Source organism: Hakea prostrata, chromosome 10 (assembly GCF_041222555.1).
Source record: "Hakea prostrata isolate BN-2017 chromosome 10, UWA_Hpros_2, whole genome shotgun sequence".
NCBI lineage: Eukaryota > Viridiplantae > Streptophyta > Magnoliopsida > Proteales > Proteaceae > Hakea > Hakea prostrata.
The window spans coordinates 18424234-18496322 of NC_142609.1; the positions used below are offsets into that span (position 1 = coordinate 18424234).

Consider the following 72089-nt stretch of genomic DNA (forward strand, 5'->3'; position numbering starts at 1 on the left):
GGTCTGTTGATTGGTCGAACCAGCTATTTTGCCAAATTCTTTCCCTATATAAATTGAGGTTGGGCTTGTGTTTCAGCTGTTAAAAATGCCTTATGGATAATGAAATCCAATTTCCATTCATCTTTATTTTAAAATAAAATATGAATCAACTATAAAATCTTCGCTATTTGCTTTAGATTAAACACATTTTGTATGACCAAAACAAATTCCAATGGACCAATATTGCATGAGCTTATTATTGTTTAACTTTTTTTTTTTTTCAATGTCTGATTAATAATCTAAGATGTGAAAAGGAAGCACTTCATAATTTTTTGGAAATGGTTATATGGTTAATACTTACTCTCATTTTCAGGCAATTATGTTTTGTAAGTTTTTGGCGGAAAATGGAGATATTGGAAGATATTGAAAGTCCGTGTATTATTATGTTTTTGGATTCATAGTGCAATTATTTATTTGAACTTACTCAGACAAAAATGGCTACGTAATGTTGGTCCTAAACTCGTAAATCTAATTTTGATAGACGTCTATGATGCTTCACTTATTAATCAATTCATCCAATGGATTAGAGTACTATATGTGAGAAGTTCAGATTTGTGGATTTTCTGGCTTAAAGTTCGTAAGATATGAGGGTGTTGAAATTGTAGAATTTCTGGACTTTTGGCTTAGAAATGATAGTTTGTAACAACGTTTTGAATGTTCTTATAAATATTTATTATGATATTCTCTTCTTTTTTTTATCTTACCCTGACAAATTAATAATTGCCTATTTGATCAAATCAACACAATTGACAACTAGTCAAATACAATTCAAATGTCTTTTCCCAATCTTTGCTAACTCATGCTTCTGAATTACTATGTAAGAAGCCCCTAAGATGATGAACCACTTCCAGATATTTTGAGTGATAAAAAGAGCTTTGACTAAAGCATGTTACAGGGAAAATGTTACTAAAATTGGTTCAGATGTCAAAACAAAATGGTAGCACACGTAATAATCTGCTTGTTAATAGTTATCAATACAGATGCCTGAAGGAGATATCAATTAAGTGAAGCTTTGTTTGCAATTTTGGTATGAAAGTTACCAGAGACGGGCAAGATGTTCTAAACCAGACAGCACCAGGCAAGTTTATGCTGGCTGTCTAAAAGGTTGAGGCCACAGATTTATGAACCAAATAGCAATGTGCTGCAAGGAATCCAGTTCAGTCCCCCAGATTATCTGGCTATGGAAAAACAAGTCAAGCAAATGCAATCATGTATTAAGTAAGCCTGTCCCTGCTGAGCAGTCCATTTACAAATTACAGTGGAGAAGAGTAATGTTGGAAAGGTTGAATTGGATAGTATGATAAGACCAAGATCCCAAGAATAAACAGAAAACCATAACTGGAGGCAATTCACCACAAATTCGCATCTTAATAGCTGGAACATTGTGAGAAATTGTTGGTCCAATCAAATCTTGTGGAGCGAAAATGGAATTGAACAAACATACAGCAGTTTCATGTTGAAGATAACAGTGGCTCTGTGCAGTATGATTCTTGAGAAGAGGTCAATGGGCGTAAACAAGGTGGGCGATAAGAACGGATAGCAGTTGCACAGTTGGCTTCCATCAGGCCATCCTTCTCGTCATGCTCATCGTTTTGCACTACACTCTGAGAACAAAGAGCATGCATACATCAAGATTCAAGTTAAACATACTTGTCGAAGAGCTAGGCAACTGAAGGCATTGGAGTGTTTTTTTCCTTTTTTTTGTTGGGTGGGGGGAGGGTTTGAAAACCAAGGCCACAACTAGGAAACCAAGCCAACCATAAAAAATGAGCTTGGGCGCCTAGGTGTGGGCTTGACAACGATGACCTGAGCTACAGTACATGCTACATTTTTCTCTGACATCATTGCATCACTTAGAATGTCAGATAAGGCTATAGAATAATTCAATGATAACACCATTCCTAGTCGAAGTACTGAATACAGGATTAATTGTTCTCCAATATCAATAGTGGAAAAAAATTGCATATAGATCCTTGACTATTCAATTGTAGTAAAAGAGGCATGAGCAGGAAAAACAGGAAAAGACATTCTAGCAGAGTAATGACATGTTGCATATGGTTCTGGCATGGTACACATTTACCAAATATATGAATGTGATTTCTAGTAGCATGATAACCAGCAAGAAAAAAGACAATAATTGGAAACTGCTAATGGCATGGAAAGAGGCAGGATTTACACCTCCAGCTCTACCTATAGTTAGGGGCAAGAAAATTCCGGCTCCATCCCTCAGGAGAGAAAAGATGCATGAAACAGCATCAGAAACATGGTATAATGAATCAGTTTGAAAAAGCATTATTATGTAGTTAAATCAATAATTAACTGTGATGAACAGAAATTATTTGTTGTATTTGTTTTTCTTTTGGATCCATACCAAGGGTATTATTGTACAAAGCTTCTTGAGACTGGAGGAGAAATTCAAACATAGCAAACCTTAGTTCTTAAATTAACAAGATATACCAGAGCCCTGATACATTACCATAAAGCTGCTCAAGGAGGTAATTTTGTCCTACCACTATGCATTGCTTCAAATGGGTTAGAATATTAAACAAGGGAATCCATAACCTTCATGAATTCTATGTTGGACCTGCATGCAGAATCACCCCCAAAGTTAGCATCACTCTGACTATACCTCTCCATGATGCAGATTCAGCTAGTTTTATGGGCCTAAACCATGTGTAGATAGGTTGACTATGGGTTAGCAGTTTCGCTTCCCAAACTCGAGGATTGGGATAGGCCTTTCGCTGTTTAGTATAAGAGTCTTAATTTTGAGTATTTTATATAAGGTAGCAATAGGACAAGTTTGGGAGATGGAAATTTAATGAATGAAAAGCCTTTTGCTGCTCCTTTCTTCTTCTACAGTGAAGATTTCATACTACGTCTGATCAAGGCTATAGGTATTGGTGTCTGATCAAATTGAACACCCTGCAGTGTTAGGCCTGGATCGTTTATTGATGCAATTGGTGTTTGAACCAGTAGATCCATTGATGGTGCAAGGTCTGGGAGGTTCAGACAAAGCTCCCCTTCAACTTGTGTTGAATACCTTCCTCAACTTCTGTAAACATTGGGTTTTTGTTCAAGTAAATCATCAACATGCTGCTTGCAGAGGTGGTTCTGCGACAACAGTGAGTTTAATTCAATCCCTAGCCCCTTCTCCCCACCTCCACCACCCCCCCCCCCCCCCCCAAAAAAAAAAAGAAGAAAGAAAGATCGATTCTTAACCTTATAAATCCCAAACCACAACATCTTCTCTCAAATTTCCAAACTATCAACCAAATTCATCCCAAACATCCCCTGCCACCATATGTAATTCATAATCTCATCCAAGACTCAACTAATTGACTGAACTGTAAAAATTTCATCCATCCAAAGGAAACATTCCCAAGGCCCAGAATCTCTGATAGTGTCAACCTATCATCCAAGCATCAAGAAACCTGCACTGATATACCCCAGTTGCATGGTATAACTAACACATCAAAGAATAACCCTACGAAAACCCTAAATATTTGTTATCAGCTTCTCCTTCATCCAATGGACATATCATAACTCTCGCCAACCTTAACGCTAGAACCAACCAAGAACCTTCCATAAAATTGTTCGAAAATTGCTTGCTCACTGAAGATCCCATTTATCAGCTGCTAGTTTGATCTCCTGCCAACTAGAACTATGTCAGGTGGTATCAGAGTATGGATGAACATGGTCATCCAAGGCTGCCAGCAGATATCCACCTATAGTTGCAATGGGGGGGGGGGGGGGGGGAGAAGAAGTTACAAAATTTCTCTGCTTAATGGAGGCTTTTATAGCAGAAGATATTAGAGCTATGTCTTCTGATGTGGGAACTCTAAATGCTGAGCAAAAAGCCTTGTTTCCTGGCAAAGAACTATAGGCAGCAGCACAAGAAGGTGTGCCATTACTCCAATAAGGAACAGCAATATGTTTACTAGAAGAAGGGAACAGCCTACACCCCTAGAGGCCTAAAATTTAAAGAATACGATAGCCAACACAATCCCCATCTATTTATGGGTGGTTATTAGCTTTAAATAGTTACATCGACAAGAAAGATAAAACACACTGTAAGTCTGAAATGCCCTCACTTCTATCTTCTATTCTTGAGGGCCTAGATTAAGCAATAGCGTCCACCATCTAGGTCTTCTACAGAGTTTCAGTATCATTCAACGTCCTGTGCTTGTGGTGAAATTGTTTCGCTTCATGGTGTATTTGGTTATTTATGTCTCTTTTTGGACCCTACAGTTATTCAATGTTGATAATATTAGTGCCATTAGCATTACTTCAAATCTTGTGCATTACAACCATACAAAACATGGAGGTTGGTTGTTGTCACTTCAACCAAGAGAATTAACTGACGCTGACATTTGTACAAAGGATATACTCTTGGCTCGACATCAGTTATCTTTTTGACAAACTTGCTGTTAACCCAGCATCAGTTTAAGGGGGAGTGTTACAGTGAGGAGGGATTTGCCATACATTTTGTACATAGTATATTTCTGTCGTATTCATATCCCACAGGGATCTTACTTGTTGATTTTTTTAAATTGTTCTTAGGTTGGGAGGAATGGTCATTCATTTTAAGACCTTACAAACAATCAAGAGAATAAAATTAATATCCATTCAACCTTCGAAATGAATAAAGGGATCACTTGTTTAAAAGTTGGAATTACCTGGACGGAGAAAAGGAAGAATGAAGGACGAAAACGAATGTTGCAGTACTGATCAAATAGTAATGTCAACAAAAGGAGAGCTACTGTAGCAACAGAGGCCATTGGCTTTGACATTAATCCAAATAGGCCAATCATAGTAATTTGCATAAGAACGATTGATATGAAAATGTAACGGTAAATGTATGGCCAGAATTGTCCGCCTGTTTCATAGACAATTTCGTATACATCTTCAATCTGCAAGGAGGCAAGTCATCATTGTGGCACAAAGAAGCAAGACTTTAAATTTACAGACATGTGAAGGGAATGAAAGTAGCTGTCTGAGCGAAACTAAATCAAGGAAAGCATTTATGAAGGAAGACATCGAGGGGTTAAAGACCAAATAAGAGGCCAAGAAAGTAAAAAGAAATGATGCTATATCATATTAGTATAGGACAAAATGTAGGAAAAGATTATGGTTAGTATCCAGTTAACACTATATTAAATATTACAGAGATGATGATTAGGCCAATTTACCCCTTGAAGCAAGTGCTTTCTGAAGATGGTCCGAATCTTCAATGTGTTTTCAGACATTTTTTTACAGACAACTCACTTAAATGTGTGAAATCAAACATGGGGCAAGCATAAAATACATCAATAGAAAACAGAAAACTGAAATGAGAAGAGAAAGAAAAGCACCTGATTTATATACACCACATATCCAAGGAAGAAATACACAATAAGAAATGGAAGCAGCAACGGAGCAACAACTGCATATTCCATTCCTATTAATATAGAAAGTGAGACAAAAGGAATAACCCTATAGTAGGGCAGTGGGTAAAGATATGGTTGTTTCTTTCTTCTTCGAAAAAGAGCTCTCACAGCATGCCAAATAATCAAGCCAGGTTGAAGAACTTCCAGTGAGAAACCTGACAACCCATCTGTCAGGATGTATGTCATAAAGAAATCTGCCTGAAAGACGAGACAAAGCAATGAATTTAGTTCCTTCTATGACAATAAACATGAGTCAAGAATACACAAGCTGGACATCAGAGTACTGATCATGTCTTGAGTACTTATCTATACTCATAGTCAAATCTGAACTTGAATCATACTAATGTGATTCATTAATCTCTACCAGTTTAATCTCATTTCAGACGTAAGAAATACTAGTAGGATCATAACAAAACGGGGTCTTTAGAAGTGGAACCAACCTAATACCCAGAATAGGCACCATATTTGCATATTTTTGGATTAAGAAAATTGATTTGTGCACACATTCAAATGAGAAAAGTCCTCGAAGCAATGACAACTCATTATATGATTATACATTTCTTCCAATATGTCTCCCCAGTCAATAAGAATAACATGAATTGAGGAACAATATCTACAACAATAGGGGAAAAGAAATTCTTAAGGCTCTGTTATTTCAAGATGTAAACCATGTAAGTGGAAAGAAATTTAGGTAAATCAGCATCTAGAGACATGACATTATGTGAAAATTCCCTCTGTTTTTTTTCCTCCTGAAAAGAAATGTAACTATTGAAAGACTTGGAGAAATCCTGAATTGTGTCTGAAGGAAACAACACGAGCTTTATTTATAGTCATGAATTGCCAAATACAAAACAAACCAAATCTTCCCAGTGTAGGAATCTTACAAGAGATCCTAGCAAACCTACCATTAATAATAAAAAAAAATTTAAAAATTAAAAACACAAAAAATAGAAAGTAAATCTACTAATACAATCTCACCCCCAAATCTACTAGCACTAGTCGTTCTTTTTTTTTTTTTCCCTCCTCCCCGGTCTTTCCCCCCCCCCCCCCCCCCCCCTGCCCCCCCCCCCCCCCCGCTCTGGGGGGGGGGCGGCCGGGTGTTCTGTCTTACAACATTTTCCCTCAAGTTGGAGCATAGACATTTATCATGGCCAACTTGCCAATGATACTATTGAGCATCTTGGTGCTCAAGCTCTTTGTAAGCACAGCAGCCCATTGATCTGAGGTAACAAAAATGATATGAATCAATCTAGCCTCAATCTTCTCTATGATGAAATGTTTGTCAATCTCCACATGCTTGGTTCTGTCATCCTGTACTGAATTGTGAGCTATGTTGATTGTTAACTTATTGAGTACAATTGTATAGGAGTCTCCGAATCTGACCCAATCTCTTGAAGCACCCTTTCAGCCATAGTACCTCACAAATAACCTGAGCAATCACCCTAAACTTGGCCTCAGCATTGGACCTCGCAACCACCGGTTGTTTCTTGCTTCTCCAAGTCACCAAATTACCTCCCATATACATACAATACCCAACGGTAGACCTTCTATCATCCGAACTCCCTGCCTAGTATGTATCTGTGTATGCCTCAATATTCATGTGTCCATGAGCTGAAATTAAAATTCCTTTTCTTGTAGTGGCCTTCAAGTACCTCAAGATACAATACATTGCATCCAAGAGTGAGGACTAAAGATCATGCATATACTAGTTGGCAACATTAACTACAAATGTGATGTTTGGTTTGGTATGAGATAGATAGATCAATTTTCCCACCAACTTTTCATACCTCGTCTAGTCAATTGGTTCTCCTTCTCTAGCCTTCAAGTGTAGGTTAGGCTGAATAAGAGTTTCAGCAGGCTTACATCCTAGCATCTCAGTTTCCTAAGTAGATCCAGAGTATACTTCCTCTGAGAAAAATACACACCACTGGCCGTATATGCCAACTCCAACCCTAGGAAATTTCTGAGGTTTCCCATATCTTTAATTTCAAATTCCGTTCCCAAGAAGGTCTTTAAAGCTGAAATGTTATCCTCGTTGTTGCTTGTGATTATGGAGTCATCTACATATACTAGAAGTACAACAATGTGGGAACTGTCTCTTTTAATGAACAAAGTTTGATCAACATTACAACCATTAGAGATTATGGCCTTATGCAATCTCCCAAAGCATGCTCTTGGAGATTGCATCAACGCAAATAAAGCCCGCTTCAACTTGTATACTTTCCCAACGATCTTAGTAATGGAATACCCAAGTGGCACATCCGTGTATACCTCCTCTTGGAGTTCCCCATGTAGAAAAGCATTCTTAGCATCTAATTGTTGTAGGCTCCACCCTTTATTCATCAAACATGAAAGAACAACCTGAACTATGTTCATCTTGGCAACATGGCAAATGTCTCCTAGAAGTCAATCCCATAATTCTGAGTGAAGCTTTTTGCCATCAATCTTGCCTTGTACCTCTCAAGAGTCCCATCTACCTTGTCCTTGATCACGAACACCCATTTGCACCCAATAATCCGATTTCCTACAGGCAAAGTCACCAATTCCCATGTTTTGTTTTTCCCTAGAGCTTGAATATCCTCATCCATTGCTTCCTACCAGTTTGAGTGGGATAATGCTTCTAGTTAAGTATTAGGAACAGAAGTAGAGGACAGAGGAAACAAAACTTTGAAACTCTAGGGATGAGGCCTAATATAAAACAAAATTGGAAATAAGATGTTTGGTGCAAGTTGTAACCGCTATTTAATGCAAGTGATAAGTGCAAACTAGGGTCAAAAGAGCGGTCAAAGATAGGTTCATCCGAAGAAACTTGTACTTGAGGACTAGGAGCTGAAGCTTCTAACTAGCTAAGCATAGAAGGGGGTTCTCGCTACTTTCTTTTATACGTCTTTGGAGGTCTTTGCTCCCACTGTACATCAACCACAAGCTATTCCGGTCCGGTCAGTCCATCTTCCAAAGGAGGACCATTTGCAGCAACCTTAGAAGAAATATCTAAAGGAGGAATCAATATAGGAATCTTTTCACTAAGACTCTCCCCCTGAAGATGTTAGGGGCAAAAAAAAGAACCTATTGCTGAAACACCACATCTATAGAGACAAAAGAAATGACAAGAACCAGGCTGATAACACTTACACCCCTTTTAAGTAGCAGGATAACCCAAGAAAATGCACCGCAACCCATGAAGGTCCAACTTTCCATAAACATGGTAGTTTCGGGCAAAGGCAACACAACCAAAACCTTAGGTGGTACAATAAAGGTTGTTGTCCCTAAAAGAACCTCAAAGGGGTAGCGTTGTTCTAAGACTCAGGAAGGCATTCGATAAATCAAATAAATTGCAGTAAGAACCACATCACCCCAAAACCAACGAGGCACATGCATAGTATACACTAGAGAACATGCTACCTTAAGTAGATTTCTATTTTTTGTGTTCGGCAACCCCATTTTGAGGTGGTATGATGCCATAGTCAGCTAAGTAAGAATGGAATGCACCACCCAAGTACTCAGTCCCATTATCCATGCAAAGGATTTTGACTGTGGCCCCAAATTGTGTCCTAACCATAGTATGAAAATTTTGGAAGTACGAAAAAACATCACGCTTTTGGAGAAATAGACCCACACAGTCCTAGTGTAATAATCAACAAATCTAACAAACCACCTATACCAGACAAAGATAAGTTCAAGGACCCCGCACATGAGACTATCAAAGTGAATAACTGAAAAAGGAACAGTACTACGATGGTACAAAATAGGACAAACTTGCCTAGTTTGTTTCGCTAAAATACAAGTCTCACAATAAAAATCATTCAAAATACATCTTTTAACAAAATTCGGAAATAACTTAGTCAAAATAGATAAAGGAATGTGGCCAAGACGACGATGCCACTGCAATAAAGTTAAAAGGCTAGAAGAAGTGGAACTAAAGGCCATAAAAAGAGCTAATGGAGACCCATCTAACAAGTATCTACCACAACCAATCGTATGCCCCATTTCCCGGCCCTGAAACACAAAGCGAGAAGGGAAAAAGGTTATTTTCCAATTCATATAACGAGTAAGGCTACAACTACAACAATAAGCCTTGTCCCAACTAAATGGGGTCAGCTACATGGATTCTTGCTTTCCAATTAGTTATGTTCGAGGCCAAGCCAGATACAAGGCCTAAGCTATGCATATCCTTTCTCACCAATTCCCTTAAAGTCATCTTAGGTCTGCCCCTAGCTCTTACAGATATTTCAATCTGGATTATATCACTTCTCTGTACATGGGCATTTATAGGTCTCCATTGAACATGGTTGTGCCACCTCAAACGACTTTCTCAAAGCTTATCACTAATGGGAGCAACTCCCAGACCAACTCTAACATAATCATTCCTTATCTTATCCTTCCTAGTTTTGCCACTCATCCATCTTAGCATCCTCATTTCTGGTACACTGAGTTTATCGATATGATTCTTTTCAACAACCCAACACTGGTCGGACAACGGTCCTATAGAATTTTCCTTTCATTTTTAAAGAAATACGTCGATCACACAAGACCCCGGACACACCTCTCCACTTTATCCACCTTATTTTAATTCTTTAGGAAGCATCATCCTCTATATCATCTCTTTTATTTATGATTGAACCTAGGTACTTGAAACAATCACTCTGAGGAATCCTTATTGTTAAGTTTTACCACTTCATTGTGTGCCCGATGATGACTTGTTACAAACTAGATATTTTGTCTTCGTTCTACTTAGTTTAAAGCTTCTTGATCCAAAGCAGCTCTCCATGATTCTAACTTGGTATTAATCTCCACCTGAGTCTCATCTATCAACACAATATCATCAATAAAAAGCATACACCAAAGGACCTTGTCTTGAATCTCTATGGTTAATTCATCCATTACAAGTGCAAATAAATATGAGCTTAAAGTTGATCCTTAATGTAGCCCAACTGTAATTAGGAATTCATTACTTTGTCCCCCCACTATTCTTACACTCGTCATTGAACCATCATACAACAACAACAAGCCTTGCCCCAACTAAATAGGCCGGCTACATAGATTCTTGCCTTCCAATCAGTTCTGTTTGAGGCCATACTAGATACAAGGCCTAAGCTATGCATATCCTTTCTCACCACTTCTCTTAAGGTTATCATAGGTTTACCCCTAGCTCTTCTAGTTCCTTCAATGAGGATTATATCACTTCTCTGTATAGGGGCATTTATAGGTCTCTGTTAAACATGGTTGTGCCACCTCAAATGACTCCTGAAGCTTATCACTTATGGGAGCAACTCCCAAACCAACTCTAATATGATCATTCCTTATCTTATCCTTTCTAGTTTTACCACTCATCCATCTTAGCATCCTCATTTCTGCTACACTGAGTTTATCTATATAATTCTTTTTAATAGCCCAACACTCTGCATCGTACATTATAGTTGGTCGAACAACAGTTCTATAGAATTTTCCTTTAAGCTTTAATGGATATGTCGATCACACAAGACCCCGGACGTACCTCTCCACTTCATCCACCCTATTTCAATTCTTTGGGGAATATCATCCTCTATATCACCTCTTTTGATTCTGATTAAACCTAGGTACCTAAAAGAATCATTCTGAGGAATCTCCTTATCGTCAAGTTTCACCACCTCATTGTCTACCTGATCATGACTAAAGTTACAAACAAGATATTTTGTCTTCGTTCTACTTAATTTAAGGCCTCTCGATTCCAAAGCTGCTCTCCATGATTCTAACTTGGTATTAATCCCCACTGGAGTCTCATCTATCAACACAATATCATCAGCAAAAAGCATACACTAAGGACCTCGATTGAATGTCTTTGGTTAATTCATCCATTACAATTGCAAATAAATATGGGCTTAAAGTTGATCCTTGATGTTACCCAACTATAAGTGGGAATTCATTACTTTGTCCCCCCACTATTCTTACACTTGTCACTAAACCATCATATACATTCTTAATTATGTCTACATATTTACTTATAAAACTTATTTCCTCTAGTACTTGCCAAATTAACGCTTTAGGAACTCTATTATAATTTTTTTCTAGGTCAATAAATACCATATGGTCTTTCCTACACTCTCTATATGTTTCCATAAGTCTCCTAATTAGGTTAATAGCCTCCGTTGAAAATCTTCCCATCATAAACCCAAATTGGTTCTCCGTAATTGTGGTTAAGTGTCTCAAACGAGTTTCAATTATTCTCTCCATAATTTCATAGTATGACTCATCAGTTAATGCCCCTATAGTTATTACAACTTTGAATATCTCCTTTATTTTTGTAAATTTGAACTATGATGTTTCTCCTCCATTCATCTGGCATTTTCCTTGTGCTCATAATCTTATTAAACAACTTAATCAACCAAACTAGCCCATGGCTTCATAAGCTCTTCCATACTTCTTTTGGGATTTCATCAAGACCTTGTGTCTTGCCTAGTTTCATCCTCCTTAGTGCTTCTTTTACTTTAGACATCAAAATTCTTCGTATGTGTCCGAAAATTGGTGCCTTGGTGAATGTTGTAAGCGTCCAAATCACAGTTGCTTGAAGTATGCTTGTTTAGTAGACTAGAAAATAGATTTCCCATCTTTTCTTAATGTCCTCATCACATACTAGTACTTTACCACCTCCATTTTTAATATATCTAACATGGTCAAGATTTCTACTCTTCCTATCCTTAATAACTATCTTATGAATAGATTTTTCCCCTTCCTTCGTGCCTAACTTATTGTATAACACTTCATACTTCTTCTCCCTTGCTTTTTCCTCAATTTTCTTAGCTCCATTTCTAGCCAACCTATACCTTTCAAGATCCTCAACATCCTTAGTTCATTGCCATGTCTGAAAACTAGCTTTCTTATTCCTAATGGCAGCTTGAACCTCACTATCCCACCACCAAGTCTCTAAATAAGAATGGAGCTTTCCTTTTAATTCACCTAGAACATCTTTAGCACCTTAAAACATATAGCCATCTCATTCCACATCGCATTAGTGTCTCCCGCAAAATCCCACTTTCCTTGTTTGACTACTTCATTAGCGAAGGATTTCAAACACTCGCCTTTCAAGTTCCACCATCTTATTCTGGGATAGTTAACCTTGCACCTTTTATGAGTTTTAGAGGTTAGGCACATATTCAAGACCACAAGTCTATGTTGTGTAGTTAAGTTTTCCCTTGGTATCACCTTACAAGCCTAGCACAACAATCTATCAGTCCTTCTTGTTAGGAAGAAATCTATTTGGCTTCTATAATGTCCACTTTTGAAGGTAATTAAATACTCCACTCTTTTTTTGAAGTAAGTATTGATAATAGATAGATCAAAAGCAATAACAAAATCTAAAATTGAGATCCCTTCCTTATTCCTCTCTCAAAAACCATATCCTCCATGTACACTCACATAGCCTCTTTGATCTTTTCCAATATGTCCATTTAGATCACCTCCTATGATAATCTTTTATCCTCAACGAATTCCTTGCATTAGTCCATCCATATTTTCCCAAAATTATAACTATAGACTCCCATCCAATCCTCTTTAAGGTGCATATGCACAAATTATATTTACAATCTCTTTCTCCATTACAAGCTTGATTGCATAATCCTATCACCCACTCTTTTAACATCCACCACATCATTCTTAAAATTTTTATCCACTATTATACCCATGGTAGAAGATCTCGCTCTCGAGAGAGATCTCGCCACCTTGAAAAAGAGAGATCTCGACCATCTCGGTGAGATCTCGGTCGAGATATACAATTTTTGGCGTCAACTCGGTGGCCCATCTCGGTGGGTTTTAGGGTCCCAATTGGGTTGAAACTTGGTATTTAGCTTATTTAAGGCCTTTTGAATACGTTGATGGCCTTGGATTTGTCAGAAACAACCCTATGTATGATTTCTAAGTCTACCCATAGTGTGAAACCGAAATGTAGTAGGATTAGGGAATGCAATGTTATACAACATGTAATATAGAACCTTTAAAGCATATAAATGAAAAGCAAGTATATCAAATGCATCAACTAACTTAAATGTTATCAAAATTCCATCCATATGAGTATCACAATCTCAATTTTCAAGTATAAAATAATTATACAACCATTAGAAGTTCTATATAAGTCATTAAATCATAAATTCATAAGACAAGTAGAGAATGATTGATCTTCCTTGTTGTAGATGTGCTAAGAGTAGTTGCAAGTGAAAATTCAGCCAAAATCCACAAAAAAATGCAAAAATTAAGAGTTCCAGCGAGATCCGGGCGAGATATTGGCGAGATATAGCGAGATATGGCAAGATCTCGAGCGAGATATCCCAACTCGCAGATCTCGACCTCCATCTCGTCTCGCCAATGTGAAAAAACGAGATATCTCGCGAGATCTCGCCGAGATCTCGCGAGATCTCCCACCATGATTATACCTACTAATACAAAAAAGGTTAGCTGAAAACTTAGGAAGCAAAACAAAAAATAGAGTAAGAGTAGGTGAACAAACAATAAATCCCTACCCAAAGAGCGGAAAGAGATTCATCAGCCATTCGATATCCTAAGATAAAGGAACAAAGGAATAATAATAAAACAAGGAAAATGAGCCAGCCATATGGTCAATTGACCTAAAGTCGATTATCCAAGAGAGATAAGTCAAATTCACACTTTGACAACCGAAAATACCTCTGGAGGATTGTCTGTCAATAGAGGGAACAATGGCAGAAGCTACACTCGCACTGGAAGTTGGCAATGGAGAAGACACGTCAAGTCTAGACATCAACTGGCGAAGGTGTTGGATCTCGTCTGAGGAAAGACGTGCTAGAGTTCTCAAGGTGTCAAAACTAGCTTGGTTTTTAGATGCTTGATTGTTGCACCCTATTTCCATTCCTACCTCCTCCACGGGAATTTGCCAATCGTTTATGCAACTTCCAACACGTCTTCTGTATGACACTATTTTCCAAAGTACTCACACTTCACTGGAGCACAAGAATCACTAGAACCTTGTCTCACCTCTTCATGGGTCACCTCTTGGATTAGATCAAAAGCTTGTTGATCATCTAACTTCCTTCAAAGTTAATAAATTTGCCACATCTGACAAGAGGTAAATCTTAAGAACCCAACCTTGGTTTAAGAAAGAATGCAAGCCTTAATCGCTTCAGGCATTCTTTCTTAAACCCAAGGGGAGTTCGTGATGCCTTTTACATAAAAAAATTGAATTCTGTCGCTCGGCAATTCCTCACCTTAAAAGAATTATAGGAAAAGAAACAAAAAAGCAGTTTTAGAGTCCCCAAGAGAGAACCAACTTATTCGTCACTTTTGACAAAAGAAGGCTTCTTCACAAATGTTCATGCCCGAGAACACCACAATTCAAAGACCAACTTATCCTACAGCCTTCAACACACGCATAGTGTCTTTCTCCATGCACAATCATTCAATACTGTCTTTCACTTTAAAAAGAAAGTTTACACAGTTCTAGTTTCATATCGACAATGGATTACCATAACCATCCTTATCCACTCTTTTGTCTAGTATACCAACCTTCAATATGCGGCACTCACATTCAAATTTCTACCAAATCCTTCTATTATTAAGTACGGCTTGTACCATTTCGATGTGTTTCGATACTTTCGAACAAGAGAGGTTTGATGCTTTTGAATCCATTGTATTAATTCCACTTCCTACTCGCAGTATGCTCTTTATGATCTCGACTCATGATTCAATTGCCAAGTATTTAGCCACTAAGCCTCAAAGTTTATCTTTTTATGTGATCGCAACATAAAAAAGAAAGTCTGAATTTTCCGCAGAAGCCGGCCCGAAATATTTGATCTTAAGTGCATTTCCTTATAGAATATTATTGTTTAGGTACGACCGCCGGAGAGATTTTATTTGGCAGATTAAAAAGAAGTGCTATTCGAGGTGAAATCCTTATTGATTTGAGGTTCTTTGGTTGGCGCAAATTCATAGGCCGCTTCAATATTTTGCTACCCATGAGAACTTATGGTTATGGCTGCCAGAAGACCCATGAATGCGTCAAGGTCAAGCTAAGATTTATTGCCGCCATAACTAGCCACTTATCCAAACCTATCAGATGTCTAAGTGTGTACCATAATTGTCCTTCAGTTGTCCTTAATGTCAATCATAGCATACGCTTGCTTCAAAGAAGGAAAAGGCTCTCAAAAAAGAATCTATGCTTAAATCTAATCATACTCAATATTCAGCCCTGCCAGAAAATCAAACACTTTGAGCTTGTCTTCCCACTTCTAATATGCAGCAACAACCTTAGCACAAGATGGAGTAAAACGGCCATAGAAGTCAAGCGGTTGATAATAGCCTACAAGAGAGTTGTAATACTGAGACAAGGAGAGCTCTTTTTGTTGCAACCTGATGAATCTTCCTTCGGATCTCAAAGCACTATGCATCATTACCAACTTTGGAGCAAGGAACAAATTTCGGTCGATATAGGAATTTCGACCTTGCAAAAGGCTGAAATTCCCATGTTTCGGTCGAAATTTCAACTAAAACTGGACACTTTTTTCCGGACACTTGTAACCTCAATTTTGAGCCTCATTTGGACTCAAATTGATTTGGATTCTTGCATACTACCTATTTCAAGCATAATAAACACTATAAAACTACTAGTTTACTATAAAAATTATTGAAAATGTAACATCCAACTTTCCAAGTATATACTACATATGAGAAGAAGCGAGAATGTTACTAATTACAAGTCTACTCTATTCAATGTCTCCCTCTTTCATCTGCACCCCATACAGAGATATATATAAATACACATTAAAAATACACCACTATCTTAAAAAGCTCCACAACATGCTCCAAAAATTGCATACATGCTTCCCATAATACTCTCCTATTTTTAAATTTAAAACAGAAATTAATTATTTTTTTTAATATTTAAATATTTTTTAATCATTTAAATATAGATTAAATACAGTAAAATTACATAATTAACAGAAAAAAAAATTGATTCAACACCATCACAGCAATATGGTGTCTCTAACTCTCACATACATTAATTTGAAGCTCATACATCTACTATACATATACATTTTTAGTAATATACATAATTTGCTAAATAATTTTTAATAACAGAAAAATAAAAAAATAGTAGGAAGAATAAAAAACTAATTTTGACACTACAGATTCATAGATCAACACTCTAAAGTAAACATACTTAAATTTGGAAGCAATCTAAGATGATTTAAGGCACAAACAAAACAAAAATTAAAAAATGAGGAAGTTGGTTACTCACCTTGCAAGATTTGAGAAAATGCACAAATGGAAGAGCAAATCTAGTGTTTGAATGAAATAGAGTTGTAGAAATTAGGTGAAAAGAGGGATGAAAGCAAGAAAAATTTAAAAAAATTTGAAAAGATGGTCGAAATCACCCTGGCTATATCGCTCGAAACAAATAAAATCACCGATAGGTCAAAAAAATGGTCGAAATAGGACTTTCTAGGCTAGCAATGTGTCATTTTGGCTCGATACCATATTGGGCCGAAATATCGTGTCGTATCGACCGATATACAATACAGGACACTTTTCGTGTCTATCCTTGTATTTTGTTTCGATTTCAAAATATACAAGCATTTCGACCGAAATTTCGACCATTTCAGTCAAATTTTGTTCCATGCTTTGGAGTATACTTCCTTTCTAATTTTCCAAATTGTTGCAGCATCTGGAAGGAGAAGGTCACTTTCTACAATACTTGGTTCAATGGAATTAAGGAGAAATCCCATAACCAAACACTCATCTGTCTCCCACTTGTCTTGAGCAGTACTAGGTGAAGAAGACTTGATAGAACTTCTATAGAGATGTCGTCAAGCTACGAGCATAGAAAAAATTTCGGTCGAAACTTGAATTTTGGCCCAAGAAAAGGCCAAAATTTTCAAGTTTTGACCAAAATTTCGATTGAACTTTGTGATTTTTTTAATTGAAGTTTTGAAAATTTCAGGCCTCATATGGACTCAAAATGATCTAGATTCTTGCATATTACCTATTTCAAGTATAATAAACGTTATGGAACTACTAGTTTACCAAAAAAAGCCATTGAAAAAGTAATATTCAAGTATGTAGTATACATGAGAAGAAGTGAGAATATTACCAATTACAAGCCTACTCAATTCCATGTCTCCCTCATCCCTATGCATCACATACAAACTACAATACATGTCCCATGATATTTGCTCTATATAGTTGTTGACGTACTCGGCAACTGCAGCTCTGTGTCGCCTCATCTACATGCCTAAGTTGTCCCAATGGTGGGAAGTTGGGAATCTCCAAATAAGGAACTGGCTCAATTGCATATGGAAAGGCTGGTGGTGGTTGTAGTATAGAGTGGAAGATCTGCTCAACAAATGAACAAACACCTTGATTGTCAACAAAGGTAGGGACACCATAAGCTCTATACTAACAATAAGGTTTCAGTGGCTGACTTCGATAGGTGACAATGGGAGGGACAACAAAAGCTCCATAAGCTCCATGACCATAAGGCTCCATTGGTGGCTGACTTTTGAGTCTGATAGCCAGGAGGGACACCATAAGGTCAATAACCATAAAAAAAAGCTCCATAACCATATGCTCCAAAGTCGACCCAGTAGACTAAGTACTCTCAACAATAGTATTATATGAGGACTTTGCAAGCCTATGCCATCTAGATCCTTTGGAGGTGGAGTCTCTTGAAATCATCTATGTTCATCGATCTCATAAAACCCACCAAGCCCTCCGCATCAGCCGGACAGTAAGACTCATTTGATGGTTTGTCCTCCGTGCCATATCCATACCGTGGAACAAAATTCGACCGAAATTAACGTAATTTCGGTCGAAATGCTTGCATATTTTCAAATCGAAAAGAAATGCAAGGATAGGCACGAAAAGTGTCTTGTATCGTATCGTATCGACCGAAATTTCGGTCTATATGATACGAAATATCAACCCAATATGATATCGAGCCGAAATGACACAATGGTTTGCTATAAAGTGTCCATTTTCGACCTGTTTTTCAACCCTATCAAGCCATATCGCCTCAGACATTTCGACCCTCTTTTCAATTTTTTTTTATTTCTCTTGATTTCATCCCTCTTTTCACCTAATTTCTACAACTTCGTTTCATTCAAACATTAGATTTGCTCCTCCATTTGTGCATTTTCTCAAATCTTGTAAGGTGAGTAACCAACTTCCTCATTTTTTTTATTTTTGTTTCGTTTGTGCCTTAGATCTTCTTGGATTGATTCCAAATTTAAGTATGTTTACTTTAGAGTGTTGATCTATGAATTTGTTGAGTCAAAATTAATTTTTTATTCTTCCTACTATTTTTTTATTTTTCTGTTATTAAAAATTATTTAGTAAATTATGTATATTGCTAAAAATGTATATGTATAGTAGATGTATGAGCTTCAAATTAATGTATGTGAGAGTTGAGACACCATATTAATGTGATGGTGTTGAATCAATTTTTTTCTGTTAATTATGTAATTTTACTGTATCTAATATATATATATATATATATATATATATATATATATATATATATAAAGTTTGGGGCAAAAAAAAAAAAAAAAAAGGTTTAGGGGGGGTGGGGGGCCCTCAAAAAAGAGGGGGCGGGGGGGGGGGGTGCCCCAGGACGAGAAGAAAAAAAAAAAAAAAAAAAAAAAAAAGAAAAAAAAATATATAGAATAAATAACGGGGCTGATTGCTTCTATTGCAAACACGGAGACAACTTCGTGCAGAATGTGCCATGCCACCAGCAGAATAATATCAGGGAATATATTAAGATTCAGCCAACTGAGTTCAGTCCAATGAGACTACAGAAATAATATCACAACTTCTGGTCAAAATTCCATGCTAATCAGCAGAATAAATTCTTCAAATTCCTGAATCACAGGCTGTGAGAGACCTCAAACCTGCGTCAAAAACTTCTTCAGGAGATGTAAGTTTGATCCTCAATTAGCAAGCTTTGATCCTCATAAAGCTTTGATAGCAGGTGAATCACAGCAAACCAGAGGGATTTAGAAGAAGATGAATAAGAGAAGAACAGAAAAATATAACCAAAGAAGAAGAGGCGATAGGATTGAGAGGAATCTCAATAATTGTTATGAGAATTCCAGCAAACTAATTCACTATCCACAGACTGAATTACAAGTAGACTTCAATTAGGAAACAACACAGAAATTGGACAGGAGTAAGCTACCCAATCCTATTCAACCAAAAAAAATTAAAAATAAAATAAAATAAATATAAATATAAATCCCAAGCATCTCTATCTACATCGAGAATTAGTGCTCTTTTTGCTGTCCTCTTAACAACCTTGAATAGTGTTGACTGGGTGCAGCTGACCTAATAAGTTGGGATAAAGCTAAACTCTTGCTGTTGTTATTCTTTTAGGTCCTATAGATCTGTTTTGCGATTATCTTTCAAAACATCCATATCGAGAGGTATAAGAGGATGACCGAATTTTGGATAAAGCCACTCTCATCCTCCTAAATGCTTGAACTTGTCTCGCTCTTTAAAGATTAAGATCATCTAATTCATGAAAAATAAGTGTGCTAAGGTTGGGGATCCAGAAACACCTGTATGCTGGTGATGTTCATGTCACGTGACATGTTATGTATTCTCCTACCTGTTTTTAAATTAATGAAACACCTCTACTACTATCAATAAACATTGTTTTTTTTTTTTTTTTTTTTGGGGGGGGGGGGGGGGGGGACTATGGGGCTTTCTGAAACTCCTTTCCCATGAGGATAATTCTTTATTAGATCAGTAACTAACATAGTTTTCTTATCAGAATATAAGTTCTATCCCTTTTTTCCTTTTTATGCATTCCTCCCCAGCTTTTTAAAAGGAGACTGTGTCTAATGGGGCCCCACATCCCCCTTTTCCTGAAGTATCATTTTTTTCTATCAAAATATTATTGGGTGTCAAGTGACAAACCCCCCCCCCCCCCCAAAAAAACAAAACTTCCTTTAGAGGCTCAGAATCTGGAGAACTTTCTCAGAAAATAATTCCCAAATAAAATAACAATTGTTGCAACTTGGTTGAGTTGGCAGCACAAATATTATTCCGCGATTCCAGTCCACTCATTCATCTCTCCTGTTTATTGATAAGCCTTTTATTACTTTTCTCACAGATTTTTGTAAGTCATGTTGACCTGCCTTCTTTTCCTTTTAGGCTTCCAGATTCACCACAATGACCTCATCCTCACTCCACTCTCCGCAGATGTCCCAACTCACTCATCTAGGCATTTATTTTGTAAGACATGGAGTTGATGCTCATGCTCCAAACTTAGTATGCTCACAATCCGACTAAGAAACTGTAAGTTACACTAGAAACAAAAAGATCTTACTTGAGAAGAGACTGCACTTGCAAGGCGATTAGGAATATCCTTGGGATGAGCAAAAGATTCTCCTATTTGATCAAGTAATGACCCAGATAAAAGACTCAAGAAGAACACGTTTCCCACTAGAAAATAAAAAACCATGCTGCAAGCCTTTATATCTCTTTTGCTCTTTGAGACAACATCTCCTTGCTTGGCCAAAAAAAGCATCACGAAGGGTACAACGTATAGAAATACATTAAGAATCATACTTGGAAGATAGCCAGTAATAACAGAGCGTAGACCTGGTCTGTAACATTTCTAGTGTGTCAGAAGAAAAAAGTAGAAAAAACAATTGAGAATAATATGTTCCCCAAGCAAGCAGTAATGTCGAACAGATACAATGTTAAAATAAATAGTGGAGAAGAGATATTTTTATGATAAAAAGAAGTATTGCTACATACAATCGCAAAGTGGTGCCAACTTACAAGTAATTGAATGATGGATGGTCCAATGGTCATCTAATCAATAATCAGATTCAAAATTGGATCGTATGCCCCTAGTCCAAAGACTCCAAACCATTAAAGACCATAATATAAGCCTGCACCATCAGAATAGAGAAACTTCATTCCCACCTCTGATGATGCAGAACCTCAACATTCTTTCCAGGTCCACCTTGGGATTTAGAGGAAATCCTCCTGGCAAACAGCCCAAGCTCTGTCGTTGCTTAGTTTTCCTTCTGTTTCAGGTCCAAGAGAAAGAAAAAGAGAGCGAAACTTGATTCCTTTTTCATTAATTTCCAAAATATCCATCAGACTGAATTTCTTACACATCCCATTCAAAAGTCAATTCACCAACGAGTATGACATGCTTGATTAATTTTTAAAATAGTCTTTTTAATGTACACCTAGTCAAAAATTGGTCTTATATTGGATATCTATGTGATCTGGAAATCTGATATCCGAGCCCTCCAAGTCAAAGACCAAGTGGAGGGCCAGGACCAGGAGAACCCCCAGAGGTTGCTGGTCAGCAGCTCATTTATAGTTTATTTGCGTTCTTTAGTGTACTCAATAGAACTTGTAATTCTATCCACTTGAAGGGCATATTAGGCATGTGAGTTTTTCCTATTTTAAACATATGGTTATTTATTACTATAAGTGAGTCCTTTTACAGCTTTAACTATAAAGATATTATAGCAATATAATTCAATTAGAACAAGGCTGGGAATCCAAATCAGATTAGGAATCCCAGCCCATAATTTGCATAAATAGACCCCTCCACTCAATGGGGAATATCAGACTAAATATTCAATAAGAAAAGCTTCTCTTTGAGTAATTCCTCTTGGTCGTTTATAAGTTCTGGATCTGTCAATTGGGAATTAAAGATCCAAAGCTAAGAAGAATGGTTCTAGAGTTGAAGTCAAGCCTAAACACCTGTGGCTTTTTGAAGATCAGAATTCAACCTTCATTCTTCATCTGAGTTCCATCTTCAATAACTCCATTCAGGTATCACTGACAACCTACATCAATCACTTTTTCCTATCACATTTATTCTATTTTTTTGGATTTTGGAGTCCTAGGACATAATTCAAGGTCAAATCCATGCCAGTCTCACAATTAGATCTGTCCCACACTTAAAGCACATCATCCCACCAACCTAGTGACCTTAAATCCTAGTTTGACTCCGTTTTGACCATCCAGTTTCAAAATATGGATATTTTCTTGAATTTCCGTACTCCCTATAATAACCCACAAAGAAAAAAAACCTTATGTCTTCCAAATTAGTGATCCAAACCGAATTTGGGGGATCATATCCATATATCATTACCTATATCCGCTCCAAATTTTGCCCCATTCCCATTACTTCCCATCCCATATCTCAAAAACCTACCACACCCACCATTATAAATCTCTCCAAAACTAAAACCTTATTATCCTTGATACTATTTCATCCAATTAACCCTACCAAAGAATTCAGAGGTCACTAGCTCAAACCCAATTGGGGAACCATTCAGGAACCATCCCACACACCATACCTGAAATCAAGATTTGAGCCTGGAAACTAGTCTAACCTTAGAGATCTTGGAAGACTAAGCAATATTCAAGTAACGCTGCATTACATGGCTTTTAGTTCTTTGATAGTAATTTTGATGGGCTGGATTAATAGGCCTAAAAGTTGGGGAAATTGCGTCATACAAATAATATATAATTAATAGAGTGGTCCTTTAGATTATGTAGTCAACAATTGTAGTAAGTATTTCAAAATCCTTACAAGTTGGTTAGTCGAGCTACCTAAGCTTTTATATTTAGAAAATTTGCATTTTTTTTCTTTTTTATAATAATTTATCCCCTCCATAATTGTCAACGCGACAAGGCAAGGCAAGATGATAAAGGGCAATGAAAATCAAGGCAACACCAAGCAAAGAGACACGGCGTTGCCTAGGCGATAAGGTGATACCAAGATGCCTTGACCCAAAGAAGGGCCAAGGATCCTAGGCAACGCCTTGACAACTATGATCCCCTCACTGAACATGATGGTTAGTGGACTAGAATGAGTGGAATTTGGTTGCCTTCATTTGTGTGACCTAGGCTTGTCAAAATTCTAATGAAACTTGGATCAATTGGAGGGCCTACATATGGGATGATGCTACTAGAGTATGAATGGATTTAAATGATTGGATGGGGAATTATGGGATTTCTTGGTTTCAAGTAAAGGAGTCAGGTTTTCTAGCAAGATGTGATGGATTCTAGGGTACAAAGCTCAGATGAAAATACACTTGGTGCGATTCTTGTGCGACAGAGAAGGAAAGTGAGAGTCGTGGAGGTCAAGCTATGTATGAGTCTTGGAGAACAAGTTATTACCAAATAGGAAAGTTTAGGTACTACATAAAATTAGAAAAGAGTGATTTCGTTACAGATTTTCTAGCAAACTTAGTCTCTTATTATCTTTCCTCTTTGGGGACAGATTTAGGACTTAGAAGATTGGTTTTATTTTTGGAATGTATCCAAATTAGTAGGATGGTTTTTTCATTGGTTTTTGGTATGATTTAGGGCTGTAATCTTCTCTATAAATAAAGCCTCTTGAGAGGAGAGACGGCACTGTTGGAGAGCCGTCATTGCCTCCTCTTCTTCTTTTCATTCACTTCTCTTTTCTTCTCTTTTGGTTCTTCTGTTTCTTGTGATCTTCTGCAGCTACACTTCAGTAGAAGGTGCTGCTTCTGTTACAACACTAATGACTTGAAAGCAAAGAAAAAAATTCGAGGGAAACTCAAGTTTTGACCCGGTGAAAATGGGAAACCTAGGTGGGAAACTGTGAAATTTCGAGGAAACTTAGGACTTATTTGTGCAAGTTTCGACATCAAGTTTTGACAAGTTTTAGGGAGTATTTTAGGGTGGGACTTTGCATTTAAGCTAGTTAGAGTATAAAGAACACATTGGCATATGCATTTTGCTAAAAAAATCAATGTAGATATGTCATTCAATGTACATAACAACATCAATGTAAAATTGTCCGAGAAGTACACTATAAACTTAACTACTTAAGTACATAACATTCAATATATAATTTCTAACTTCAAAACATCAAATACAAAGTAACTAACAATAAGAGGAAAGTACAACTCAGTGCCAAGAGGAGTGCTTCATGGATCCATCCTGTGAGTTGAGTAGTACTATACCTGTAACATCCTATGAGCTAAGTAGTACTATACATGTAACATCCTCTCCTCCAACCAATGAACAAAGACATCCCATAACATTTTATGCCTATGGTTGTCAAGGTAATCAAGAACTGCAACTTTATAAGTCTGGCCATCAACATGCCTAAGATAACTAGTCTGAGGAATATGCAATTTGGATAGGAAAGTCCTGATGGAGGGGGTATTTGTCATGGTATTTGGGGAAACATGATAGAAAACAAAAAAAAATTGAAAATTTGTGAAATGTATGAAACTTGTAGGATAAAGTCTCAGGTTTTCACGAAATTTCCCAGGTTTCCATGAAATTTTGCATGTTTTCCACGAAATTTCCCATGTTTCCCACAAAATTTGGAATTTTTTTTTCTCATGAACCAGCTGGTCCAGCTGGGTTGAACCAAGTTTCGACAAGTTTCAAAAGGTTTCGAGGTTTGGAAAAAATTTCGACGGTTTTGATCAAAACTTGGGATTTTTTTTGTCCTCTAGTTTTTTGTTTCAAGGTTCCCAAAATGGGAATCACAAGTTTCGACCGAATTTTGTTCTATGCTTGAAAGGACACATGGGTTCCTGGAACAAGTTGGCAGTATTTATCATGGTTGTCAAGGCAACAAGCCGAGGCTAGGCGATAAAGGGCAACGAAAACCAAGGCAATAAGGTGTCGCCTAGGAGACAAGGTGACACCAGGTTGCCCTAGGCCGACGCTTTGACAACCATGGTACTTATATGACTGCCACTGTCTAAGTGAAATTACTAATGCAGAAAAAAACGACTACAAAAGGACACTAATGACTTTACATGCTCCTGGGCAACAAACCAAGGGCCTGGGCCTTCACCTAGGTTTCTAAGTGTTGAGTAGCACATCCATGGCCTCTTAATTAGGAAGGCAGATCTGCATCAGCATCTCATCAAAGCGGGGAGGAAAGACCGTGTACATTGTGGCCATCAACAGACACCCACTCTAGTGGGCTTGGTGTGGGGGTACACTATTGTATTCCAAATATATTTACTTAAGGTAAAATATCCTTTTACAAAACCGAGGAATATTTTCCATTTAGTAAATAGGTATAAGCATATAGCCAATTCTAGCACTATTAAGTTAAAAATTAGGCAATTCTACTGAAGATATGTTTATAGTAAAATATAAGTACTAAAAATCACTCCTAGACATTTTCTTATTCCTAAAATCTACGAAATGCATTTAGAGAACCCGTTTATTCCTAAGAGATTCAGTTACTACAGATTTTTGATATATTACGTTGATTTTGGTGGAACATTTTTGTTTCACCCAAAGATAGAATGAAAATGTAACTACCTAAACCCACTACTTAAAGGTTATGGAATGCTTATTTTGTGTTAGAGATACGGATGCAAAAACAAGAACGAAGAAGAAACACAAGCAAAGCACACAAGAAGAATTTAATGTGGTTCGACAAAATCCTGCCTACGTCCACCAGAGAGAAAAGAAGTTCCGCTATTTTCTAGAAACCTCACACCACTCTCACAACTCACAAAGTGCTACCCCTTTGTTTGCCCCCAAACCCCTACAGAGATTGATATATTCATCTAGGTTATCCCACAAAGACTATTTATAGATAAACCTTGAAATTCATTAAGATCTCATAAATTTCGAGAATTTTGGTATGACCGAAATGACATGGTATTTTGAAATGTAAAAAATGCAATATTCCACAAATTTCACCATTTTGGTCATCTTGTTAACTGGACAAGAAAAACCTAGAGGGAAAAAATGCAATGTTTCAGTGGAATTTGGTGATGGCCAAAATGGCTTCCAGAAATGTGATTTAATACCATACTCATGGGAGTGCTGTCATAGGCCAAACTTGTGGACAGTTCTTTTTGCTCTGCCAGATCTACCAAAAAGTCAAAAATCCAAAAAGAAGCTATGGAACAAAAAGACTACTTACATCAACTCTATTGCCCTGGCTGGAGGAAACCACTTCTTTAATTTTTCATATTTTGCTATTCCTTGAACTGCAGTGACAGGAATAGCAAAAAAAATTGTGAGCACTGTTGCTGCCACAACAACCCCAATTTTGTGCAGCAATAAAAAGCCATGAGGAATAGCTAAATTGTTCCATAGAACTTCCCTTGCTTCCGGAGCGTGTTCTGTGGTCCACAAAAGAGGATTTGGATGCTGTTGAGATTGGGCAGCCAGTGCAGCACTACGACGTGTCTTGAATGATACAAATGCCACAGGCAACTCCTGGATATGATACACCAAACAAAAATCCAAAGTTAGAATCTATGAAACATAAAAACCACCAAAATGGCAGAAAAGAACAAGGGGAGAGCAAATATTGATTTCCCCCATTGGCAAACCCAATGACTTGATACCAATATATTTAGAAATAAATGCAATGCATGACTAATCCAAATGGCATGGCTGCCTTATTCTAGCATACTATAAGATCCGAGTAACATACCACCAAATCCTCAAGATCTTTCCCATGATGTACCATTTGATAAGCTTCATAACTGTGAGGAAAGTGTTTTGAGAAGAAATGACCCACACAACACCCATGAGATTTGTGTTCATTGCAAAAGGGAATTTCTCGAACTAGAACAGTGAATTGATCAGGACGACTCTTAACATTTGAAAGGTGTTGAATCCTTTTCTCTAATATCTCACTATACTCCTGGAAATTGGATGGAATAAGAATCAGAAGACCAAAAGCCACTTGAAAACAAAAGGTCGATGCTTAATGATTGACATACAAGAAATTCCAATGTTCCATTTCCACTACATGTAATTGACAAGTCATCTTCATTCAAAGAAACCATTGAAAATTAAAGGAAACAATGTGTTTTCTAGACCTACCATAGAAGCAAGGTTTAGTTCCAAAGCTTATGAATACTTCTAAGGATTTATGATTGCAGATATTTATGAAGAAATCAGCGTTTGTCATAGAGGCAAGTTCACAAACAAAGTATATATTAAACATGACACGACATAAATTGGGGAATATGTCACGATAGGCATTTCATTGAACACTTATGCAGGGCATCTTCCACCTATACGAATAATTGGTTGAAATCTTTTGAGACATCAACAGTCAGCTGAAACATTAAAATATATATTCAACAGTCTGAGATCGAGAATCTTTCTAAAATAAAACTGCTGTTCTGGCACAAGTTTATATCAGTTATATCTGTCATTCTTTGTACTACACAGAATTTTTGTCAAAATCTGTTACTATATACAAACTCGCATGAGAATTCAAAGAAGATACATCACCACATGGGCCTATTTCCGTAAGAAATAAGCCTAGAGTTGGGTTGGGCTTTTGATTCTTTAGTTTTAAAATGAGTTGGGAATCTAGCTCAAGTACTAAAGAGGTTATTTAATTGGCTTATTTTCAGTATTTTGCCTTTCAATTGAAACATAGTTTAATTGGTTCAATTAGTTAATCTGGGTATTACATTGGTTCAGTTCAAGTTAGGGTATAAATGCCTTTTAGTACGTAATTAGGTCCATTCATGCTCACATAAATATCTGGAGTTATGTTCTGTTTTGGTTACTTCATTTTCAAATCCTTCTTCTATTTAGGACTTCGGATGTTTAGCCCTTTATAAGAAGCCCCACTAGATGGGAGGATGATACAGCCATACAGGTCCAAGGACACACATCTGCAGGAAAAAGGTCAAAAAGGGCTCCTGAAATTTCTAGCTGAGTAGTTTTATTCTATTTTCAGTCGAGTTATTTCAATAACTAGATCCCATTTTAAGTTAGGTTCAGTTAGGGTTTTTATTTTGAGTCTTTATTATAATAGAACAGCCTCCCACTTTAAAAGGGTTGTGCCCTAATCGTTTTAAGTCGATTTGCTAGATAAAATGAAGTCGGTATTGGGTCAGAGCAATTTCCGGATTTTGTCTCCAAGTAGTTTCCTAGTTTGATTTCAAATAGAAGTCTATTTCATACTCACATAGGGGTTCTTCCAATTGTAATTTGGCCTTGTGCCTCTGGTCATAGTAGAATTCAGATCTACAGATTAAACTTTATTGTTTGCAGGAGTTCTTCCTGTGCTGTTGAGATTGGTCAGGTGTGTAATATCCAAACTGTCCTAGTGAGTTATCTCTAGGTTGAAGCTTGGTGAGTCATATCCAACAGAGGTTCAAGGTGAGTAACACCCTATATTCTAAAATGAATTGGTCAAAATTAACATCGAGATCTTCTACCCTCCATCCTCTCCCACACTCTTTCTATATTTGTTTTTGGAAAACCAAGCCAAATAAACCTATCCACAGTCAAGTTTCAGCCCTGATCCATAATTATAAAAAAATAAAAAAAATAAAATAAAAAAAGATTCCTTGCAGGCTATGTTATGCGCAAACAAGGCCTAGAACATAGAGTAGTTCTACAATTTTTCAGTAGCCCATTATGTGAAGAGGACTCTTTTAACCACCATTGAGTCTTTTCGAGAAACTAAGATTGACGTGCCCAGAACTTGGTGAGTCGAACATATTCTTCATCAGACATTTTCAAGTCTTCCCTTCTGGCTGTGGAGTTGTAATAGTAGATGACTCTGATGATGCAACGTCATCAAGATGAGGTGGCTCACTAGGAAGCTTCTATTAAAACCTCTTGATGAAACCAAATTCTAGGGTTAGGGTCTATTGGATTAATTCACTAGAATCAAGGTTCACCCAGAATCAATCCTCTTGAGACTAATAAAAATAATCAAGAATCTAGGGATGGGATGGATAAAATTGATAGATATGGTTTTGGATTAATATGGGTTGTGGATATGGAGAAGAAGATATATTTAGGGTCTAAGGAAGACTCTAGGGACAAGTGATGTAAACACGATTTTAGGGCTAGGGTTTCCTAGATGAATTCCCTAAAATTAAGGGTTTGCCTAGGATAATCTTCTTGCGAACCAACAAACAATACTATCAATGGGAAAAGGGCGGGTTCTTGAGAATGATTTTGGATAAATGTTACTGTAATCTAAGGCTCCAATGGGTGAAATAGAATACCAAAAATATAAGGGTAATAGGGTAAATTTTTTGATTACTACGAAAACAAAATTGGGTCCTAGATAGTAAAGGATTGAAATGTTTGTCGGTTTCCAAAAAATGTATGGGCATCGTTTGAGATCTTACAAGATCTGGCCAACATCTCACTCAAGATCTCGTTGTTTTTAGATAGCAAGTCAAGATTTAATGCGAGATCTCCTTTTCTAGTGAATCTCAATTGAGATCTCGGTCTGGACAGAGATCCCGGTCCACTTAGTCACTTTAAATGCCATCTCTCGAGCAAAACAGGTTAAGATAATAAGATCTCGACCTATCTCACTCTCTCTTGCCTCCCAACTCAACAAGATCTTCCAGACCTATATTTTTGCCTATTTTTTGTCGGATTGACGGCAAATCTTGGCCTACAACAAGGTTTAGCACATCTAAATCAAGAAAGGAAGATCAAATAACAATAGATGTTGAGTCTAGTTGTACTAGGGAATTCTAATCCAAATAGAATTTCTCAATTGATTCCATTAGGTTTCCCTTGTTGAAACCTAATTAATCTTTTATTTGTTGAGTACTTGTTTAATTTTCCTTCAGCCAGCACTCCATGTAATAAATCAATTTGAATGAATAAATAATAGAATTGAGGGAAGAAAGAGTGGAGTCATGGGTTCCCAAGGAAGGAGGCCGACGGCGGAGATTGTTTACTGTTTCTGTAACTTTTCAGCATCCCTTCTCTTCTTCAAGCTTGTGGCAGCCTAAAGACAGTCAAATTCCAGCAGTCATCGAGTGCCCTTCCGTCCCTAAACAACAGTAAACCCCAACCCCTACCCAACACTAGACCCCTTCCCAAATCCCTTCACAAACTCCCCTCTTCCTGTCCTCCTTTCCTGCAGCAGTAGCAGCCTGCAGCCCTACTCCATCATTAAACCCTAATTCACCTACCCCTCCACCCTCCCCCTCTAACCACCCATTCAATCCCTCATCACTAGTTTAGTAAAAAACCTGTAATGCATCTTTAACATTTAGATCTATAAACCTAATTTCATTCAAACTTTTATATCTCCCTAACCTCTCATCCAAACTTCAATCCTTTTATGATCATCATCTCCAACACCCTATCTACCTCCCCTCCAAACCCTAACCCTAAACAAGAGTCCTGAACCAACTTGGAAGCCTAGTTTTGAACCCGAGCCTTAAGGAGTTAATTCTAAAATTACAAAACAAATAAATAGAATTAATACTCTCAATTACCAGCCCTAAATCAACCTGATTGAACCCTAGTTTCGTACCCCTAAAACCCTAGAAGACCCTTCACTTATCCAATGAACTCTAGCTCTAGGACTGAAACTGAAGTGAAGATACTCAAAAACAGATTCTGTTTTTAGTCTAGAACCAACACAAAACCCCCCAATAATCCATACTATCATCCTTAAATCAACCCTAGAACCTCCCTAACCCTAGCAGCAGGACTTAATTTGTCATATTAGCTGCTGTCCACTAAGATTGGACCTAGAACAGCAGGATTCTTAACCTTAATTGTACTGTTGGTTCACTTCAGAGGATCCTGAAGACTGGCCCAGGCCCTAGGTTACATCACATAATGTCCTATTTCCTTCAGTCCAAGAAAATAACAGCAACATGAATGACTCTACAAATAACTTTTCTAAGTCTGAAAACTCAAAGGCAGCAACACAGCATCCTCCAAAATAAGGTGCTGAACAAATCTCAACAACTGATGTCTACTCACAGCTGTAACCAAACAATAAAGCCTTCACAACAGAGGGGGGGAAAGAAAAAAGAAAAACAAAATCGAATCAGTCCGGGTAATAATGATCAGACCTAGAGATAACAAATCCTCAAAAGACAAGAGTAGCAGCAGCTGAGTGGGAGCTTTTCCTCAGCCAACCGAACTAGAAATAGTCAACTAATACTAATGATGGATTGTCAATACAATCTCCAGTCAGCTAGGTATAAAACAATAAGGTTAATCCAATCAAACCACTACAGTCGACATATGAATCAGATAAAGTTCCACAAACAAATCCTCAAAACACCAGAATTTTATGGCTAAGCTCCCATCAAACTTCAACATTAGATCTGAATCATACTTAGAACTCTCCTCAATTGAAACTTTTGCAAACTCCAACTGAAAGCTTCAAGACCTGGTTCATTTTCATCTTAATGTGATACAGTCTCACATCCAATGTCCAACAATCAGCATGGGGTGCAGTCCCCAATCACCAGAAACTCTGTAGAAGACCTTCAAATTCCAATCGCAGAAAATACCAGTAGATTTCTTTGTGAAAATAAGAAGGTACAGGCTGCAATACAAAGTTTTAAGGATCCCTCATTATCTTAGCTCTGATACCATGTAAAAGATCAGAAAAATAGAGAGAAACAAAGCTCCAAAATGAGATGAAGAAGAAAATCTAGCAAAAATGAAAGAGGTCTCACTCTTGATGTGTGAAACCTCAGAACCCATCACTTTATCTGATAAAAAATATGCATTCAAAAAAAATGGAAAGTATCTAACTTGCAAGGACCCCAATATGGACTCTTATCTTCTGCTAGATTCTTCTGTCGAGATTTAGCGCAAGGGCTAAATCTCGAGAGGTATGTGGCCTTCCCATTACACCCTTCCAACACTATGTGATGTACGGGTAACCCTGGAAACTAGGGGACCTACAAAGTGGGTTACTAGGCTCTTAGAATCAGACACCTATTCTTGACAGGTAATAAAAGAAAAAGGAATTGCAAACCTGGATTCTGATTAAGCATGCATATAAGACAGTTAAAGTGGAGAAAGAAGAACAATAAGTCCTAATTGATGAGCACAACTAAACAAGAATCAATGAAAAAACAAGGGGATGGGGATATTGACAACATAACACTAAATTGGATGCAAGAGTATTAAGAAACTTAAAGAAAATTAAACTATCCTAGTCAATATCAGATTTCTAACAAAGAATTCAGCAATTAACAATGCAAAGGAAACCTTGGAAGTTTTGTTTTAAAGAAACTATTGCAAAGAGGAAGAAATATAAAACGAGAAGTTTTAAGGAATGACTTAATAAAATTACCAGCTGGTTCTGGCCGCAAACAGAGGTTAGAAAATACCAAGGAACAGAAATAATAGAAAGAAAGAATTTCTGGGCAGTGATGAAGAAACACCCAGGGTTAGAAAGGAGAAATATGGCAAGGTTGCTGTACAAAAAGTGAGAATAGAGAAGGAGAAAAAGAAAAGAAGAAAGAAAGAAAGCGTACAGCAGATAAAAGGAGAATTTCTGACGGACAGAATAGTAAAGAAAAGAAGAGGAAAGAAAGAAGAAAGAAATCTGAGAGAAGAATAGAATGAGATGATAGAAAGAAAGAAGAGAGAAGAAAAGAAAAGGAGAGAAGCCTAATTCACGTAAAAGAGAAAGTAGGAGAAGGGAAGAGAACTTACCTGAGAGAGAGAGGAATTCACGCCAAGGGAGATCTGCGCAAGAGAGAGAGAGAGAGAGAGAGAGAGAGAGAGAGTTTTTTTGTTTTCATTCATTCATGCTGCCAAAAGCGAGTCCCATAAAAGATTTAAATAATAAAATTAATCCCTCCCAACCCTACATGCTTAATTCCCAAAATAACCCCAACTTAAGTGGCAAATATAACCCAAACTCAAACTAATTCAAAATTGGACCAAAATATACTCTAGGCCCAGCCCACAAAGACTCAAAACATAAAAATAAAAAAATAAAAAGACCAATAGCAAGTTAATACCCAACCCACTAAGACTAAAGAAATAACATGACAAACTGCCTATGAGCAGTGCTCCTCATCAAACCATAGGACCCTAGCAATCCGATAGCCTCCAAACTCATTGTCCATCCACATAGATGCTGTTGTGGGATGATCTCTACACCGGCGTCACTGGTAAACTCGAAACTGTCCGCTGGTGTCCTCATCACTATGCTAGTAGCTCACCCTAGATCCTGGATATTAGCTTCTTGTAGGTCTCCTACCAATCCAGTGATGAAATATTGTAGCAAGTCACATGTCTGCTGCATCAATTAACATCAAGACCACCTTGTTTATTGCCAGAAAAAAGTGGTTGTCAACTTTCTAATATCCCTCTATCATGAGAACTCATTCATCAAGAAGAAAAAATCATTAAAGCATGTTCCCAAGGTGCTGCTAGGCATCCACACTTCCTTAGGTGGGCTGGTAGCTTGGTCACCAAGGTGACATGCTGATTTTTTTTCCCTCCTCCAATGCCTAGGATCACCTAAAAGCCTTAAGAACTAGGACCACCAAGAAGCCTTAACAACTATGATTTGAAGAGAACAGTATTTTCGTTAATGAGGCAATAAAGCCATTAACCTTTTACCAGATATACCCATCTACTTGTGTGATGCTATTCATTTCTCATCTTCTCCTATCTACGAAGGAGATGTCTAATTCAGTATGGGTTATTGTCACACCTCGTGCAATAGATATGTCAAACAGTAAGTCAACTTAGAGAAGAAAAAAAAATGCAATAAAAATGACAGAAAAAATTGTACACATGGATTTTATTTATTATACCGTTCAGATTGATGAATGGTATTTGTTAATATTTCATTTTTTATTTTAGCTTAGGTTTCTATTTTGGTTTCTTTGTATTTTAGTTACTTTCTATTTTCATTTCTATCTAATTTTCTTATTGCTTAGCTGACATGTAATCTCCCTAAGAAACTTTCCTTTTAATAGATTTGGGAGATTCTATACAATATGTAATTTTTCTTTTTGCTGTAATTCAGTTTAGGAAAATTGAGATTCAATTTTATATTGTAAACAAAGTACCATGAGCTCTCTCTTCTCTTCTTCATTCTTCTTCTTCTCTCTCAATTCTTGGGCTGGTTAAAGGATCCTGAAATTCTAACATGATATCAGAGTAGTGACTACAAGTCTTGTTCGAAATTAGAAAGCTGCCAGTTTAAGAGCCATCTCTGAGGATACTCAGGTTCTATCACTGCTACCTATCCACTTCTGTCTGCTTAGTTATTTGTGTTATAACTTATAAGAATGAATTAGACCTTCTTCTCAACAAGGTTATGAAGGTTTGAAGAGTCTAAAGTCTGATTATTAAAGAACATGTTTGTGGTTCAGACTATCTGAATATCTTGCGCTGATTTGTTTTCTGGCCAGCACTCTCCAGAACTTTCTGAAGTTTAGTCTTGTCTCATCAGTCCAGCTAATGTTCTTGATGTTTAGGAGGTTCATTTTCTGCTGAACCAGGTCAGCAACATGGTTAGTCGTTACATCTATTTGTATCTGCTACTTAAAAGGGGAAGAACTCTATTACAACGTGGGCATGGCTACTAACTTGTTACCTGAAACCAGAATTCTTGTTTATTTTACTATTTGACTTCTTCATTAGTTGCTGAATACTGAACCAACTATTGGTCTCAATTTGATTTTCTCATTGATCTTATCATTATCTCTGCTGCCATACTTTACTGGGTGAAGCATTGAAGGGTAAGCTGTTCTTGAGAATGCATCAACTTGTTTATATCTCTAGTGCCTGAGAATTCTCGTTCCATAGTTGTAGTACTCTGCTGGTTCTAGGTGAGGTTAAAGGTTGAAAATGAACCATACAATCATCATTAACCCATCCTATATAAGTCCCATTAACATTCCATTGATACCCCTTTTTAGATTAAATTGCAGCTTCCTTCTTTTAGATGCGCTCACTTCCAAGCTTGCCTTCTTAAACATATGAAATCCCACTTCATCCAAAATCCCAAACTCAAAGGCATATTTCAGATTTTAGCGAGTTTCCGTGCGAGATATACCCAGATAATCCTGTTTCTTGTTATTACACCAAAATCCCTAACTCAGGAATTCTATTAAAAGCTCAAACCCATCACCATATTGATATTCCAGAATTGTCCCGTGCATCTTTTGAATATCATTCTTGCCAGCCACTGGTTCAGACGTTATCTGACAATATCATGGTTGCACTGCTGATTTGTAATATCTAGCCAGCACTGCTGCCAAGATATCATTTGGGGAGTTTAGTCTTGTCTCATCGGTCCAGCTAATGTTCTTGATGTTTAGGAGGTTCATTTTCTGCTGAACCAGGTCAGCAACATGGTTAGTCGTTACATCTATTTGTATCTGCTACTAAAAGGGGAAGAACTCTATTACAACTGGGCATGGCTACTAACTTGTTACCTGAAACCAGAATTCTTGTTTATTTTACTATTTGACTTCTTCATTAGTTGCTGAATACTGAACCAACTATTGGTCTCGATTTGATTTTCTCATTGATCTTATCATTATCTCTGCTGCCATACTTTACTGGGTGAAGCATTGAAGGTAACCTGTTCTTGAGAATCCCGCCTTGTTTATATCTCTAGTGCCTGAGAAGTCTCTGTTGCAAGTTGTAGTACTCTGCTGGTTCTAGGTGAGGTTAAAGGTTGAAAATGAACCATCAATCATCATTAACCCATCCTTCTCTTTTCTCCCTTAACATTCCATTGTTACCCCTTTTTATATTAAATTGCAGCATACCCCTTTAGTGACGCTCACTTCCAAGCTTGCCCTTCTTAAACATATGAAATCCCACTTCCTCCATCCCTAACTCTAACTATTTCAGATTTTATAGTACGTTTCCTTCTTATTTACCCACATAATCCTGTTTCTTGTTATTACACCAAAATCCCTAACTACAGGAATTCTATTAAAAGCTAAACCCATCACCATATTATATTCCAGAATTGTCCCTTGCCTTTTTTGAATATCATTCTTGACAGCCACTGCTTTTTAGACGTTTACATGTACAAGTTCATGGTTGCCACTTCTTCTTTGTAATATTTAGTCACTGGATGCCAATCATATCAATTTGGGGATTCCAATTTTTTAAGCTAGCCATATGTGTGGACATACCTTATTAGTTACCATGAGGGGAGATTGGAAGCTATCACTTGGGATCTAATTACTTGGTGATTATTTTTACTACGTTTGGAATTACTAGAAACTGGTTGCAATGCTACCTCTGGTAATTAATTGCCACATGTAATACTACAAGTGAGGGGGAGATTGAAGACTTCTTCTATCTACTCAAGGCTTGTATTTGAAGATGGTATTCAGCAGCAACAATATCTACCTAATTGGTGCACAATCACTCATAATACTTTTTATCTACCTACTTGGTCTATAGTAACCCATACTGCCTTTTGTCTACCTACTCGATCTACAATAACACATACTATCCTTTTAGCTACCTACTTAGTCCGCAATAACCTATATTGCCTTTTGTCTACCTACATGGTCCGCAATAACCAATACTGCCTTTTACCAACTACTTGCCTTCTTGCGAAGAACTTATATATGAGTTTGGGTTGCACATTTTATCTTCTAGTGTGGAGATTCCTCCCTATTATTGCATTATATAGACACTACCCTTAATGTTATTGTGATGTTATACATATAGATATGGTTCATCTTCACCACCGCTTATTATTCTTGTATTAGATGGTTCGCTCAACATGAAGATTGTTTACTTAAATTACTATTGATTATCTCTTGAGTGAAGTTCTTTCGGTGTCTATCGGCGTTTGTTATTGCTACATATGCTCAAGCATAATGAAGTTTTTTGCATGTTCTTTTTATTCCAAGCTAAAGCCTTTGATATGTATAGCCTAGCTTGAGCGGGAGTGTCAATAACTTAATACTCCAATTTTTATTTTAGCTTAAGTTTCTATTTTGGCTACTTTCTATTTTCATTACTTTCTAACTTTCTTATTGCTTAGCAAACATGTAATTTCCCTAAGATTGTTTCGTTCTTATAGATTTGGGAGATTCTATGCAATATGTAATTTTCCTTTTCACTGTAACTCAGTTTAGGAAATTTTCCTAAGCTAATATTTGATTTCATATTAAAAATAAAGTACTAGGGGAGACACACATGAGCTCTCTCTTCTCTTCTTCATTCTTCTTCTTCTCTCTTAATTTTTGGGCTGGTAACAGGATCCTGAAATTCTAAAAGTATTGAAATATCATATATATTTAACAGAATCCCAACTAGACCATTCAAATAATGAACCATTAAAAGAATTAAAGAAAGACCGTATTCATGGCGCACATGATGCAATGACAAACAAAATAACGCAAGAAACAACTTCATCAAAGTGCGAAAGATATGGATGAGATCACCTTATGCAGTAGATATAATCCAAATACAGAGACAAAACATAAGTAGGAAAAATGAATCCAAAGCCTGTAAAACACCAAAGTATTCAGATTTCAGTAACAATTTTTAAGACTAATCCAAATGAAAATTCTTGCATCTGTAATTAATGGATTCATCTATCAAAAAAGCATACCAGCTACAATAATGCATGATGGCAGATGTAGAGATACATCCAAAAGGAATGACCTGGAATATTCACGCCAGAAGAAGTTTCTAGAGAAAGAATTCAAGGAAATCCAGGAATTTCTTTTTTTCTTTTTCTTTTTTTTTTAATTGATAAGACGTTTTGCATTCTATAGAATCACAATACGCTTAGGGCGCTTCCCTAGAACCTCCAAACAATCAGAGGGAGGAGAACCCAACTATGCAAGGCATTTCCTCCTAACCAGTAACCTAAAAAGGGAAACAAGCCCAATTACAATCTACAATAAACATGTTCCCAATTATGCCCTGTAATAAACATGTGCTTCCGCATCCTACTGTAAAAGATCTTTCAACCTCTCTAGGGAACTCCAGAGGTTCCCAATCCACTTGGGATTGCCCCAGATGTACTTCTACAGTTCTACCACATAATCTGCTGGCGGGTTCTAGTCCCACTCATGTGTAAACTCCCACCCATTTAGATGCACTGCCTCTTGCAATATTCTATGCATACGGCTTCATCGCATGTGTGATATAAAATTACCAGCTGGTCTGATCTCAAAAATACTATTTCTATGTATCTTGTATCACTTAAGTCACCAAGTAGGGGTTTTCTAACAACCATATTAACAGGCATACGGCACCATATTGCAACCATGACTACTAATTTGATCAAGGATATTCTTCACACTCTGTTATGGTATCATGAGAACGTCTTTTTCCGCTATACTGAGCATTCTCTTCATTCTTCTTTGCTCAAACAAGCTTAAAGACTTGAAGCTGTGGAAGACCTCACACAGCTTCCCCTAGTCAGTGTTCTCTTCTCCAATGGCCAATGAATCTTCTACACTTCTTTGACTGCTAGTTGTTCTTCCTCTCCCAGTTCACCCCTCACCTTTCTGTCTGCCAACCAAGGCCTTTTTCACTCCCTTGATGGATATCATGTCCTACAAATCCTGATGCTGGTGCTGCCTGGATCAAATGGGATGCTGAACTCGTCAACCTTTTATCATATCACTATTGGAGAACCCTGTTCCATAATTGGACAAAGGAACCAGTCACTAGTGCTAGTCTATTTTGCTTGAGGCTTATAGATCAGCATCTACCACTTGCCCCATGTCCTCAAATCTCAATTTGCAAAACATCTGCCAGACACCAGATTAGGGGTGACTCTTCTCCTCCAGCACACAAAATCAATTACTAATGAACTTTCTGCCTTCAACAACACTACAAGCCCAATGAATTCAGTATCCACATCCTCCATGCTCTTCACGAGTTTCCTTTTCTCTTACATGGGAGTTTCACTTTCCCCAATTTGGTTTATTTCTTCTTCTGATGAAAAATTCAACCTCTGATCAGAAAGATATACCTCGGTTATATTTCATCTCTTCAACAAATTCAGTAATGAGCATAACAGCCTATTGTTCCCATGGAGAGAAGAACCTATGATTAGCTTTTACAAAAAATGTGCAAACAAACAATTCCAACAAAATGTTTCAATTTCTTGTTTTACTATGTTCAACCCTATGTATTCCAAAATTCTTTCAATTTGACCCTATCTCTCGGTAGTAACCATATAAAGCCATTGGGTTTTTTTTTTTTTTTTTTTTTTGGGGGGGGGGGGGGGGGAATAACTAGAATCAGATCATTTAGACAAAACCCAAATATACCATTGGGAAGTGATTGAGTATAAAAACGTTTATCAATCCAATAGTTCTCTCTTTCCCTAACAGAATTACATGACAATCCTCTAAGCCATGAGAGTATGGAGGCCGTGGCGGTCATGGCAACATGACGTAGTGCTAGATTGATAGATTATCAGCCATGGTAGAAGATCTCGCTCTCTCGAGAGATCTCGCCACCTTGAAAGAGAGAGAGATCTCGACCATCTCGGTGAGATCTCGGTCAAGATATACAATTTTTTGGCGTCAACTCGGTGGGTTTTAGGGTCCTAATTGGGTTTAGCTTATTTAAGGCCTTTTGAACACGTTGGGGGTGGCCTTGGATTTGTTAGAAATAACCCTATGTATGATTCTAAGTCTACCCATAGTGTGAAACCGAAATGTAGTAGGATTAGGGAATGCAATGTTATACAACATGTAATATAGAACCTTTAAGGCATATAAATGAAAAGCAAATATATCAAATGCATCAACTAACTTAAATGTTATCAAAATTCCATCCATATGAGTATTACAATCTCAATTTTCAAGAATAAAATAATTATACAACCATTAGAAGTTCTATATAAGTCATTAAATCATAAATTCATAAGATAAGTAGAGAATGATTGATCTTCCTTGTTGTAGATGTGCTAAGAGTAGTTGCAAGTGAAAATTCAGCCAAAATCCACAAAAAAAGGTAAAAATTGAGAGTTCCAACAAGATCTAAGGCGAGATATGGCGAGTTATAGCAAGATATAGCAACATATGGCGAGATTTCAAGCGAGATATCCCAACTCTTTGCTCTCGCCCTCCATCTCGTCTCGCCAAGGTGAAAAAACGAGATATCTCGTGAGATCTCGGCGAGATCTCGCGAGATCTCCCACCATGTTATCAGCTAGGAGTCTAGGACCCAGTTCATCCAAGATTTTGATCAGGGACAACTTATAGGACAAAAAGAGTTAGGTTTAGGTAGCTTTGGTCATGGTGTATATAGAGGTCTTGATCGCGAATGGGCTAGCTTTGATGTTCTTTGTGACTGGTGATGGAGATGCTAGATAGATGGTTTCATATGGATTCAGATGGGGTGGGTTAGGTTAGGATTTATACATAGGGAGGCTTCTTGAAATTGAGAGAAACAAGAATAAATCTAAATGAAGTCTTTGGATGACCTAAGTGTTGCAGAACAAGAAGAAACTTAGATCTAATGGAGTTCATATGGTGAGGGGAATCCACTCTAAGTTGAAAGGATTTGGTTGGATGGTTATCAAGTAATTGGATTTCTTGATTTTCATGTCAAGAATTAGGCTTCAATCAAAAATTGATGGATTCTAGGGCTAGGTAATGGGCTTAAACTTGGAGGGAATGTAGGTTAACAATATGAATATAATCCTCCAATCTTGAATGTATTTGGATAGCTAAATTGGAAATTAGGGGGTTTCTCATTTTTACGGTGTTAGGGAGTATGGAAATTAAAGAAGTGTTGGTTTTCAAAGTTAGGAAAGGACGTAACTTTTCTTTTTGGATGAATAGGCTTAACTTCGTTTCATGATAGGTGACGATTACACAGCTGATGGTTAGATTTTGGGACAACTTGGATGGTTAGATTGGTGAAAGTCCAAAAAAAACCAATTAAGAATTAAAAAAAGAGTTCATAGGGAAGGGGCTTTGGATATAGGCCTCCAGATTACCTTAATGTGGGAACTTGGTAGGTGCTGTCCAGGAGATGGAATGGCTTCTTGAAGGTGGTCTATTCAGCCACAGCGGGGTCTAGCTTCATTTCACTAAGAACCCTGGGAACTCAAACTCTTGGAGGTATCTTACCAAGATTTGACATTAACTCAGTAAAATAGCAAACCCTCACAATAAGGCAGCGAGCTTAAGCAAATAATCAGTCTTAGTGTTCTTTCCAATTGATGGGGCAGTGCTTTAGGCTGTGTTTCTTTAGCTTTATAACAGAAGTTCATTCTTGAAATAGGACTTGAAAAACAACTAAGACTTAAACTTGGGTCAGAACTAGGAGTACTGAAAGACTAAGCCTCGACAAAGTACAGCTTAAATTTAAAAATATATATATAGCATAACTGGCACATCCCGCCCAAATACACCCAGCCTATACCCTATCTAGGTTACCCGGGGGAGTGATCCACAGCCCAAAAGATCAAGGTTAGGAACGATCATATCCATTTAGCACAATAACATAATCAAAAGCAAGAACAAATCATTGTATTCTAATAAGTTAATAATAAAAGTCAAGAAAGGATCACAGAAGGATCACTAAAGAATATCAAAGTGCGGAATAACAAGATACCAAATCAAAAGACAACTGTAGAGTATAGCGGAAATATACCCCACAACATATGCGGAAGGTAGATCGAAATCTAAAACAAGCTCTAAGCTAATACAAGTAAAATAAAAGTCTAGAAGAAACAAGAGAATCTAATCCACTTCTTCAGTCGGCTCTTCTTCTTCTTCAGTCTTCATCCTCTTCACTTTAGGGTCATGCTCTTGAAGCTTCAGATCAGCATCTAGCGCACGATCCCATCGACAAATAAGATGATGCCGGCTGCCATCAATAGGAGCCATCAATGCAGCCCAAATCCGAGTGTTGGCTGCCTCGCTGTTCATTACCTTGTCCAAGGACATCCGGAGCTGTACCATATAAGGAAAGGTTGGTTCTCTATGCTAGTGCACGGGTTCTCTTTCGTACCTGCAATGTCATCTAAAAACAAGTCCCCCGAAGGGTAAGCTCAAAAGAACTTAGCAAGTAATCCATACACAATAGCATCTTCACATGCATTCACAAACAAACATATATGAAATGATATGAAACAATATATGCAAATATGCTTCTAAGTTCTAACTCTATATATGTATGCTGGTCTCTATTGGCAGACATGCTTTAAGTCATAGCACCATACTTCTTTGGGTAGGTCTCATCTCACAACGCCGGTTGGCAAAGGGTCCTTCATCCATCTTGGACAATCCATGGCTGGGGTTAAGTCACCGCCTCTCACATAACCGTTGGTCTAAGTATTGGCGCATGTCAAGGTAAAGCCTAGCTCAATGCAAGTCTTCTACTTAGTCATATCAACTCAGATCCAGATACGCCCATTCCTCGCCCCCGCGATCCTTTCCAGATCCTCACACTAGAGTCAGCATAGTCCCGACTACGGACTCATCAACCCATAGGTCATCCACATATAGTAAACGGGAAGCTCTCATGTCCTCTCACGGGTTGGTTACCGGTCTTGAACTCCCATGAGCCCAAGTCTATCCATATGCAACCCTACCCATAAATGGCCCCCACAATGTGATTCATGTCCCCTCACGGGTTGGTTACCGGTCTGAGCGCCCATGAATCTCCATGCTACCACGGGTCGTCGGTCTCAATACCCTCCGAATCGGGTCCGATATAACAGGGGTATAACCTAGCCAAACACTGCTAGACAAGTCCTAAGTATGACAACAAATAATCCGGAAAGCTTCAAAGGGCAACATTGGAAATATCCCATACTACTCCCAATGAGGTCCAAGGACAGAAATGTCAAAAGGACATTCCCCAATCCCAAATCATACCTAAACAATCACAATCATAATTCAGTCATATCATCCACGACAGATATCTCATCAAATAGAAGAGTATAATAAGACAAGATTAAATGAATAAGAAACATACATGAATAAGTATTCATTTATGATCAAGTACATAATGTAAATAAGGAAATAAGATCCTACTGTACTTACAGCATTCATATCATAATGGAAACTAACATAACAGTAGCTAAATCATGCATTCATGTCATAATACATAAAGACATGTAAATAGGCATATTGTGAGTTGGAATACTCACCTCGTAATCCGAACTTATAGTCTTCAAATAATAAATCAGAGAACAGATCCAAAATCACCTAAACAAGCTGACAAAACATGTATAGGTCATAAGAAGTGATTCCAAAAGATTGGAGTCGAAACGGATGAAAAACGAGTTGATGTCTGCGGGTGATTGGCGGGTGAGTGCTCCAGTCGACCCAGGCAATCTGCCCAAGAGCAAATCCGGAAATAAAAAGAGAATCTGATCCGAAACCTATGCTACACAAACCGGAATGCGACGAAACTTGGAGGGAATGTCCAACACAGTAGTCTAAGACTAAAAAGCATAATTTAGACATCAAACACCATTAAAACCATTACTTACTAATTTAGAATCATAGTTTCTATTTTGGAAAACAAGACTTTCTAATTGGAAAACAACATGGTTTTCATTGAAAACAAGCTATGAATGAAAGAGATGAACTAGAGATGATGAGATCTCATTCTAGTACATGAATACAGAAATCAAGAGTAAGAATGATCATAGAGATGCATCTAATATGCTAGAAGAAATCAAAATAAGAACATGATCATAGTTTAAGAATAAATCATGAAAATCATGTAAAGAATGAATATGAAATCATAGCTTATAGAAAGAGAAGAGATTGTAGAAGATATGATTGCAGAGATGCAATATCTCTCATAATCTCAGATCGAGAAGAGAATGATCATAATAAGAATGAATCAATAGCATAATAGATTGAATACTAACCTTTGATTAAGAAAACAAGAGAGAGAAAGCTGAGAGTTGAATGTAGATCTTCTTCCACACCAATGGAGGCTTGGAGATGAGTTTCCTTCGTCTCCAGGTGTTTTGGAGGCTAGGGATACTAAAAACACGAAGTTATGAGGTATATATAGCAATAAGGACCAAACAGAAGACGCTCGGATCGTTGCTTGGGTCGAGTGGGTGGGAGCAGGCCGACCCAGACCAGACAAAGATAGCCTAAAATAGGGATTGAGGGCCTTTCTCATCGAATCAAACGAAACTTCTACACAACAACTATAACACCTAGCATAGGAAAATGGCTTAAATCATATCAAACCAGCTCAAGGTCATCAACCAATCTTCTTCATCAAGGTGCATCCTTTCTAAATCAACCAAGCTCTTCAAGTAGGGAATCCATCATCAATTTTCTATGGGTTTTCGAATCTACACTAAGGGAGAGGTCCGACTTGACTTCCTAGGACCTTCTAAACATATCAACACCATACTCAAGGTCCAACTTCAAGGTCAAACATCAAACAAGTTCTTCTTCATCCAAAACAAATAGGGTGTCTAATTTAGGTTTTGGGCTGGATTTCACAATAACTATATAGAGGACTCAAGAAACTCACAAGGAAATTTCTGCCAGCTTAAATTGAACAATTGGTTTAGTTGATTTAAGTAAACAACTAAAAATAAAATTTAGTATGGGAATTTCGCACTCAAATGATGTGTCCATGTTTAACCCAATTTTGTGCTGGATTTGCATCACTCCACAATAGCAGCAGTAGTAAATTCCAGACAAATGAAATATAGACAAATTGTTGCTGACCCAAAGAAAAGTTGTTTAATGAATGTACTACAAAGGAGAAAGGGAAAAGATAAAAATTGTCCTTTTGCTCCGAATGGCAAGAAAATGTATATTTGGTGTATAAAATTTGTTTAACAAACAAGAAAGCCTGACCTGTTAGAGCCTCCACTAATATTGGTAATTGTGAAACAATCCAATGAATAGGAGAGGTCACTTATACAAGAATCATGCTGGCCAGTGTAATTGATTGGTAGAAGAAACACTAATCCAATTACCGAACAAGCCATGAAAAATTTGATTCTGCACATTAGAAAGGAATTAGTATGAGGATCAGATTTCAAAAGTTCTCATGTTGACTGACAGAATGTTAATGCTAGAAGCCTAGAATCACGTTTCATAAACCAAAAATAAAATAATAATTTTAAAGAGAGCCATTAAATGAAAGAAAAACTTTGCACATTGCAAGTGAATTTGGGATTGTAACCTCTGGCCCCATGTGATCTTCTGAGATAGAAGCCACCATAGCTTTGAGAAACAAAAGACAGCAAAGAGTTTCAGAAATCCTCAAAGTACATGCTGAGAGCGATAAATTCAGGGAAGAACACAAGAAGATCGATTGAGCTCTGAGAAACCAGACATTTTCTGTCCTAGTAAATGGATCCTGTACTAAACTTTTATGAAATCAGGAGTGAGCTTGATGCAGGTCCAGCCCCCTAATTAGGCCTCTCAGATTTGATCACCAGTTCAAAGCCCAAGTGAAACCCAAATCTTGCTGATCTGCAGCAGATCAGCATATTAATGGGCTCAAGAAGCCCCATACTCAGTTTTTTTAATTCGTCAATTATTTAGTCCTTATCGACTCTGATGCATGTTATTTAATTAGTACTCTTATTCATACTTGTCAAGGCGACAAGGCAAGGCGAGGCGATAGAGGACAATGAAATTCAAGGTGACACCAAGCAAGGCGTAGAGGCGTTGCCTAGGCGATAAGGCCAAAAAATAGCCACGGCGCCAAGGGGTTGCCTAGGCGACGCCTTGACAACTATGCTCTTATTAGAGTTGATGAGAAGCATAGTTGTCAAGGAGTCCACTAGGCACTGCCTAGGATTCCAGGTGTCACTTTGTTGTGATGATAGGTGTTGTTGAAGTCCAGCAGCAATAGCTGGGTCTCTAGCTATCACCGACTGGTAAGGACACCCTTGTCCCTCTACTCTTAGTTGGTTTCTAGGGTTGTTTTTCTCTTTCTAGTCATGTATTCTGCCGTTAAGTTAGTGAGGGGAAAATGTGGTATTTTATTAGTTCTAATAATATTATAAACATATCCTTCAATTAGGAGGTTTCCTGACTCTAAGTCGCAGGCTGTCCTCCACAAAAACTTGCAATAGGCTGCTGTCATCTTCTCTTGATGATTCTTCTTCTTTCTCAATCTTCTTTCAGTCCCTAGGCTGATTACAGGTACTGAAATCCTAACATTGTGTCAGAGCATCTATAGTCAGCTAAGGGACTCCTGCTTCTCTCTCTGCTGCTCAGTTTTTTTCTGGTGCAATCACCCTTACTGCCTTTAGGACCCCTCTTTGGCAACTAATGAGGTGAATCCTTTGCATATCTAATACTACAAGAAAGACCCCGAGCACTGGGCTTACTATTTGCTGCAAATCAAGATCTGATATAGGGTAAAGATCCAGCGAAAGCCTACTGCTGAGTTCCTGATCTAGCACAAGGTTTTTCTCTTTTTACCTTCTTTTTTTTTTTTTTGGGTTGACTTCTGAAGATCAATATCTACACTATCGAAGTGATTTTCTTCATTGACGGACTAATCCAATCTGGACAATCCAAGACCTCTGATCTGCTGTTTTATTCGTAGTAAAACACATCTACAATTTTCTGCTACCGAACAGCTTTTTGTGCAAATCTGAAGTTCGATCTGCGCCGTACTCATGTCATCGGATTCTTTTTGATTCTGCTGCCACTATTTGGATTGCAAGAGAAAAGCATCACCCCCTAGTTTTGATGCTATAAGATTCTGCAGCAAGATACACCACCGCTGCCCTTGTTTTATTGAGTTTTTCTGCTCTGGAAAACTCTGTTGGTGCTGTAATGAATTCTGCTGCAAATTATATTACTGCTACTCCTGTTTTCTTGAACTCTTCTGCTTTGAAAAATTCCGTTGATGCCGTGATGCCCTTCCAAATGATCCTATTACTGGTCTGGAGTACTACAAGTGTTTGGGAAATTTTCTTTAAATGGTGTGGTTGCTTTATTCACCAAATCTACTTCAATTGTGTTCATTATTCTGGTAGATCGAATATTACAAGGATGATTAGTTCTGCTGCCCTGCTTACCAGAATCGACATCAATCTCTTTTCTCCTAGTGAAGGGGGCTGCTTTGTGATTGTTAATACTGAGACCTTGTGAACAATAAAGTGCTATTGGTGAGTAGATTACTTGTTGTCTTATATAGTCAGATAAATAGAACCCTGTTCTACCTGCTACTTTAAGATTGTTGCAGCTGGTTCCGTAACTTTAATGAGTTAATTCGCTATTTTTTGGATCTCTGGAACATGCTACTGGTTCTCAGCTCTTCTTCTGATGCATTTGCTACCTTAATATCGATGGTGCTTCAATTACCGCTATATGGTTTATAGCAGTTATGTTATGAGTACTACTTTTGCTGCTCTCCTGTTCGAGTTGTTGCAAGTGGTTTAGAATTTCTTCTGCAACATGGTTCCTTAAGTACCCTAACAGTTCCTCAGTAGAGACTTTGAAATGCTAGTAACTGATTGTCATCATTTGGCCACGTGTGATGCTACACACGAGAAGGAGAATAGAGCCTTATCCCATACCTACTAGGTCATTTTTACCTACCAACTTGGTCCATAGTAACCCATGTTGCCTTTTATTGCGATTCATATGTGACAAACAAAGAAAGTCTGAGTCGTGGAAAGCAAGCTGACAGATTTTGTTACAGAATAGAAAAGTTTGGATTTTGTACTACAAAATAGGAAACAGAAGACTCTGTTGTGGCAGATTTAGTCTTACATTGTCTTTCCTTTTTGTGACAGATTTAGATCTTAGAAGGTTGTTTTTTATTTTGGAATGTACCTAAAATTAGTAGGATGGATTCCCATTGTTTTTGGATCTGGTTTTGGGCTTGTATTCATCTACTATAAATAAAACATTCTGGAGGGGAGAGACTGCACTACCAGAATCATCTCTGCCACCTCTTCTTCTTCTCATTCTCTTCTCACTCTCTTTTCATCTCTCCTGTTTCTCCTTCTTTTCTGCAATTGCACCTCAGTAGATTGTCCTGCTGTTGATTCGAAGGACGTAACCATGGTCTCCACAATGAAACGTGCACTCGTGAAGATGCTGTGGTTAAGGCATGGATTTAGAATAGTGTTGATTCTTCTATTGAAAATAACATTATGTTTTATGACACATTCAAGCAAATCTGGGAGGCCTTGCGAGATTCCTTTGGTCAAGAAAAAAATAATTTTATGTGTATGACTTACATAATCAGATGTTCAATTATTCTCAGAATAGCCACCCATTAGTGGAGTATTATAGTGGATTTAAGGGATTAGTTGAAGAAATGCAACAACATCAGCCACTCACCACTAATCTTGAAACTTAAAAGACGTAGAGGGTTGAGTTCTATGTTTCGAAATTGTTGGCTGATCTAAATCCAGAGTTTTCTACAGGTCAAAGTCAAATTTTAACATCTGAAATAGTTCATACTCAAAGTAATGCCTTCTGCAGATTATTATGTATCAGTGGACATAAAAGCACCCAAGGAAGCAACCAGAATGCAGCAATGGTTGCTGGTCATGGCTGTGGCTCCCATCCATCATGCAGAAGGGATAATGGCCAAGGAAGAGGAGGGGGAGGAAGCCATATTCCTCCAAACTTATCAAAAGGCAATTGGTTTTGCTCTTACTGTGGCAAACAAAATCACACTGAAGAAAGTTGTTGGGATAAACAAGGTCGTCCTGAGTGGGCAAGAATTATGTTAATATGACAGCATCCATTGGAGAAAACCCCACTGACAACTCATCTAGGTATGTTCCTGTAGCGCCTACAACAGTTAGAGCAGAGTCAAAGTACATCCACTTCCAATCTTGCCCAAATATATCTACTAAGTCTTATGCTTTAGATTCCTGGATTGTAGACACTAGGGCATCCGAACATATGATAGGTATCTCATCATTATTAGATTTTCTAGAGTTTTCTAACCTTACTCCTATTGTTATGGTTAATGGTGAAAAGTCTTCCGCCATCAATAATGGAAGTGTTTCTCCTTTACCAAATTTGAACATTTCCTCTATCTTATTTATTCCCAAATTTCCAGTGAAACTTATTTCTGTAAGTTGTATTGTTAAAGCCTTAAATTGTCTTGTATTGTTCTTTCCGACCTTTTTTGAATTTTAGGATCTTCAAACCAAAAGATGGATGGGTGGAGGAATTGAGAAAGAAGAATTTTGATTCTTCTACTACGAAGGCATACAATGTTAGACTGGCATTATCGCTTGGGACATCTTTCTCCTAGTAGGCTTAGGTTGGTAGTACCTAATTGCAAGAATGTTACTGTAATAAATTGTGAGACATGTGAGTTAGGTAAACATCGTAGGACAGAACCTAAAAGTACAATTTTGTTTTCTTTAGTTCATTCCAATGTTTGGGGCCTGGTCATATTCCTAATCGATTTGGTTTTAAGTACTTTATTATTTTTGAAAATGACTTTCCAGACTTAGCTAGTTGTTTTTTAATAAAGGATTGGAGTGAAGTTTTTTGCTGAATTTCTACTCAATTCAATACGTCTGTTAAAATTTTTTGTACCAATACTATTCAAAAGTACATGCAAAATGCAATTTCTGATTTATGTTCCACCAAAGGCATTCTCCATCAATCTAGTTGCTCATACACACCACAACAAAATGGTGTAGCCAAATGCAAACATAGGGCATTTGTTAGAAGTAGCAAGATCCCTTATGCTCCATATGAGTGTAACCAAGCAATATTCGAGAAAGGACAAAAAGAAAAGGCAAATTCTTTGGTAGTGAAAATAGCTTTCAAGGCTCATAGTAGTGTTGCACTTTGGATTCTTGACAATGGGTGTTTCACCCATATGACAGGTGACAAGAATAGGTTCTCAATTTTGGATGCAATGAAAGGTGGCTCGATGAGATTTGGCAACAACGATGGAGCCAAGATTAAAAGTAGAGGCTCAATTAAGTTGGATAAAGGAAAGTTGACATCAAATAATGTCATATATGAGTGGGCTCAAATACAATCTTCTTAGTGTAAGCCAAGTTTGTGATGGTGGGTATGAAGTTATTTTCTGAAAAAGTCACAAAATGGCAAAATCGTTGCTCAAGGAACTAGGACTATAGGAAATTTATATCTCCTATCAAATGCTAGTGAAGACAAGTGCATGGTGAGTCAAGAGGATGAAAGCTTGTTATGGCACAAGAGGTTAGGGCATATAAATTTCAAGAATCTTGCCAAGCTCAGTAAGAGGAAAGTGTGAGAGATCTTCCAAAGATTAAGAGGCCTGCAAACCATGTATGTGGTCCATGTTAAAAGGGGAAGCAAACTAGAGCCACTCACAAGCCCAAGGAGTATCACATATACAACCCCCATGATTTGATTCTCACAAACTTATGTGGTCCTATAAGAACAAAGGCTACAAGAGGAGAAAGATACTTCATGTTTTTATTGATGAATGCACAAGAATGACTTGGGTATCCTTTCTAAGAGAGAAGACACAAGCACTAGACAGCTTTATGGCTTTCAAGAAAAGAGTTGAAAATGAAATAGGGAACACTATAAAATGCCTAAGGTTAGATCAAGGTAAGGAATATACATGGAGAAAATTTTCAGAATTTTTTAGTGAGCATGGCATAAAAATCCAACATTCAGCTACTAGAACTTCACAACAAAATGAAGTGGTAGAAAGAAAAATCGAACTATTCAAGAGAAGTCAAGAAAAATGCTCCCTGAAAACAATGTATCAAAACGGTTTTGGAGAGGAGTCTATAGTTTAGTCCAAATCTTAAACAAGTGCATGATGAGACCAATGAAACAAAAACTCCATATGAAATGTGGCACGGAAAGAAGCCAACCGTGAAGCATTTTTAGAGCGTTTGGATCCAAATGTTTCATCAAGAGAAAAAAAAAATTGGGAAAGTTTGATGATAGGGCTGATAAAGGTATCTTTCTGGGGTTATTCATCTAAAAGCAACTAAGCAAGCATATAGGAACTTTAACAAAAGACTTGGAAAGGTTATAGAAAGCTTGGATATAAAGATAGATTGAAATTTACTTCAGCCCAAATTTGTTGTCACCAAGGACCCTACATTTTACAATGTTGATGATAACTAAGGGTTTGAAAATAAGACACCACATGTAGTAGAGTGTGATGAACATGAGTCTAAAGAGATGGAAGACCCAAGGATAACAAATAGACAAAAGTGCATCCCCCTAATCAAATCATTGCCACTCTAAATGAAGAGATACAAACAAGAATGATAAAGAAAAAGAATACTACTTTCTCACTGATATCTTAAGAAAAGCCCAAGTCAATTCATGAAGCTTGTAAAGATGAAAGTTGGGTGATAACAATGAATGAAGAGCTTGACCAAATAGAAAAGAACAACACTTGGGAATTAATTCCTAGAACAATTGATAAGAATGTTATTGGCAGTTGGCATCAAGTGGGTATTTAGGAACAGGTTGAATGAAGAAGGGCAAGTTGTTAGAAAAAAGGCCAGATTGGTGTGTAAAAGGATATGCTCAAGTGGAAGGAACAGATTTTGATGAAAATTTTGCTTCAGTGGCAACGTTGGAATCCATTAGGATGTTCCTAGCTTTGGCAACCTTTAAGGGGTTTAAAGTTTATCAAATGAATGTTAGATCAACCTTTCTAAATGGTGATTTAGAAAAAGAAGTCTACATTGAGCAGCCGGATGGATTTGAAATAGGTGATAATCCAAATGTGGTATGCAAGATTAAGTATGCATTATCTGGTTTGAAACAAGCTCCAAGAGCTTGGTACTTAAGACTTGACAATTACTTGCTACAATTTGGATTAAGAAAAAGAACCGTGGAAAGCAACCACTATGTCATGGCTGAGGATGTAGTAAATTGGTAATTGTTGTTTATGTGGATGATATCATATTTGGAGGTCACTGTGATGAAGTCTATCAAGGTTTTGCAAAGAAGATGAGGACAGAATTTGAAACATCCATGCTAGGAGAGTTATCCTACTTCTTGGGTTCACAAGTAATGAAATAAATCAAATGAGGAATGGCATATTCATCTCTCAAATGAAGTATGTTAAAGAAATTCATTATAGAAGATTGCAAACCAATGGGAACACCTATAGTGGTTGGGTGCAAGTTGAGCTCAAGTGATGAGTCCCCTTCAGTTGATCAAACCTTATATAGATCTATGACTAGGAGTCTCTTATCCCTAACAACATCAAGACCAGACATTTTACAAGCAATGTGTTTAGTGTCAAGATTTCAAGCAAACCCTACGGAAACTTGTCAACTAACAGTGAAAATAATTTTCAGATACTTTAAAGGTTCTATGGAATATGGGTTATGATATCGTAGGTCTAAAGACTTCACACTCACAGCCTTCTCAGATGCAGATTGGGCTGACAGCATTGATGATAAAAAGATTACTAGTGGAAGTGTATTCTACTTGGGGAGAAGTTTGGTTGCTTGGCACAGAGGAAGCAAGATACTATATCTTTATCTACGGCAAAAGCTAAATATATAGCAGCTGCAACTAGCTATACTCTAGTGACTTGGATGAAGAGACAAATTTATGATTTTGCATCCAATGTGATGAACCCGTGGCTATCAAGTGTGATAACAAGAGTGCTATCAATATCTCCAAGAATCCAATGCAACATTCTCGGACCAAGCATCTTATATAAGATACCACTTCTTGAAAGAAAAGGTGATGGAAGGTGAAGTGAGCTTAGAATTTGTTTCCATAAAAGATCAAGTGGCTGATTTTTTCACAAAACCATTATCCAAAGATAGCTTTGAGAGATTTGGAGTAAAGCTTGGAGTGATGGCTCCAAGGGGGAGCAAGTGAGAGAGTATATGAATATCATCTCCCAATATGTTAGGAACATGTAGTGGGTACTCCTATGGTTGAGTCTATGTAGGGGGAGCTCTATTATAGAGGGAGCCAAGGCACCCTTTGTACTTGTTGTCAAAGGGGGAGAGAAAAGAGAAAAGGACGCTGAGTTGCCAACAATTCCAAAGGGGGAGATTGTTGATCCATTGGCTAAAAATGCAAGTATTGTTATTGTTGGCAACTTAAATGAGATACTTGAGATGATATGATCAATTCAATAGATGGGTTCAAATCAAGTATATTGATGGGTTCAAACCAAGTTGGGTCACCAAAGTATGGGAGCCAGTTCAAACAATGGTTTGTTTCTTATTGGTTTTGATATGGTATAGCAGTACACATGGAATCAAGTTGAGAAGAATTCCGGATAGAAAGGAAAGTGGAATATGCTGCTGCTGGGGATTTGAAATTGTTTTTATTTCAAATTCTAAGAAGGTTTCGGTTGGGCTAAACAACAAAAGAAATAGCTTACCTTTTCCTACTATTGCTGAGAGAGAGAGAGAGAGAGAGAGAGAGAGAGAGAGAGAGAGAGAGAGAGAGGGGGAGAAAGAAGAAAAAAAATATGCTGCTGCTATAGATTTGGAATTGTGACTTCCATTGCAGAACAAGTGAGAGAAAGAAGGAAAAAAAGCTGCTGTAACTTGCATTCAAGAAGAAAATCAGAGGGGAAAAAAAGAGCTGCTGCTATACTGCATTTTGAGGAGAAGAAAAGTATGCTGCTGCTGCAAGCCTGATTCAAGAAAAAAAAGAGGAAGGGGCAAGTTGCTGCTAGCCTGCATTCAGTATAGAAAAAAAAGGCAGGCTGAATCCTTGCGATAAAAGAAAAAAAAGAAAACCAGAGGGAACTTGCTGTCCATGATTGAAAAAAAAGGGAAGAAAGAAAGTTACTGCAAGGCTGCAATTTGGAGAGAGAGAGAAAAAGAGGAGGAGAAGAAGAAGAAGAAAGAAAGTTGCTGCAAGGCAGCCATATTAAAAAAAGAACAGAGGAAAAAGTGCAACGCAAGGCTGTGTTTTAAAAAAAAAATTCAAGATAAAGAAAAATCCTTGCTGAAAAAAAAAAAAAGAAAGAAGATGCAGCAAGTCTTGAGATTAAAAAAAATAAAAAAAGGGAGGAATCCTTGCTGAACAAAAAAAAATAGGGGGAAACTGAGAATGATTGCAAAGAAGAACTAGAGGGAAGAAAAATCAAGTCATTTCTGCTATCATGCATCAAATATGAGTAGAAGACAATAGAGTTCTTGTGAGAGGAAGATAAAGAAAGAACATAGTGGCTACACAGGTTTAGGTAACCCATATTCACAACTTTTTTATTTTTATTTTTCCTAGGTTGTGTTTAGTGATGAAAAACTTAGATCATGGATGTAATTTGGGGAACTAAATGTCAGACCGCAAGTGGGCTGTTAGGGGTTGGGGTGTGCCCTTGTCTGAGTTGCATTTCAGATTGAAGCAGGGATAGTTGTTCCTAGACCGTAGTTTGTTGCAGTCAAAATATTGAGTAATATACGAAACCCTAGATAGAATATTACTATATGGACGTAGGCAGTGTGGCCAAACCACATAAAATTTGGTGTCTTGGGTCTCTAGTTAATTTGTGTTGCATATATTGGAGTGTTCTGATTGCAGAGTGGTGGGACATTGTCTGGTAGACCCAGCCACATTGTAGTGTGTAGTGGACATGTCCATGTATGGTTGATAACTACAAGATCGTCACCAACTTAGGAATAACACTTCTCTCTTTCTTTTCTTCTTCCTTTTTCCCTTTTCTTTCTTTTTTCTGTTTTCCTGGTCGCCGCAAGCTAGAGAGGGGAGGGGAAGCAAGTCCCTGACAGAGGGGAAGGTGTGGGGTTACCACAAGGGTTGGGGAGGGTCGTAGGGGCAGGGGCTAAGGGAGTCGCAGGGGGTGGGGGATGCTGCTGCTGTGATGTGGCAGAAAGGGGGAGTGGTCTAGAGTGGTGCGCAGAACTGGGGAGGGGCAGAGGAGAGCTTGTGGGAGTCTAAGGGAAGTGGGGGAGGAGTAGGGGGCTGCTGTAACTGCAGGGGAATGGGAGAGGGAGGGAAGCGATGGTGGGGGGAGGGGATCCCTAGGGCTTGTGATAGGATTGGGAGGTGAGGGCAGGGGTCGGGGTACTGTACTGACTTGTTAAGGCTGCTGGAAAGTTTTGAAGGCCGTAGAGAGATGTCAGAAGTTGAAGAAGCTTGAAGAAAAGTGCTGAATATTGAACAAGAAGTCATCAAAATCCACCATTGCTCCCTCAACAAGAACATGGTCCTTGGGAACTTTTTATCAATACACAAACTTCTATTTATGAAGAAAGAGTAGGCTTATTTATAACCTACAAAAAGACATTAACTCTAAGTGGGATCCCTTTATAGATTAGAATCCCACCACATTAATTACAACCGTTGAAATAAAAACTAAAAGATCTAATGGACCCTAATTGATACATGCAGAAATAAAATTCTAAGTAGCTTAAAACTCTAATTAGCGCATGCTAAATTCTATTTAATTAAATTGCCATGTGCTGAACTGAAGACTCAAGGACTCTTAATTAACTCAAACTAGACTTCCTAACTAACTGAAACTCTTCAGAAAATGAAAGATAAAATTCTGAAAATAAAAACCAACCACTAAATTAGGGCTAAAGTGACCAAAATACCCCTCCTAGATGGTTGGGCCAACCCTAGAGGGAGCCCATTCTAGGGTTCAGCCAAGGGGAGGTCAACCATGTTCACATCCCAAGGAATCTTCATATCTCACTCTAGAAGAATCCAAATTGAATTCTAACAGTAGACACAAAATCCTAGCAAGAGTTAGGACAAAACTAGAGGACTCCTCCACATCTTAGGAATCCTACCCTAACAAGGACTCTGCAATAACTTAACAACTATGGATTCAAATTGAAAAACAAAAGTAGATCTAAGGTCCCACAAACATACTGATCCAGCTGAACTTTAAGCTGACTCAACTGAAAATTGAAATATTACCAAAATACCCTTGGGCTGGCCAGAATTCCTGTGTTGCTGGCAGGGCCATAGGGTCCCCTAGGCCCTCATTGGGTGTTCCTGGATCTAGTTCACACCAATCAGTTGAATGGGGAAAAATACATCACTCTACATTTGGAAACAAGGTATTCTGCAAGGGCAATTTCAGTGATACTTCCAACAAAATTGGACAAAAAGGTGAGAGACTCAGCCTACAGCTACATTATATGCAGACTCGACCTTTTTCCGGGGCCCATCTTAAGCAAAACTTGGTCCTACTTGTGGAATAAGTTGGTTCGAAATCTGGTCGAACCTACATCCCATTGGGGTATTATTTTGCAATGTCATCTCCTCTCGACATTAGGAAAACCAAGATCTCTCACAAGATCTCAATGAGATTTCTCGCAAGATCTAGCAAATTCTAAATCTATGATTATTATAAATAAAGGAGATCTCTATTGTTAATGACAAAGCACAATTATTCTCTCAATTCTGATTTCAACTGAAAATATACTGAACTCATCCCAAACTGTTTAGTATCATCTAACCAATCATGTTTATGAGGCACACTTCTTTTTGCCCCTTGATGTTCACCCAAGTTAAGATTCAAAAAAATTTGATTAGATAGGCAATTCTATGTTAGGATAACTGCAGAAGTTAAGTAATTCCTAAGTTAAGATTGAACCACTAGAGACAGGTTGGTAGTTCTCAGTATACACAATATCGTACAAGTAAGGTTCTGCATATAAAAAAAGTAAAATGAAAGCTGAATATGTAATGTATTTTTTCTTTTTGGGTATGTCGAATTCATCATTGATTCATCGGTGTAAAAAGTTTAAATCATATAAAAAAACAAGGAATGGACTATGGAGTATCTTACCCAAGCTTGAAGAGGCGGATGACGACAAGGGCATCAAGGCCACTAGTTTCAAGAATTTTTTCTTCGGAGACTCGAAATGCAGAAGGAATCCAAGATACAGAGGGGAGTAAACGGGAGAGCGTGAAGCCCTCATCACAAGGGATTTGGTCTTTTCTAGCAAGACGAAGAGGGTAGTAGACTTGGGCATTTGAAGGTTGCTTCTTCAAGACTGAGAACAGAGAAAGCACAATCAAGGCAAGGCCAATGTTAATGGCCGCTGAAGCTAGTAGACTTTCAGCATTCATTTCTCAAACGTATCAATAACGAATGGCTGAAGCAAACACACAGAGAAACAGAGTGAGAGAGGTGTTGGAGGGTTGCCATGTTTTGCTTGTACGTGGCACACAGAACAATGCCTCTGCCGCATGCTATGGCCCATGGACAGGCGACATGCGTCCCAACAATGAACAATGGCTGCAGGAACAAAAGAATGATAACTGGAGACTCACATCCTCTATAATTCCTTTACTTACAATTCCCTGTAATTCCATCGTTGATGTGACATATGGCATTTAAGTAATCGAATAAATATCAATTTTCAATTTAAACTAAATTTAAATTTTATTTAAACCCACCTATAAATTTGAATTTTATTTAAACTCTAGTTTGTTGAGTAACCTTTGGATTACATAAATGTCATATGGCACAATCCTATGAGGGAATTGTAGGGAATTATTGGACAAAGAATTACAGAGGATGTGAATCCGATAATTGGTGATACGGTGCTGCATCAGCGGTCAACATAGAGGGCGCTATGTAAATGTTTTCAATGGGCGACACAGAGTAACACTGATTCACCGAACTTTTTGCTTACTCCTTTTTTTTTGGGATAATTATTATTGGTCCCTATATTTTGATTTTATTACTATTGTATCCCCTCTAATTTTCAAAATTACTAATCCAACCTTTAGCTTTGTCTACAATTACTATTGCTCCCTACCATTATGTTCCGTTAGTTTACTGATGATGTTGCATCTTTATATTTTCTCAAAAACTCCAAAATACCCTTATATTTATCTCTTTACTTATTTACCCTTTTTTCAAGTTACAGTGGTACCCTTAAGGCCAGTTTGGTTACATGAATCCAGAGATTTCAAATCTTTGGAATCATGAATCTGAGAATTATATTTGTTTGGTTGTAAAAATCTTTAGATTCATGAATCTAGAGATTTATGGGTAAAGGGTGAAATCCAGAGATTTTCAAAAAAACTATACATTTGCACATTTACAAAAATCACGTCAATCAAATAGTTTTTTAGGATGAATTCACAGATTTCATTTTACAACCAAACATTTAATTTTATAAATTATGACTCCATAGATTTGAAATCTATAAATTTGAAATATCTAGATATTTCAAATCTCCAAACTCATGTAACTAAACAAGCCCTTAATTAACTGTGGTGAAAAAAATAACTATAATCCGTTTTATTCTAAAAAAAACCACCAAATAAAGAAAGAATTATTGAATAAAACTCAAATAGAAACCGAAGAGGAAGGAAAATCGAATTCAACTCAAATTGGAAACTGAATATCGCCTAAAATGTTTTCAAAATAAATGAAGTTTAGTGAAGGTGGGAAACCAAACTGGATTTGGATTTTGTTCATTTCTTTAATTCAAAATAAATGAAGCTTAGTGAAGGTGGGAAACCAAATCGGATTTGGATTTTGCCCATTTCATTAATTCAAAATAAATGAAGCTTAGGGTAAAATTGACATTTAATATGGTTTTATAAATGGGGTAGCATCATCTTTTGATTTCTTAATTTTAATGAATGGCAAATTAGACATTACATATTCGAACTTAACGGCTATTTAACACCGTTATAAGGAAGGGGGGCAACAGTAATTTTGTAAAGAATAGAGTTTTATTAGTAATAAAATCAAAGTATAGGGGGGCAACAGTAATTATCCCTTTTTTTTTTGTTTTGTTTACAAACGAATACTCATATTCGGCTCTTGAGAACTTTTTTTGGTAAACATTATCATTAAGGCTGGGCAGAAGGCAAGGCTGAAGGAAACAGCCAAGGAGTGGAAAGAGGCCATACTGTCGAGTCCGCAATCGTTGGAGCATTCCTTGCTGGGACATGAGCAATTACATTGTTCGACCTAGAGAATAATATCAAACCTACATTCAAAAGATATTATGGAATCATGGCCTTCTTACTATCTTTTACACCCGTTTATCCAGTTAACTTTAGAGCTTATCACTTCTACGTTCCCAGACACTAATCTATATGCTTTTGTTTGCAAAGGTGGGGGTGGGGAAAAATGAGTAAGAAAGAAACATGTAGGTCTCATGTGTAGTGAAGTGAGAGAGAAGAAAAGGAAAGAAAATGATTTTGTGGAAGTGTTAATTGTGGTTTTATTTTTTTACTTTTCCACACTTTTTCACAAAGTCTCACACATTTTGTAGAGTTTTAAAAAAGTTTGGGGTGAAAAAGTTGATTTGCCACATCACTAGACAAACTGTACTTTTAGGATTTAATGAAAAAGTAAGAAAATTTTACTTTTTTAAAGAATTTTTCCACCCCACCTTTATTCCAGCAAACAAACACAGCCTTGTGTCAGGAAAACACTACAATCCAGTAGCAAATGCTGAAGTAATATAACTCTTAGGCTGTAATTGCTTTCCACTAATGAATCTTGTTTGGTTTCATTACAAAAAAAATTAAGGAAATAGAGTTACAAAGAGACTGTAATCAACGAGAAAAATGGGTGAACTCATTGAAGTTGCTACCAAAAATACTCTCCATACTTACGGCATCAGCCGCCACAAGGACAAGGTTGTGTCCCTAGACACATTGGAGAACAAACACAATCCATAGTGTTGGCTTAGACCATGGATATCTCAGATTATAGGCTGGATAACTAGCGGGAAGAAGCTTGTTCTTATCATGAACGAAGAGAAAGAGTTCCCTATAGTCCACTTCAAAGATAGCTTCACGAGTCCTTTCACCTAATGTGTGTGTAGGAGGGTTGCCCTGAGAATCTCTTCAAAGATCACCAGCAGAGGTGAAAAGATGAGTTCGTGCATTGAAAAAGGGTGGAGACAACCACCAGACTCGATTCAAAGAAAACTTTAAACACCCTCGGTTAGGTAATCAGCCATTTAGGCACAAAAATTAAACTTATGGAATCAAAACTATTAGTTAATTGGTCTGCATCATAGTCTGTGAGAAACCCAATCCAAACAGATGGGTTACCGTCCAAAGCAAGAATTGTAGGCTGACAATCTGAAACAATGTGCACCCTGTTCAATTGTAGACTATGAGCCAACTGAGGGAACCTTATTTCTGTTCTACCATACTTAAAAATAATAATAATAATAAATAAAAAATAAAAATAAAATCATAAAAAAGAACTTTGATTTTCACCTCCCTAGGAATTTTCTCCTAAACGTATATTCTTTTATTAGCAAATTATTTATGATGCTTGCTTCTAAAATCCCATCTCAAGATGAATCGTTCACTATCTTTCATAGTTCCTCCTTGCAAGCCTTTGATGCAAATATGCAACAAATTTGCCTCATGATCTAACCATTAAGCCTCTTGACTTGCAAATTTTGAGGGGATGCCAACTGAAAATTGGACAGTATGACATCTTCGTGGACTTGAAGGAATGTGAAGGATGATGATGCATTGTACAGTTTTAGGCATGTGAAAATTTGACAGCTAATGATGTTTTAGGCCAAATTATACCAAGTAAAGAAGGTCAACCCAAATTGGTGGTCAAACCAGCCAAGACACCGTTTGTTAATCGACTTATGAATGTGTTGTTCCATTGGCCTAAAATGAAGGTGTTGTCATTGTTGGCAACTTAAGTGGGTTTTGATATGGTACAGCAACACACAAAAAGGTTCCGAGAGAAAGAACCAATCAAATAAAGAAAACCAGAATCCCGTTTTGAGGGCTCTGTCCAGTTTGATCAACCTCTTCATCGGATGGCATCTAGTGTCCGATTGAGCCGATTTTTGGAGGAGAGCTTCACGGCCTTGATCTTCAAATCCAACGGTGGGATTGTTCATTGGAGATCTCTAAGTTAGTCCGATTGGTACGCAAAACACTCCTTGTTAGCGATGGAACCTGAGTTTGACTCAAACTCGAGTCCAGTTGATCAACCTCTTCATCGGATGGTCATCTAGTGTCCGATTGAGCTAATTTTTGGAGGAGAGCTTCACGACTCTGATCTTCAAACCAACGGTGGGATTGTTCATTGGAGATCTCGAAGTTAGTCCGATTTGTACGTTAAACACCATTGTTTAAGTGAGATAGAAACGAGTTTGATTCAAACTCGAGTAAATTAATCTATAAAAGGAGAGCAAAGAGGAGGACGTTTTGAGGAGCTTGGGAATAGCGGGAGGTCGAACCAGAAGCGTTGGTTGGCTATGGAGATCTGAAGCTTGGGAATAAGAAGTCTTTTGTTTTCTTGAACAAGAAAGAAAGTGAAAGAGAAGAAAGAAGAATCGAGAAGAAAGAAGGGAACATGGTTGTATGGCTTTTTTAAAGAGAGAAAACTGAAAAGATTGAAAAGAGAAAAAAAAAGAGTTGGAGAAAAAGAGAAACAAATATTGTTACCATGCATCTACACAAGTTGAGGTAACCCGTATTTACAAGTGATTGTCTATTATTTTCTAGGTTATGTTTAGTGATGAAGAATCTAGCTCATTAATGTAATTTGGGGAACTTGAATTATTGGTTTACATTGTGACCTAGCAAGTTGGAGCTTGTCTAGGGGTTGGGGTTGGTGCCCTTGTCTGAATTGCATTTTAGACTATAGCGAGGGATTGATGTTCTGGGACTGTGTAGTGAGTCAAAATAATGTGACCTAGCAAGTTGGAGCTTGTCTAGGGGTTGGGGTTGGTGCCCTTGTCTGAATTGCATTTTAGACTATAACGGGGATTGGTGTTCCCGGACTGTTGTAGCGATCAAAATATCTAAGAGTGTATTGAGTAATATACGAAACCCTATGTTGGGTATTATTCCGTGGATGTAGGCAATTTGGGTGAACCACGAAACTCTAGTGCATTGCGTTTTGTTTATTTTTCTTTGTTGCACATATTGGAGTGCCTTGATTGCGAGTGGTGGTACACGTCTGGTAGACCCAGCCACATTGTGGTGAATTTTTGAAGACACCGATTCACCCCCTCTCGGGTCAACTGGGAATAACAATTGGTATCGGAGCCAAGTTCCCGGAAGAGAAGTGTAACCACTTCGGGATTTGATCGGAAAGTTTGTAAGAATGGCCACAAGTGAGGGCAGCTCCAAAGACTTTGGGAAAGTTCCTATTTTTGATGGTACAGGATATGTTTTTTGGAAAAGAAGAATGCAGATATACATCGGATCTCTAGGGTATGATGTATGGCGAGCTGTGATTAATGGCTATGAGGAACCAGTAGCTCCGCTTATAGACAATGAGGCAAAAATGGCTTATGCACACAATCTCAGGGCGTTAAATGCTATCATGTCTGGGTTGAATAAAGAAGTCATGGCTAAAGTAATGGACTGTGATACGCTAAAAAAGTCGGGACAGTTGATAAGCATCTATGAAGGGGACATCAAAGTTAAGAAAGCCAAGCGCAAATCTTCAGAGCACAATTTGAAAGTCTTAAGATGACTACAGAAGAAGACATAGACAGCTACATGGTCAAAGTAAATGAGGTTGTAAACTCCATCAGAGGAGTTGGAGAGAAAATTGAAAATTCTGTGATATGTCAGAAAATTCTCCGATCTATGCTTCCCAAATATGACTCCAAAGTCTCAGCCATTGAAGAAGCCAAAGACTTGGATACAATCACTATTGATGAAGTATATGGAACACTTAAAACCTATGAGATGAGAACTGAAAAGGGCAAGTTCACAGAGAAGGAAGCAGATTCAAAGCAATGAAAAAGCTAAGGGTCATAGAAGAAAAAGAATCAAGACTCGATGATGAACTTATAGCTACTTAGCTAGAAAGTTTAAGAAAGGAACAGGTAAACACAAGGGAAAAACACCTTTTAAGTGCTTCAGTTGTGGTGGAATAGGACACTTTGCCTCTAAATGTCCTAAGAGAGGAAACATAGATGAAGAGGAAGATGAAGAGGAAGAGAGAAATGATTTGAAGGGAAAGAAAAAATTCTTACCAAAGAAAAAGAAAAGCCATTTCAAAAGGAGAAGTCTTTTGACTAAGAATGAATGCTACTCCTCTGAAGAAGAATCAGATGAAGACAATGACTCAACCGATGAGGTTTTATTTATGGCTATTGAAGATGATGAATCACCTCAAACTAAAGAAAAGTCTGATGATAATGAAGACACTGAAGGTGAAATTGATTATGTTGGTGAGTTGTACTCTGCCTTGCTTGATCTCAAAAAGGAAAGGAAGAAAAATAGAGAAATGAAGAATCAACTTGAAAATTCTGAGACAACAATCAAGGAGTTGACTGTCACAATTAGTGAACTGGAACATGTTATAAATGACTCATCGTCTTACCTCTCTCTCAAGTGTGAAGAGTGTGAAGAACTTGAGAAAGAAGTTGGAATGTTAAGATCAGAACTTGAAGGAGAACAAAAGAGGAGTTATATAGAAGCTACCACATCATCCACTCCAGTTACATTGAACTTTAAGGACAAGACAGTTGAAAATCAAGTGACAGGGACTACTCACTTTACTTCTACTTGGGAAAGAGACAAGGTACTAGATGAGATCTTGAGTGTTCAGAGGTCACCTTATATTAAAACTGGTCTTGGATACTCAAAGGGGGAATGTTCACATGTAAATAAGACCAATGGAAATAGAAATACAACAAATCCAATGAGTCTTGATGAGGAGCACCAAAAGAATCCATATATTGGGAAGACCAAGCCAAAGATGAGTAAAGAAGGCTATACTAGAGCTTATCATAAAACATTTAATGGTCAAGGCTTTAATGGGTATTGTTATGGATGCAACAACTTTGGACATAAAGTGGCAAACTGTAGAAGACAAAACAAGGTTGTGGCATTCAACAACATAAACAGATTTGCTCCATTGGATAAGGTTAAAATAGAATGCTTCAGGTGTTTCAAGTTGGGACATATTGCAAAATATTGTTGGACTACTCTTCCTTCACAGAAGGAGATAAACCTTCCCCAAAAGCTAGCTCAAAGACATGCACAAACAATTCAAAGAAAACCGAGGGAACCTATTGATGTATCAGATAAAGCAGTTTGGGTTGAGAAAGGACAAAAAGGAAAAATGATAAATTCCTTGGTAGTTCAAACAGCTTTCAAGGCTCATAGTAAGGGTGTCAATATGGTTAAAAAACCGTTAAACCATACCGTACCGAACCGTTTAAACCGTACCATACCGTACCGTTTCGAAATTTGGTACGGTATGTACCGACGAATTTGGTCATTGATGCACGAGACGGTATGGTAAACGGTGTCATACCGTTGGTAAATACCGTTTACCGTACCGCTAAACCGAATACCGAATCCCATTTTTCATACCGTATACCGCATAACTATAACCCTAAACCCCTAATTCTAAACACTAACTTTCCTTTGTTCGTCACAATCGAAGAGAAGAACAGAGAGCAGAGGCAGCGGCTGTTGAGATTGTCTTATAGCTTGTTGCGCATTTGTTTCTTCGGTTCGGTGGGAGATTGTCACCTCGGTGCCCTTGGATTGCTTAGAATACTTATTTACAAGGTAATTGTTGATGAAATATTCATGAATTTTGATGTTAGTTCTTATGTATATCAACATGTTTGAGCCTACTTTCCCTTGTTTGGCATCGAGTTTGATGTCCTTTGGAACCGCTTTGATGTTTATGGTCATTTGCGCAGGCTTATCGATGGCCAAGCCTCGCATCAACGAAGGAGATAACAGAGAGGTTACAATTAACGAATGCCATTGTTAGTGTTTATGGGTTGTTGGTTATTTTCCTTCCCAAAGAGTCTCCTTGGCGCTTGGTTGTGGCACTTGATGTGGTAATTCAACCCTCGTTCTTGGTTTGAGTTTGTGAATTTGAAAAATGGATAGATTTAATGAAATTGCTCTTTTATGGGATTTTGTAGATCATGGCAATGTTGCTCACCAAGCATTTCAGCAGCTTTAGCAATTGCATATGTGGGTAACAAAGGGAATAGCCACCGGTTGGTTGCCTATCCGTGGTCAAGTTCCCAAGTCCGACAGAGTAACTTGAGCTCTTATCGCCGGCTTCATTCAAAGATCATTTGCTTGCCGCTTCTTCAATCCATCTACCGTTCTTGATCCACTCTTATTAATAAGTGAGAGCTTAAGCACTTATATTATATGTAGGTCTTTCTTCTTATCTGTTCCAGTTGATGAAATTGTACTTCCAGAGGTAATTTTATTTGGATTAGAAGAAGAACAGTGGGTCAGAGACAGAGTACAGAGAGTACTCAGAAAGGGAGAGTGGGGAAGGATGTTATGAATTTCTGCACTGGTTGTGGTAGTGTGGTTGTATAAGTCACTGTACGTTGATGTATGCTTATTATAATTCACATCGTGCTTTTTGCATGTTTCAAACTTGGTATGTTCCCATACAATACCGTAATAAAACCGACCGATACCGAACCGTGCCGTTTCCATACCGATTTCATACCGGTTTCATACCGCACCGTTTTAAATACCGTTTTCATACCGCACCGTTTAAATATGGTACGGTACGGTTATGGTTTGAGGTTTTCAAATTCAATACCGTACCATACCATACCGAATTACCGTTACCGTAACGAATTGACACCCTTAGCTCATAGTAGCGAGACACCTTGGATTCTTGATAGTGGGTGTTCCACACATATGACAGGTGACAAGAATAGGTTCTCAAGCCTTAATGTAGTGAAAGGTGGTTCAGTGAGATTTGGCAACAATGATGGGGCCAAAATTGAAGGTAGAGGCTCGATTAACTGGATAAAGGAAAGTTAAAGTCCAATAATGTTCTATATGTGAGTGGGCTCAAACACAATTCTTAGTGTGAGCCAAATCTGTGATGGTGGATATGAAGTTCTTTTCACTAAAAAAGGTTGTGAAATCAAGAAGCCAAAAATTGGCAAAGCAGTGGCTTTAGGAACCAGAACAACCGGAAACTTATATGTCTTATCAAACACTAGTGAAGACAGTGGCATGGTGAGTCAAGAGGATGAAAACTTGTTATGGCATAAGAGATTAAGAGTAAAGCTTGGGGTTGTGGCTCCAAGGGGGAGTAAGTGAGAAAATACATAGAACATCATTTCTCCATAGGATAGGAAGGTGCGGTGGGCACTCCTATGGAAGAGTCTATGTAGGGGGAGCCTATGGTAGGGGAGCACAAAGCATCCTTTGTACTTGTTGTCAAAGGGGAGAGAAAAGAGAAAAGGAGGTTGAGTTGCCAACAATTCCAAAAGGGGAGATTGTTGTTCCATTGGCCTAAAATGAAGGTGTTGTCATTGTTGGCAACTTAAGTGGGTTTTGATATGGTACAGCAACACACAAAAAGGTTCCGAGAGAAAGAATCCAATTCAAATAAAGAAAACTCAAGAATCCCGTTTTGAGGGTCTCTGTCAGTTTTGATCAACCTCTTCATCGGATGGTCATCTAGTGTCCGATTGAGCCGATTTTGGAGGAGAGCTTCACGGCTCTTGATCTTCAAATCCAACGGTGGGATTGTTCATTGGAGATCTCTAAGTTAGTCCGATTGGTACGTCAAAACACTCCTTTTTAAGTCAGATAGGAACTCTGAGTTTGACTCAAACTCGAGTCCAGTTTTGATCAACCTCTTCATCGGATGGTCATCTAGTGTCCGATTGAGCTAATTTGGAGGAGAGCTTCACGACTTCTTGATCTTCAAATCCAACGGTGGGATTGTTCATTGGAGATCTCAAGTTAGTCCGATTTGTACGTTAAAACACTCATTGTTTAAGTCAGATAGAAACTCCGAGTTTGATTCAAACTCGAGTTAAATTAATCTATAAAAGGAGAGCAAAAGAGGAGGACGTTTGAGGAGCTTGGGAATAGCGTGGAGGTCGAACCAGAAGAGTTGGTTGGCATGGAGATCTGAAGCTTGGGAATAAGAAGTCTTTTGTTTTTTGAACAAGAAAGAAAGTGAAAGAGAAGAAAGAAAATCAACAGAAGAAAAGAAGGGAACATGGTTGTATGGCTTTTAAAGAGAAAAACTGAAAAAGATTGAAAAGAGAAAAAAAAAGAGTTGGAGAAAAAGAGAAACAAATATTGTTACCATGCATCACACAAGTTGAGGTAACCCGATTTACAAGTGATTGTCTATTATTTTCTAGGTTATGTTTAGTGATGAAGAATCTAGCTCATTAATGTAATTTGGGGAACTTGAATTATTGGTTTACATTGTGACCAGCATGTTGGAGCGCAGGGGTTGGGGTTGGTGGTCCGAATGCATTTAGACTATAGCAGAATTGTGTCTGGAGAGACAAAATAATGGACCTAGCAAGTTGGAGCTGTCTAGGGGTTGGGGTTGGTGCCTTGTCGAATTACATTTAGACTATAACAGGGATTGGTGTTCGGACGGTAGCATCAAAATATCAAGAGTGTATTGAGTAATATACGAAACCCTATGTTGGGTATATCCGTGGATGTAGGCAATTTGTGAACCACGAAACTCGGTGCATTCTTTTGTTTATTTTCTTTGTTGCACATATTGGAGTGCCTTGATTGCGAGTGGTGGTACACTGTCTGGTAGACCCAGCCACATTGTGGTGAATTTTTGAAGACACTGATTCACCCCCCTCTCAGTGTCAATCTGGGAATAACAGAATGAATGGGAGGGTCTCAACCTTGGACCTCAGGAAGCAACTTAGGATGAAATTGACGAATGACGATAACCAAGATGCTCATTAGATAAGACGAAGAACCGATGCTCAAGAATGGGTGATAGAACCTCCCAAGCACCATCCCCGAAAGATCATGACTTCACATGAACAAGTCACTTCTAGGGTCAAGTAGACCAAGGAGCTTATGAACCACTCCTATCCACTCTTATCTCTAGATATAATCTCGTCATCATCTTAACAAGAAAGATACATTGACCGACCAACATATCTGCCTCAAGCAGTACGCCTACGGAATTCCTGACTAGGCGTGTTGCTGCCTGCTGATGCCGATGTGTTAGGCTGGTCAACGTGTTTGTCCAATGTGTCACCAAAGATGAGATCCAAGCCAGTTGGATGACTTGACGGCCCCTCTCAGTCAAGTTCTACTATCTTCAAACCATGGGACTAACAATTGCAAGAGAATGGGTTGGACATATGAGCCTCTCAATTGAAAGATGATTTTTTTGTTCTTATGGTCATTTTCCTTCTTTCTCAAGATAGAGTCTACTGTTTTCTATTTAAATTGGATTACTTTCATATGTATTTTGATCATTTCTATTCTATTATTCAACTGTTGATACGTATCTTCAATACGATACAATACAAACCGAAACGTCTTTTAAAACCTGTTGTATTATTTTGCATATAATAAATAAAACAACATATGGATCAAAGTCAAACTAGGTTCAGTTTAGTTGTTTGCTATACATTGGCACTTCTCGGAATTTAGTTTCTGGAAAGTCACTTCTCGACGTCATTTCGGATATAAAATATGCATTGATCAAAAAATGCACTTAAATGCACTTGTCGGAATTAGAGTGTGATCAGATCTGAACCATACATTTTCATCAATATTAGATCAGGGTTGATGGAGGTTGATCTATGTGAATTCAAGTTGATCCAACTGTTAGATTAGCATTAGTAATCTAGTTGTAATAAAGGAATATTGGCATTGATACATCTGATCAATCTGAACCATCGAATTGTGCGACCAAACAATTCGACAACTCAGATTTGATCTTGTATGGATGTGTTAAAGAGGTACCTGTTTATGTAGAGTCATGAACTTACATAATAGGTACCCCTTCACTCATGAAACGAGTTCTCATTGTCTATAAATACTCTGTATTCATATTAGTTAAAAATGTAAGATAACAAAATCTGAAGAACAACTTTTGTTGGGGCTTTCTTGTATCCTGGGAGACTATTCATTGTAACCCTCTTGCACACAATGGTGGGGGCGAATAAAGTCTTAAGGAGAGCGACATAGTAATGCGCCTGAAAGCATGAACATCCAATCTCCGTTTTTCACTTGTGCTATTTCGGACCCATATTTTTCTAACAATCTTAAGACTTTATTCTTCACAAAATGGCACAATCACTCAAGCAACTTGCAGCGGATATAATTAAATTAGAATGCTTTGATGGTAGCAACTTCAAGCATTGGCAGAAGAAGTTGCACTTCCTTTTTAGCCAATCAAGCATGGTGTATGTACTGACGACACCCAAGTCAGAAGAGAAGGAGAACGAAAAAATTGCAGAGACATGAAATATGCAGAAGTGGGAGACTGTCGATTATTGTTGCAAATGTCATATTTGCAATTCTTTGTCCGACACTCTATTCGACATGTACCATGAGAAATAGTCTGCGAAAGAGATATAGGATGCTCTGTAGAACACCTACCTAGTAGAAGATGCAACGTGCAAGAAGTTTCCTGCAAGTAAGTTTTTCTGATACACTATGGTTGATAGTAGAAAAGTGATGTAGCAGTTTTATGAAATCAAATCCTCAGTCAATTTTCCCAACATGACATGAAAATGGAGGAAAGCATTATTGTCTCAACCATTTTAGATGAGTTGTGTCCCTCCTGAAAAGATTATAGGAAAAGTCTGGAACACAAGAAGGAAGATGTCACTCTTACAGAATTAGAGAGTGATATGCAAATTGAAGAAGTGGATAGAATCCATGATAGTACTGATACCTCTAAAGTTCTTGTAGTGGAGGAAAGCAAAGACTAAAGAGAAGAAATTTTTTGACAAAGGTAAAATGAAGAGGAAGGAGAACTCCAGTTCTAATCCCAACAAGAAACAAAAGTATGATTAGAAGAAAAAGGGTCCCTATTATCATTTTGGCAAGATGGGTCATATCAAGAAGGAATGTCGGTTTCTAAAAAAGAAATCAGATAAAAAGAACAACCATAAGGAGAACCTAGTGGCTATGATTTCAAAAGCTATGTTTTTTGTGTTGACACTTCTTGGTGGGTCGACTCTGGTGAATCCAAACATGTCTATAATGACAGAAGTATCTTTTTTGAGTATAAGTCATAAGATGGGAGTATTCTCTATATGGGAAATGCTTCTACCGCTACAGTGAAAGGAAAAGGGAAAGTGCAACTTGAGTTCACCTTTGGAAAAACCCTCACTTTGACAGATGTTTACCATGTCTCAGAAGTTAGGAAGAACCTTGTGTCTGCAAGTCTATTAAGTAAATTTGGGTTCAAACTTGTATTTGAGTCAGATAAATTTATTCTGACTAAAGGTGGCTTCTTTGTGGGGAAAGGATATTTGTATGAGGGTATGTTTAAGTTAATTGTTCCTGTTTCAATGAATAAAGTGAATAATTCTGCTTACATGATTGTTCTTTCTTTTTATGGCATGGTCAATTAGGACATGAATTTTCGTAAAATGAATTATATGGTTAAACTAGACTTGATTTCTAAAGTCAACCATGATGTAGATAATTGCAAAACATGCATGCTGACTAAGATTACTAGGAAGCCTTTTCCTAATGTGAATAGAGATTCATATATTCTAGACTTGGTACATAGTGATGTTTGTGATCTTCATAGTACCCTACTCAAGGAGGAAAGAAGAACTTTGTAACATTTATTGATGATTGTTTCAGATTTTGTTATGTCTATCTCTTGAATGCAAAAGATGAAGTTTTGAAATTTTTAAAAATTTTTAATAGGTGAGTCTGAGTTTTGTAAGACAACCATCAAGTGTTTTAGGAGTGATAAGGGTGAGAATACTATGACCTTGAATACTTTGAAACTGTGGGCATATTACATGAGGTTACAACACCTTATTCTCCTCAGCAAAATGGTGTGGCAGAAAGAAAAAAATAGGACTTTAATGGAAATGGTGAATGCTACGATGTCCTATTTTGGTTTAAGTAGTGGTTTCTAGGGTGAAGCATTATTAACAGCCTTTCATATATTAAACAGAGTTCCTTTCAAGAATAGCTCTAAGACCCCATATGAACTTTAGAAGAAACAAAAACCAAATTTGGCATACCTTAGGGTTTAGGGTTCTTGAAATTAAAGGAAGAAACTAAGTGAAAAAGGTGTTGAGTGCATTTTCCTAGGATATGCTATGCCATAGCAAAGCATATAGGCTCATGCTTATTGAACCTAATGATTCAATAGAGTAAAAATTATTGAGTCAAGAGATGCCATTTTTTATGAAACCAGATTCTCTTCCATCCCTAGGACCACAAGTTCTTTAACCGTGAGAGACATAAATGAAGAGTCTCAAACACCTGGTGCGGAACCAAGGAGGAACAAAAGGAAAATGACTGAAAAGTCTTTTGGCCCAGATGTCTTTATGTATCTAGTTGAAGGTACTAGAGAAATTCAGAGTAATCAAATCTTATTAACTTTAAATGTAGAAATAGATCCTAAAACATATGAGGAAGCTATGCAGTCTCAAGATGCTGCTTTATGGAAAGAGGTCATAAGTGATGAAATGGACTCCATCATGGGAAATAATACTTGTAAATAAGTTGATTTATCCCTTGACTTTAAAACAATAGGGTGTAAGTGGATTTTCAAAAGAAAATTAAAGGTTGATGGAACCATTGATAAATTTAAGGCAAGGTTAGTGGCAAAAGGTTTCACACAAAAGGAGGGCATAGATTATTCTGATACTTATGCTCCAGTGGCTAGGATTGCTACTGTTCGAGTATTAGTTGCATTGGCACCTATATATAAATTCGTTGTTCACCAAATGAATATTAAAACAACATTTCTAAATAGTGAATTAGATGAAGAATTATATGCAACAACTTGAAGGATTTGTTGTGAGGGACAGGAGCGCAAGGTCTATAAGTTAGTAAAATCACTATATGGACTCAAACAAGCACCAAAATAGTGGCATGAGAAGTTTGACAAAGTCATTTTGTCAAATGGGTTTAAATTACATGAATCCGACAAATGTGTGTATAGCAAGTTTTCTAGAGGAAAAGGTGTGTGATAATTTATTTATATGTTGATGACTAAGGTTGCAACAGGGCTGAGCTAGGCCAGGCTTTTGCAATCCCAAGTTCAACCCTATATATATATATATATTCTAATCTAAGCCCATTCTCGTCTTGAACC

At 37.6% G+C, this 72089-nt stretch overlaps 1 protein-coding gene across 1 annotated transcript; it reads right to left on the reverse strand.

Annotated features, from left to right (window-relative positions):
- Window positions 1-1241: 1241 nt before the first annotated feature.
- On the reverse strand, window positions 1242-57296 carry LOC149002221 (Early-responsive to dehydration stress protein (ERD4)). Its single transcript, XM_089137478.1, has 9 exons — window positions 56862-57296; window positions 45002-45148; window positions 37619-37682; window positions 26902-27114; window positions 26383-26681; window positions 20794-21073; window positions 5391-5663; window positions 4716-4949; window positions 1242-1643 (listed from the first exon to the last, which is right to left on the reverse strand). Exons 1-9 carry the CDS (start codon window positions 57143-57145, stop codon window positions 1491-1493), a joined length of 1947 nt encoding a protein of 648 aa, XP_088993604.1. The 5' UTR covers window positions 57146-57296; the 3' UTR covers window positions 1242-1490.
- Between the last annotated feature and the right edge of the window lie 14793 nt (window positions 57297-72089).

Coding starts and splice junctions, on each gene's coding strand:
- LOC149002221 (XM_089137478.1), bottom strand. CDS start 57,145: ATGAATGCTGAAAGTCTACTAGCTTCAGCGGCCATTAACATTGGCCTT. Junction 45,149..56,861: donor ATCCGCCTCTTCAAGCTTGG/GTAAGATACTCC, acceptor TCTAATGTGCAG/AATCAAATTTTTCATGGCTT. Junction 21,074..26,382: donor GCCAGGGCAATAGAGTTGAT/GTAAGTAGTCTT, acceptor GAAATGTTACAG/ACCAGGTCTACGCTCTGTTA.